Genomic DNA, 72,089 nt, shown 5'->3' on the forward strand with positions numbered 1-72,089 from the left:
TTGGGATCTCAGCTTAAGTCCTCTGAGACAGCGTTCCTAGCTCAGGTGACCGTCAGATGTTCCACCTGTGTGCGATACAATTGTCCAGAGCCGCTGAGCACTAATCCTCATGACACACCCTTGTTGTACGTTCCTGATTAATTCGTGGTTTTCTGTGTGACCATGCACTTCCATGAAGGGAGCCGTCTCGTACATATAAGTCTGATTTTTTTTTACCCAAAGATTGATGTACCAACAGACATGTAGAAAACTCAAGACATATTTTATTTATTTATTTTTATTTGAGAGAGAGAGAGAAATAAGGAGGGAGAGAGAGACAGAGAGAATGGGGCACCAGGACCTCCAGCCACTGTGCCCCCATGTGCATCTGGCTTATGTGGGCACTGGGGAATTGAACCTGGGTCCTTAGGCTTCATAGGCAAGCGCCTTAGCCACTAATCCGTCTCTCCAGCCCTTAAGGCATAATTTTAATAGGATAATTTAATATGATGTATTAAATTAATAGATGTTCTTCCAATGACTATTCTATTTTTGTGTTCAATTGTAATTAGTCATACTGTATTTTTAATAAAATAAAAGAATTTGGGCTTGAGAGGTGGCTTAGTGGTTAAGGCGCTTGCCTGAGAAGCCTGAGGGCTCGTGTTTGACTCTCCAGGTCCCACATAAGCCAGATGCACAAAATGACGCAAGTGTGCAAGATCGCACATGCACACAAAGTGACACACTCACCTGGAGTTCCATTGCAGTGGCTGTAGACCCTGGTGTGCCAATTCTCTCTCTCTCACACTCTTGCTCTTGCTCCTTTGCACACACACACAAAAAAAGCCAGTCTGTTGGGCTTGCCTCAAAAAATAGTTTTTATATTAATATTTACTTACTTTCTTTTGAGGCAGAGTGTCACTCTAAGCCAGGCCGACCTGGTACTCACCCTGGAGCCCCAGGCTGGCCCAGAACTCACTGCAGTTCTCCTACCTCAGCCTCCAGATGTTGGGATTATAGGCAGCAGCCACCACACCAAGTTTTACTTAGATTTTTATCTCTAATATTCAAAAGTGGGTAAACCTTTGTTTTTTATTTTACTTGGATTGGGGAACAGAATTAAGCTAAAACAACTTAAAGAATTATTTGCCTTCTGGGCTGGAGAGACGGCTTAGCGGTTAAGCGCTTGCCTGTGAAGCCTAAGGACCCCGGTTCGAGGCTCAGTTCCCCAGGTCCCACATTAGCCAGATGCACAAGGGGGCACACGCGTCCGGAGTTCGTTTGCAGTGGCTGGAGGCCCTGGTGCGCCCATTCTCACTCTCTCTCTATGTGCCTCTCTCTCTCTCTCTCTCTCTCTCTGTCACTCTCAAATAAATAAAAATTAAAAAAAAATTAAAAAAAAGAATTATTTGCCTCTGCCATTCTGCATGCAGTTCAGTGGGAGAGAGAGAAATCACCAGTGAGGATACTCAACAGTGGACACTGCAAGCCTTCTATTTGGCCAGCCAGGCCAAATGACCCAACGGGTGCAATAGTGGCACGTCTGTCATGGTGGAAACCAACTGCCCTCTAATTGGACTAGAGGCCTGCTCCATGGGCGGGAATACATCCCTGATACTGAAAACTTAAAACAGGGGTAGTCATGAGCCCCAGGGGTGTAACGTCTGCTGCTGTCTGGCTAAATGTATGTACTATGCTCATCAAACTGCCCAGTAAGCACTTGTTAATGTTCACACCCTTATATTAATGCTACTCTCACTTTGGGTAGAGAATCTTCTCTTTTCAGATGGCAGTGACCTTGGGATGACTCAGAAGGCTTCATGGTGATGGAAAGAAATGACAGGAGTGCTCAGTACTGCAATATCTCTATCACACCTTCCAAAGCTCAGGGTCTAATGCAGAAGAGGTGGTAGAAAGAATGTAAGAGCCAAAGGAAGGGCAGGACTCCTTACAACGTGCTCCCTCCAGACACAAAATGGCTTGGATATCCATGACCTCATAGTGCCTGACACTACCTACACAAGACCATAAGAAGAGGAAAAGATTATGACATCAAAAGTAAAAGAGACTGATTGAGATGGGGAGGGGGTATGATGGAGAATGGAGTTTCAAAGGGATAAGTGGGGGGAGGGAGGGTATTACCATGGGGTATTTTTTATAATTGTGGAAGTTGTTAATAAAAAATAAATAAATAAATAAAAATAATAATAAAATTTTTTAAAAAAGAGAATTATTTGTCTTCTGGAAAATTTTTAAAGACCAAAAGAAGCAAATAATTTTTAAATGCCTGTAAAAACTTCGTAATAAAACTAACTAGGCCTGTTAAACTTTTAAGTCTGTTTATAGTTTTCTCATTCTTTCATCATCATTGCTTTTTTGCTCAACTACTTTTTCTTAGTTAAAAAAAAAATAGTGTACAAAATAAGGGGTGGGGGGAGGCTGGCAGGATTGCTTAGCGGTTAAGGCATTTGCCTGCAAAGCCAAAGGACCCAGGTTCGATTCTCCAGGACCCACGTTAGCCAGATGCACAAGGGGGCTCACATCTGGAGTTCATTTGCAGTGGCTGGAGGCCCTGGCACACCCATTGTCTCTCTCTCCCTCTTTCTCTGTCAAATAAAGAAAGAAATAATCATAAAATACTTTTTAAAATAAGGGGTTTAATTATGAACATGAGGGGAAATTAATCAGGATGGGGCCCAAAAGAGGAAATGAAAAATGTCATGCTGCCTGCTTAGTCCATCAGAACCAGAATTCAGTCTGGTCCAGTCTCACTCATCCAATCAGTGCTCTCTCCCTCTCTCTCTTTCTCTCCCTCTCTCCCACCCAGGCTTGTCTACCCCTCCCTGAGCCCAGACCAATCAGCTCTCTCTCAGACTGACCTGAGCCTGAGCCTACCTAACGCCCACCACAAAAAGATTATAAATAGATTCTTATCAAGTGGGAAACACCTCTTTTTGGCTGGTCACCTCTCCTGAACCTTCAGGTCTCTGCCCCGGTAAATACCCCACCCACCATCTCCTCCCTGCTGGGCTGAAATGTGGGGGGTCCTACTCCCGCATGGGCTCTCTACCCCCCTCTTGCCTTCCACATATGGGAGCTCTCTGTGCTTTTTTTTTCCCCTCTTTTCTTCTCTTAATCTAATAAAGTCTATTTCAGCCTTACCCTCTGGTTTGTAGATTTAATTCTTTAAATTCATGAAGACAAGAATCCAGGGTACCCTAAATTCATTGGTGCATTGTCATTGGCAAGGAGGCCCTGTGGTAGCTTGAATGGATGCCCGCCAGAAGATGCAGGAGTTTAATTAAAGGTTCTTGGAAATCCAGCTGCCTGGTTGGAGGAGGTATCAGTAGGCGGATCCTGGGGTCCAGACCTAAGGTGTTTATGATGGGGGATGGATCTGGAATTTCCAGCTAAAGAAATGCAGTGTGGGGCTGGAGAGATGGCTTAGCGGTTAAGTGCTTGCCTGTGAAGCCTAAGGACCCCGGTTCGAGGCTCGGTTCCCCAGGTCCCACGTTAGCCAGATGCACAAGGGGGCGCACGCGTCTGGAGTTCGTTTGCAGAGGCTGGAAGCCCTGGCGCACCCATTCTCTCCCTCTCCCTCTATCTGTCTTTCTCTCTGTGTCTGTCGCTCTCAAATAAATAAATAAATATTAAAAAAAAAAAAAAAGAAATGCAGTGTGTCTGAGCTCTGCCTGAGTTCTTGTAGTGTGCCAGCTTGTGTTGCTGGTATTTCTCTCTGCCTGAACCTGTGAAAGGGGGCCAGCTTCATCTGCCATTGTGGAATGTCTCCTTGATCTGAAATCTTCACATGAATTCTCTTCCGCCCATAACTGTGTCTGGTCTGGACGTTCATCCCAGCAACTGAAGCTGACTACCACAGGCCCAAAACTCCCATAACAAACGTGTACGCGTATTCCGTGTATTCTGTTCAGTTTCACCTTCTGGTGCCCTCTCATTTCCCATCCATCTGTTAGTTCTCTCCCTCAAACGGTCCTCTTACAGTTAGTCTAGATTTTGAAGATTAGAGAAAATGAAATATTTGTCTGAATTTGACTTATGTTGCTTAACACAGTGATCTCCAGTCCCATCCCTTTTCCTAATTTCACTCTTCTTGGTGGAGTAAAACTCCATTTATATGTACTGTGTTTTCTTTATCTGTTGCGAGAAACCTCGGCTGATCTCACATCTTGACCGCTATGAATGATACCACAATAAGCTTGGACGTGCAGGAAACTCTGATATACTTAGATTCCTTCGGGCACATACTGGAGTGGTATAGCTGAATCATAGGGTAGTTATATGTGTAATTGTCTTTTGAGGAACTTTCAAAGTGATATCCATAGTGTCTGCACTGATTTATAACCCTATAAGCAATGTATAAGGATTCCTCCCCCACATACACATTATTGCCACACTTTGTGCTGTTTTCTTTATATACATATATTTTTAATTTTTTTCATTTATTTTTATTTATTTATTCGAGAGCAACAGACAGAGAAAGAGGCAGAGAGAGAGAGAATGGGCATGCCAGGGCCTCTAGGCACTGCAAACAAACTCCGGATGCGTGCGCCCCCTTGTGCATCTGGCTAACGTAGGACCTGGGGAATCAAGCCTTGAACCAGGATCCTTACGTTTCACAGGCAAGCGCCTAACCACTAAGCCATCTCTCCAGCCCATCTTTTTTTTTAATATATATTTTTAATTTTTATTTATTTATTTATTTATTTGACAGAGACAGAGAGAGAGAATGGGCATGCCAGGGCCTCCAGCCACTGCAAATAAACTCCAGAGGCATGCGCCCCCTTGCACATCTGGCTAATGTGGGTCCCGGGGAATTGAACCTGGGTCCTTTGGCTTTGTAGGCAAACACCTTAATCGCTAAGCCATGTGCTGTTTTCTTGATGACAGCCATTTTGACTGGTTGAGATGAAATTTCAATGCAGTTTCATTTTACATTTCCCTGGTGGATCAGCAATTTGAACATTTTTCATGTATTTATTGTCCCTTTGTACTTCATCTTTGAAGAACACTCTGTTCAATTCAGTTGCATATTTAGCGATTGAATGGTTTTCTCCTATTTGTTTGGTCTTTTTTTTTTTAATAGGACTTTTTTTAATTTACTTATTTGAGAGCAACAGAGAGAGAGAGAATGGGCGCACTAGGGCCTCCAGCCACTGAAAATGAACTCCAGGCGCGTGCGCCCCCTTGTGCATCTGGCTAACATGGGTCCTGGGGATTCGAGCCTTGATCCGTGGTCCTTAGGCTTCACAGGCAGGCGCTTAACCGCTAAGCCATCTCTCCAGCCCTGTTTGGTCTTTTTCAAGGTAGGGTCTTGCTCTAGTCCAGATGGGTCTGAAGTCACTACTAGTATCAAGATAGTCTCAAACTCATGGTGATTCTCCTAACTGCCTTGAGTGCTGGGATTAAAGGTGTGAGCCACCACACCCAGCTCCAGCACTGTTTGTTAAAGCTTCCCCCCATCAATTTCTTTTAGTATTGTATTAGTCAGGGCTCTCTAGAGGAAAAAAACCATTAGAATGAATTGTATTAAAAGGGAATTTCCCAGGTGTGATGGGTCATGCCTTTAATCCCAGCACTTGGGAAGCAGAGATAGGAAGGTTGCCATGAGTTCAAGGCCACCCTGAGATTACCGACCGAGTAAATTCCAGGTCAGCTAGAACGAGATCCTACCTTGAAAACCAAATCAGTCCACACTGGTCTTCAGTCCACACTGGAAAGCAGCACCAGCAGCCAGGTGGGTTGGGAGGATACTGTTCTTTCCAGAGCTTCTTTAAATAAAGGCCTCCTCCCAGGGGCCACCCACTCTGGGGGAAGGGCTCACCCTGGGGGAAGGATTCCTCCTTTAGCTAATTGACCCTGGAAGCAACCTCAGAGACCCACTTATGAGAAATGTCTGTGGATTCCTAAACATATCAAGTTGACACAAGACTTAACCAGCACAAGTATCTTGGTCAAAAAATGTTTTTAATGTAGCTATCATTTTATGCATGTATTTTGGGGTCATCTGTTCCATTGACCTTGTGTCCATCTCATACTGTTTTTGTTACAATGGTTCTGTACTATAGTTTGAAATCAGGTACTGTCACATCTTCAGTATTTCTATTTTCTTTTTTTTTTTTTAATTTTTTATTTATTTATTTGAGAGCAACAGACACAGAGAGAAAGACAGATAGAGGGAGAGAGAGAGAATGGGCGCGCCAGGGCTTCCAGCCTCTGCAAACGAACTCCAGACGCGTGCGCCCCCTTGTGCATCTGGCTAACGTGGGACCTGGGGAACCGAGCCTCGAACTGGGGTCCTTAGGCTTCACAGGCAAGCGCTTAACCGCTAAGCCATCTCTCCAGCCCTATTTTCTTTTTTTTAAATTTTTTGTTTATTTTTATTTATTTATTTGAGAGAAAGAGGCAGAGAGAGAGAGAGAGAGAGAGAGAGAGAGAGAGAGAGAGAGAATGGGCACGCAAGGGCCTCCAGCCACTGCAAACAAACTCCAGACGCATGCGCCCCCTTGTGCATCTGGCTAAGGTGGGTCCTGGGGAATCCACCGGAATCCTTAGGCTTCACAGGCAAGCACTTAACCACTAAGCCATCTCTCCAGCCCAGTATTGCTATTTTCACTCAGGACTGCTTTGGCTGTTTGGAATCTGTTGTAGTCGCCTTCTCATTGCTGGGATAAACACCCAACCAAAAGTAGCTGATTTATTTTGGCTTACAGTCACCAGGGGAAGTTGAGGATGGCAGGGGAAACCATGGCACCAACAGAGGCTGGACATCATCTCTGCCATAGCAGCAAAAAGTGAGCCAGTGGGCTGGAGATATGGCTTAGCAGTTCAGGCATGGGCCTGCGAAGCCTAAGAACTCATGTTTGAATCTCCAGGTCCCATGTAGCCAGATGCACAGTGATGCAAGTGTGCAATGTCACACCTGCACACATGGGGTTGCGAGCATTTGGAGTTCCTTCACAGTGGCTAAGGCTCTGGTACCCTCATTCTCTCTCTTTCTTAAAAAAATTTTTTTTTCAAGTGAGCCAAGAACTGGAGAGATGGCTCAGTAGTTAAGGCATTTGCCTGCACAACCTACTGACCAGGGTTCGATTCCCAACTGCCTCTATCTGGGTCATAAGTTCAAAACAGACATAGATGTAGTGTTCTGACTGCAGAACTAAGACTCAGAAAGGACTATGGAACTTTCCAGAAGAAGGTCCAGTGGGGGGGGGAGCATTACTTGAAAAGTAAGGCTAAAAGCAACGTAAACTGATTCACAATGAGTCTTCCTAAGTCATTTTTAACCTCTTTATTTAATTTTGGTAAGTCATATATGTTTCGGACTTTGCTCATTCTCAGAATTTCCAGTTGTTTTCTAATCCAGGTTTTCAAAATTTTCAGAGTATTTCCTAATGCTTCTGTGAATGTCTTTGGTATATGTTGTAATGTTCCCCCTTTTCAATTCAAATTTCATAAATTTAGATTGTGTAGGCTGGGACTTTCTTCTTTCTTTTCATTTTTTTTTCTTTTTTTCTTTCTTTTTTTTTTTTCTTTGGTTTTTTGAGGTAGGGTCTCACTCCAATCCAAGCTGACCTGGAATTCACTCTGTATTTTCAGGGTGGCCTCGAATTCACCACCTCTGCCTCCTGAGTGCTGGGATTAAGGGTGTGCGCCACCATGCCTGACTCATTTTCATGTTTTTAAATTAAAGATGGTCTTGCTATGCATCCCTGACTAGACTTGAAATTACTTACAGCCCAGGCTGGCTTAGTAATCACAGAAGCTCAGCCGCAGCATCAGGGTTTCTCTTTCTTTTGGTTACTCTGTTGATCTTCTTTATCTTTTCAAAGAATGAACTCTAAGTTTCATTGATTCTTGGTATCAATTTTTTTTTTGAATTTTTTTGAGGTAGGGTCTCCCTCTAGCCCAGGCTGACCTGGAATTCACTATGGAGTCTCAGGGTGGCCTCGAACTCTCAGCGATCCTCCTACCTCTGCCTTCCAAGTGCTGGGATTAAAGGCGTGCGCCACCACGCCCGGCATGGTATCAATTTTTTAAATTTCAATTTTATTAATTTCTTCCCTGATTTTAGTTTGTTTTTCATTTACTGATTTTGAGTTTGGCTTGTTTTCTTTTTTTTTTATGAGAGAGAATGTGTGTACCAGGGCTTCAGCCATTGTAATCAAACTCCAGATGCTTACCCCACCTTGTGCACATGTATGACCTTGAGGGTTTGTGTCACCTTGTGTGCCTGGCTTAGGTGGGATCTGGGGAGTTGAACATGGGTGAAGAAAGCACTGGGAAAGACGAGGCTGGGCCATGTGAGTAACTGTCTTAAATGGATCAGACATCCAATCAGAGTGAGCCTCCTCATCAGGATCAGTTATGTAAGCAGAGGCCTGGTTGGTTCAGACTCAAGGAGTCCGGATCTGATTGGTTCGTGGATTGGGGCTGACACGGGGAGGCTGAGCTGGAGGAGAAGCAGGAAGTTCCTGCTGGGCTGTCACTGGCAGCCATCTTGGAGAGACAGGACCAGGCCGAAGTGTCAGTTTTGCCAGGATGGACAGGCAGGCCATCTCCTTCTCCCCTCATTGGGCTTCTCTCTCTCTAACCACCTTCCTGAAGGAAGCTAGCTTTCCTCTGGCTCTCCTTCACTGGGGCCTGGAACCTGAGCCACCAGACTTTCAAGCAAGAACCCTTCACCAAAAAAAGTTAAATACTGCTTTGCTGTATATAATAATCTTTTTATTTTATTTTATTTGAGGGGGAGAAAGAGACAGAGAGAATTGGTGCACCAGGGCCTTAGCCACTGAAATCGAGCTCCAGACACTTGTGCCACCTAGTGGGCACGTGCCAACTTGCACTTGCCTCACCTTTGTGTGTCTGGCTTATGTGGGATCTGGAGAGTCAAACATGGGTCCTTAGGCTTCGCAGACAAAGGCCTTAACCCCTAAGCCATCTCTCCAGCTCATTTGTGGGTCTTTTCAGTGAGCATCTTCTTGTCAGGGCTCAATCTGAGTATCACTTAGAAGAAAACAAACTACTGTAATTGTAACAATCTGAACATAATATGAAAATATACCTAAATTTGATTAAAACCAGTAACTCTATCACCAATGACTTAAGAAAGAAAATAATTTAGAATGATCCATGAACTTAATAATTATGGTAAGAGTAAAAATAACAAATGAATGAATAAAGGAGTGGTATAGGGAGAAGGAAACAAATTAGAAGCATGGTCAAGTAAAGAAAAGGAAAAAGAAGAAAAGAGAAATGTTAGAAAGAGAAAAAGAAAATCACATTTTATTTTTCAATCTGGTTGTACATTAAGGAAAAATGCATGAGTAAAGTTAGATAAATATATGGACTATAAAGTAAAAAAAGAGGCTTTTTAGAATAAAATAAAAATAATATTAAAGTATGGTTTTAGCCAGGCATGGTAGCACACGCCTTTAATCCCAGCACATGGGAAGCAGAGGTAGGAGGATCACTGTGAGTTCAAAGCCACCCTGAGACTACATAGTGAATTCCAGCTCAGCCTGGGCTAGAGTGAGACCCTACCTTGAAAACACAAAACAACAGAAAAGTATAGTTAAGGAAATATGGGACTGGAGAGAAGGCTTAGTGGTTAAAGCACTTGCATGCAAAGCCTAAGTATCCAGGTTTAATTCCCCAGTACCCACATAAGCCAGATGCACGTGGTGGTGTATGCTTCTGGAGTTGTTTGCAATGGCTGGAGGCCCTGGCACCTATTCTCTCTCTGTACCTGCCTCTTCCTCTCTCTCTCTCTCTCTTTCTCTCAAATACATAAATAAAATACTAAAACAACACAAAGGGCAGAGAAAAAAGGAAGAGAGAAAAAGAAAATTGAGATAATGATAAAGTCTTGGGGTGACTACTTTCCAATGACTACTGACATCGGAGCCTGTAGGGGGGCTGGGAGGGTGGTCACTTCAAGCTGGAGTCTCTTGTCTTCCCTTCTACTCAGATTCTGCTGAACATAAACCAGCAAGGGTCAGCTGTCCACAGGCCTGCGGTCCATCTAGGAGCTTCCCTCCTGTGTGTCAGGACCCTCTGCTGACAGCACTCAGCATCGGCGTCCGGGGGATGGTTAGGTCTCCCTTGCTCCAGAGAGTCCTCTGTTTATAGAGCCCTAGGACGGCTAATGTGCAGCCAACAGTGTCTCCCGAGTGTGCTGGGAGGCAAGCAGAGAGCACTTGGTGCCATCATATTCACCCAGCAGTAGACACATCCCGTGGGAAGGGAAGACACCATGGGTGTGGAGTGCTCTGCTGGGCCTGAGCAGCAGCCCACTGACACAGACGCAGTGTCCTCATGGGTGCAGTAATGAGTGGGGCCACCACCCCTGTGCCCTTCATAGCCCGAGCCTCCTAGCACCTGACCCCTCATGTTGTCCAAACCCATCCCTTACCCTGTCCCTGATGGCCTCACACAGCCATCATCCACCCAGAGACTGTGAGGCCTGACTTTGTGATGTTCCTCCTTTTCAGATCCCAAGTAAGTACCTCAGTCTCAAGCATTATGTCTACTCTCGACATGGCGCTAGCCTTCCAACATACAGGATGTGGTGGTTTGATTCAGGTGGCCCCCATAAACTTAGGTGTTCTGAATGCTACATCCCCAGCTGATGGGTATTTGGGAATTAACGCCTCCTAGAGGGAGTGTATTGTTGGGGGCGGGCTTATGGGTGTTAAAGCCAGTTTCCCCATGCTAGTGTTTGGCACACTCTCCTCTTGCTATGGTCCACCTGATGTTGGCCAGGGGGTGATGTCCACCCTCTGCTCATGCCATCGTTTTTTCCTGCCATCGTGGAGCTTCCCCTCGAACCTGTAAGCCAAAATAAGCCTCTTTTTTCCAGAAGCTGCTCTTGGTTGGGTGATTTCTACCAGCAATGCGACCCAGACTACAACACAGGAGGTGACCAGATTAATTTCTTCCTCAATGCTGACCTGTCGTATAGAAAGCATCACTGTCACACCAAATCCCCCAACTGGATTTAAGGCCTGTGGGGACTGTGGGTTTGTTCTGAGGCGAGGGTTTCCAGCCTCTGCTCACAAGGACTGCCTGGCTTGCCTTGTGGACAACGCTTCTGTTTTCCTCTTCGGTCAGGCAGTTCAGGCTGAACCGGAATTCACTATGTAATCTCAGGCCGGCCTCGAACTCACAGTGATCCTCCTACCCTTCCCTGCTGAGGTGGAAGGAGTGCACCATCAGGGCCAGCTCCTTGTTTTCTTTGTGGGTGTTTGTAATGTGGAGTTAAGACAGCACTCTGGGTGTGCGCCACAGGAGGCCAGAGGAGAAGGCCAGGTGTCCCCTCCATTGGGCACCTGCCTGTTTATCCTTGAGAGGGAGTCTCTTTTTAAAAAAATGATTTGCAAGCAGGGGCTGGAGAGATGGCTTAGCGGTCAAGCATTTGCCTCTGAAGCCTAAGGACCCTGGTTTGAGGCTTGATTCCCCAGGACCCATGTAAGCCAGATGCACAAGGTGGTGCATGCATCTGGAGTTCATTTGCAGGGGCTAGAGGCCCTGGTGCACCCATTCTCTCTCTGTCTGTCACTCTTAAATAAATAAATAAAAATAAACAAAAAATTGAAAAATCATTTGCAAGGAGAGAGAGAAATAGGCATATCAGGGCCTCTAGCCCCTGCAAATGAACTCTAGACACAAGTACCATTTTGTGCATCTGGATTTATGTGGATACTAGGGAATTCAACCCAGGCAGACAGGCTTTACAATAAAATAGCTTTGGGCTGGAGGGATGGCTTAGCAGTTAAGGCATTTGCCTGCAAAGCCAAGGGACCCAGGTTCGATTCCCCAGGACCCACGTTAGCCAGATGCACAAAGGGGTGCATGCGTCTAGAGTTCGTTTGCGGTGGCTGGAGGTCCTGGTGCACCCATTCTCCCTCTCCCTCTTTCCCTGTCAAATAAATAAATAAATAAAAATAAAGGCATGAGCCATCACAACCAGCGTCATTTGATTACAAAAGAAAGTACCTTTAACTGCTGAGCCGTCTCTGTAGCCCGACAGGGAGTCTTTTATCACTTGTTGCTTTTTGGAGTCCCTGTGATAATCCCACCTCTGCTCCCCACAGGACTGGGGTTACAGGAATGCATGGCCACACCGAGCTGTTTACATGGGTGCCAGGGGGCGGGGAGGAATCAAACTCAGGGGGTCTCAGACCCCTTCAGGCCCCTCTGCTTCCAAGGGAAGCACACTTAACCACAAAGCCTTCTCTCCAGCTCTCCTTCCTCGTCTTGGCTGCGTGGCGTTCCTTTTTCTCCGCGCAGTTAAGCTGTCCAGGCACCTCTGCCGTGTTCCTCTCTACAGAACACAGACTTGTCTTTTGTCACTCACTTCTCCCTCATGACATTGCAAGGACACAGCTTCATTTCCACCATCTTACCCCTGGAGTGGAAGAGTCTTAAGTCTGCATGCCTCCCATCTGTCTCCACTTCCTTCTTGAAGAATGAGACCATCCATTTTACGTAGGTTTTCAAAAATGTACTGAGTATATTTATTGTTAATCCTTACACAGTAGTTTTCAATCTCCTTCATCACGCTAAAGATGACCGTTTCCGTCACTAATCATTTCTACATGGTATGATCTTTTCCAAATTTGATTTGCTGTGGATTTTTTACTTGAGATTTTTAATTAAGTAATTAACTTCAAAAATAGTGTCACTGAAGTATAATTTGCATATAATATTTACCAATGATAAGTGTATACTACAGGTTTTTTTTTTTCTTTTTTTGATTTTCTGGAATTCACTATGTATAGTCTGAGGGTGGCCTCGAACTCATGGCGATCCTCCTACCTCTGCCTCCTGAGTGCTGGGATTAAAGGCGTGTGCCATATACTACAGTTTTAACAACGTTACTGAGTGGTATATCCATGATCACAAATTAGTTTTGAAAATATTTTATTTATTTATTTATTTGAGAGAGAGAAGCAGATTGAGAATGGGTGCACCAGAGCCTTCAGCTGCTGCAAACGAGCTCCAGATGCGTGTGCCACCTTGCACATCTAGCTTACGTGGGTCCTGGGGAATTGAACCTAGGTCCCTAGGTTTCACAGGCAAGCACCTTAACCACAAAGCCATCTCTCCAGCCCAAGAAGTCTTTTTTTTTTTTTTTTAAGTTGATTTATTTACAAGCAGAGAGAGATAGAAAGAAGGGAGACAGAGAGAGAAAGACTGGGCATACCAGGGCCTCCAGCTCCTGAAAACAAGCTGTAGATGTATGCACCACCTTGTGGATCTGGCTTTATGTAGGTATTGGAGAATTAAACCCGCATCATTAGGCTATGCAGGCAAATGCCTTCACTGCTGAGCCATCTCTCCAGCGTCAGTTTTAAGGTGGTTTTGTGCCCACAGAAAGCTCCCCCATGACCATGACCGGCAACCCTCATTCTCATCCCCAGGTCTAGGCAACCAATAATCTACTGACTTTCCCTATAAATTTTCTATTTTCTCCACATATTATTTGCTTTTTTAAATTCATTTTTATTTACTTGAGCAAGGGGAGGAGGGGGAGAGAACGAATGGACCAGGGCCCCTTGCCAATTTGATCGCAGACGCACGTGTCACTTTGTGCATCTGGCTTTTACGTGGATGCTAGAGAATCAAACCAGGGCCAACCAAGGCTTTTAGGCTTTGCAAGCAAGTGCCTTTGGCCTCAGGGCCGTCTCCCAGCTTCTGCATGTTTTAAATGAATGCACCAAACAGGATGTGTTCAGTGGCCTATGGATTCTTTCAGTTTTCAGGATGTTCTCAGATGTATTTATGTCTCAGGAACTGGTTTCTTTGACTCCTCACTGCTAGTCCACAGTAGTGATACATGACATTTTGTCTCTCCATCCACCACATGTGCCACTTTGTGCATCTGGCTTTGCATGGGTACTGGGGAATCGAACCCAAGTCTTTAAGCCTTGAAGGTAAGTGCTTTAACCACCGGGCCATCTTTCCAGCCCTAGAGGCGTTCTTTTAAAAATATTTTACTTGGGCTGGAGAGATGGCTTAGCGGTTAAGCGCTTGCCTGTGAAGCCTAAGGATCCCGGTTCAAGGCTTAATTCCCCAGGACCCACGTTAGCCAGATGCACAAGGGGGTGCAGACATGTGGAGTTCGTTTGCAGTGGCTGGAAGCCCTGGCGCCCCCATTCATTCTCTCTCTCTCTCTCTCTCTCTCTCTCTCTCTCTGCCTCTTTCTCTCTGTCGCTCTCAAATAAATAAAAATAAACAAAAAAATTTACTTATTTATTTGAGAAAGAGAAAGAGAGAGAGAGAAAGAAATTCAAACAGAGGGTGAGTTTGGGCACACCAGGGCTTCCTGTTGATGCTAAAAGTGAACTCCAGATACATGTGCCACTTGTGCACCTGGCTCTATATAGATTCTGGGGAATTGAACCCAGACCATCAGGCTTTGCAAGCAAGTTCCTTTAATGGCCAAGCCAGCCAGCCAGCCCCTAGAGGCATCTTAGTTACTTTTGGCAGAATACTAAGATCAAATTAAAAGATGGTATGTAAGTTTTATGATTCACTTTCTTTTTTAAAAATTTTTTGTTCATTTTTTATTTATTTATTTGAGAGTGACAGAGAGAGAAAGAGACAGAGAGAGAGAAATTGAGAACGGGCGTGCCAGGGCTTCCAGCCACTGCAAACGAACTCCAGACGCATGCGCCCCCTTGTGCATCTGGCTAACGTGGGTCGTGGGAAACCGAGCCTTGAACCGGGGTCCTTAGGCTTCACAGGCAAGCGCTTAACCGCTAAGCCATGTCTCCAGCCCATGATTCATGTTCTTAAAAGCTGTCAAAACTATTTCCCAAAGTATCAGTACCATTACACATTCTTTCTAGTAATGTGTGATTCCTATTGTCCTGGCCAACATTTGTTACTCTCTGCCTTGTTTACATATCCCATGCATTACATTCATTCTAGTGGATATGTCATCATGGTGTTTTCCATGTCTTTTTGTGGCCTGACAGCTTTCTTCCTTGATCAATGAATAATGCACATGTACAAGGGCATCTTGGTGGCTCCCAGTTTCTGAAAATCATGAATAAAGTTGCTACCAACACTCATGGATGGATTTTTTTTTGTGTGAATGTAAGTATTCATCTCATTTGGGAGTCCAGTCTTGGGCTTGTAATAAAATACTGTACTTTTCTTTGAAAGAAACTGCCACACTGTCTTCCAAAGTGGCTACTGCATTTTGCATTCCCACAAGCAATAAATAAGAGTTCCTACCCGGTATAGGGGTGCACACCTTTAATCCCAGCATTAGGAAGGCAAAGGTAAGGAGGAGGACTGCTGTGAGTTCAAGGCCAACCTGAAACTACTACGTTCAGCCTGAGACCTGAGTTCTAGGTCAGCCTGGGCTAGAGTGAGACTCTACCTCAAAAATGTTTTGCTGGGGCTGGAGAGATGGCTTAGCGGTTAAGCGCTTGCCTGTGAAGCCTAAGGACCCCGGTTCGAGGTTCGGTTCCCCAGGTCCTGTAAGGTCAAGGAATTAAAAGCTTCATTGCCATGCTAACCTGCCCTCTTAGCTTTTGTAAGGTGCTTGCTTGTTGTCCCAAATTGACTAAAGAACAACCACTTTAAGGTGATAGTCTCTGGTTGCTATTCTTAGACCTTGCCCCATTGCTTAGTTCCTGAGCCCTGTCTCTGTTTCCTGGAATCCAGGAAGCCACCACCCTGCCTGTGGTCGCTTCTGGCCTGGCCAAGCAACACCAGGTGGATTCCACCAATCAGAAAAGTCCCTTGGGCCGGACCCCCTGCAAAACCCCCTCCCTAGCTCTATGGTTTTTCCCACCAGTCAGAATTCACTCTATGTGGAAAATCCCTTAAGTAAGACCCCCTTCCCAGTTCTGTGGTTTTTCCCTGTATAAACCCTGTGAAATTGCTTTTCGGGGCTCTTCACCCCTCGTGGGTGAGGACTCTGTGTTGAGCCCGGTGCACCGGCACTACAATAAACACCTCTTGCTGCTTTGCATCGAGAAGCGTCTGTGTCAGTCTTTGGGGTCTCGCTCGAATTCCTCCATGAGGAGGGGTCCCAACATTCCCACGTTAGCCAGATGCGCAAGGGGGCGCACGCGTCTGGAGTTCGTTTGCAGAGGCTGGAGGCCCTGGCGCGCCCATTCTCTCTCTCTCCCTCTATCTGTCTTTCTCTCTGTGTCTGTCGCTCTCAAATAAATAAATAAATAAATAAATAAATAAATAAATAAATAAATAAATAAATAAATAAATAAATAAATAAAAATGTTTTGCTGGTTGTGGTTGCACACACTGGTAGGAAATTGCTGAAGAGGCTGAGGCAGGAGGATCAGGAGTTTGAAGCCAGCCTGGGCTATGTATTTGCCCCGTGTGGTAGCGCATGCCTTTAATCCCAGCACTTAGGAGGCTGAGGTAGGAGAAACGCTATGAGTTCAAGGCCAGCCCGGGACTACAGAGTGAATTCCAGGTGGTCAACCTGGGCTATAGTGAGACCCTACTTCAAAATAAAAAGACTACCCCCATTGCTCTACGTCTTTTATCAACATTTGATATTCAACATGTTTCAGTTTTAAATTTTAGCTATTCTGATAATGTAATTGTATCTCATTATCTCAAATTTCATCTACCTAATGATAAAGGTTTTTTTAATTTTTGTTCATTTTTATTTATTTGTGAGTGACAGAGAGAGAGGCAGAGAAAGAGGCAGATAGGAAGAGAGAGAAAGAAAGAGAGAATGGGTGTGGTAGGGCCTCCAGCCACTGCAAATGAACTCCAGACGCGTGCGCCCCCTTGTGCATCTGGCTAACGTGGGTCCTGGGGAACCGAGCCTCGAACTGGGGTCCTTAGGCTTCACAGGCAAGTGCTTAACCGCTAAGCCATCTCTCCAGCCCTGATAAAAGTTTTGAGTAATATCTTCACATACTTACTTGCTGTCTGTCTAGATTCTTTGGTGAGATGTCTGTCCTGATCTTTTGCCTATATGAAATTGTGTGGCTTGTTTTCTGAGTTTTGAATTTGAGAGTTCTTCTCATAGTGGGCAGTTGGCTGTCTCTTCTTGTATCGATGGATCTTGGATCTCCCCAGTGTTCTGTGCCATTTGTCAGATAGACTCTCCAATCAAGGGTGAGAGCAGGGCTGGAGAGATGGCTTAGCGGTTAAGCGCTTGCCTGTGAAGCCTAAGGACCCCAGTTCGAGGCTCGGTTCCCAGGTCCCACGTTAGCCAGATGCACAAGGGGGCGCACGCGTCTGGAGTTCGTTTGCAGAGGCTGGAAGCCTTGGCGCGCCCATTCTCTCTCTCTCCCTCTATCTGTCTTTCTCTCTGTGTCTGTCGCTCTCAAAAAAAAAAAAAAAAAAAAAGGGTGAGAGCAGTTTGATTAAGGGGGGATATGCGTAAAAGTTTGAGACCCTTGATGAGGATATCCACTCACCTTGTCCAGAGAACAATGAGAGCTTGTTTCTGGGCATATGCCACCTCTACCACATTTACTGGGGTCCAGAAGAAACTGAAGAGATCACACTGATACAAGGATTGCTCCCAGTGCTAGCCTGACAACCAGCTCCAAGGAAACAGCAACAAACACTGTGGTGAACCACAACACATCTTTTTTGTTCCTCTTTTTTATTTTCATTTATTTATTCAACAGAGAGAAAGCAGCAGAGAGAGTAAGAGAGAAAGGGAATGGGCATGCCAAGTCCTGCAGCCACTGCAAATGAACTCCAGACACATGTGCCACCTTGTGCATCTGCCTTACATGGGTCCTCAGGAATCAAACCTGGGTCCTTTGGCTTTGCAGGGAAGTGCCTTAACCATGAAGCCATCCCCCCAGGCCATCTGAAACACACCTTAACACAGGCTACAGAGACCTCAACACTAAAAACTGCTAACACACTCGGTAAAGCTCAGGCCTTGTTTTCGTTGCAGAAGAGGCAGGAAGACTTTAAGAGTCACAGGTAGGTAGGAATATCCTGAAGCAACCCCCCCCACACACACATACTCTAACTGACAGAGGCCATTATTACCCCACAGTGAACACCAATAACCCTACTGAGGAGGACCCTCAGGGTAATGGGGGCCAAGGAAGAGGGGATATGAGACTATAACATATGTTATAAAAAAAATTAGGGCTGGAGAGATGGCTTAGCGGTTAAGCGCTTGCCTGTGAAGCCTAAGGACCCCGGTTCGAGGCTCGGTTCCCCAGGTCCCACGTTAGCCAGATGCACAAGGGGGCGCACATGTCTGGAGTTCGTTTGCAGAGGCTGGAAGCCCTGGCGCGCCCATTCTCTCTCTCTCCCTCTATCTGTCTTTCTCTCTGTGTCTGTCACTCTCAAATAAATAAATAATTAATTAAAAAAAAATTAATGTGCTGGAGAGATGGCTTAGCAGTTAAGGCATTTGCCTGTGAAGCCTGAGGATCCAGGCTCAATTCCCCAGGACCCATGTAAGCCAGCTACACTAGGTGGTGCATGCCTTTGGAGTTTGTTTGTAGTGGCTAGAGACCCTGGCCACCCATCCTCTCTCTCTATCTGCTTCTTTCTCTCTCTCTCTCTCTCAAATAAAAATCTATTTAATAAATAAATACTATTTTTAATGTACCACTTAAACAGAGTCTATAAATATTTTGGATTTGTCTTTTGTCAAATAAATATATGTCTTGTCCAAATTTTCACCAAGATTTTGATCTGTCTGTTCAGTTCTGCATAGATGTTGGAATAATTTTACCTACCTTCCAAAACATGTTTGGGGAATTCTGGTAGAAATTACACTAAACCTGGGTATCAGTTTGAGGAGACTTGACATATTTGCGATACTGAGTCTTTTACTCTGTGTTGTAGCTCCCCATTTATTTAGATCTACTTTGATTTTTTTCACTAGTACTTTATAGCTTTCAGCATACAAGCTAATGTTATATCAAAATAGTGCTGCATGGTTTTTTAGATTTACATGTCTTTCTCTTTTAAACTGATTATTTATTTATTTGTATGTGCATATTCATATGACTACATGCATGTTCATGATACGGCAGCTTTGCAGGTCAGAGAACAGCATTGAGGTCTCCTACCTCTACCTCCACAGCAGTTTCCAATAGCATGTACCACCACAACTAGCTGTATTTCTCTCTCTCCCCTTTTTTGGGGGTGTGGGGGGATAGGGTCTCACTCTAGCCCAGGCTGACCTGGAATTCACTATGTAGTCTCAGGCTGGCCTCAAGCTCATAGCAATCCCCTTACCTCGGCCTTTCAAGTGCTGGGATTAAAGGCGTGCACCACCACGTCCAGCTATAATTTTCTCTCTCTATTTTTTTTTGAGGGTTTGAAATAATATTGTGCTTTTAAATTCTGGTTTCTATGTGGTTCCTGCAAATATGTAGAAATATAATTGGTTTGTATGTTGACCCTATATACTGCAACATAACTCACTTATGAATTCTAGGAGGTGACTTGTTTGTTTTGTTTCTTTTTTTCTAATAGATGACTTGGTGTGAAGGTTACCTTTGATTATCAACTGGCTTTTACAGGAAAGCGTCTAGAAGATTAGTCAAGCACACCTCTGGGTATATCTCCGAACGCATTCCCAGGAGGTAGTCACTAAGCGAAGAAGACCCACCCTGAATGTGGGTGACATCGTCACCTAGTCAGAGAGCCCAGATGGAACCGAAAGGGAAACGGAACAAAAGCTAGTCAGTACCTCTCGTCTCTCATGTCTTCTCTCCTTTCCGACCCTGATGGGGTGAATTGTTGTCTGTCATGTCCTCCCCATACTGTGATGTCCTGAAACCGTGAATCCAAAGGTACCCTTCTTCTGCTCAGCTGCTCTCTGGGGTGTCTGGTCATAGTGAAGAATAGCTGTTGAGGGTGTTCTGGGAATAGCATTGTGTCCTCTACAAATGGAGGTGGCTCTTTCTTTTTGTTCATTTTTATTTATTTATTTGAGCGCAACAGATAGAGAAAGAGGCAGAGAGAGAAAGAGAGAGAGAATAGGCACGCCAGGGCCTCCAGCCTCTGCAAACGAACTCCAGACGCGTGCGCCCCCTTGTGCATCTGGCTAACGTGGGACCCGGGGAACCAAGCCTCGAACCGGGGTCCTTAGGCTTCACAGGCAAGCGCTTAAACACTAAGCCATCTCTCCAGCCCTCTTTCTTTCTTTCAAACAAATATTCTTTTTCTTTTCTGGCTTTATAATACTGGCTAGGAACTTCAGTTCTATACTGAATAAGGATGGTTGGAGGGCACAGACATATCATTGCCTTGTTCCTGACTTTAGGAGGAACCCTTCTGTGTTTTGCCACTAAGTATGATGCTATCTATAGAGTTTTTATACTTGATCACCATCATATTGAGAGGGTTTCTTTGTATTTCTAGGTCTCTGAGAGTTTTGTGAATTCTAGGTGTTGAATTTTGTCAAAAAAACTACCCTGAAATCTAAGCTTTTAACACACAGGCTTTTAGGGGATATTCTAGATTATCACAGTCTAGCTTTCTTACTTGTACGTGTGCTAACATATTAGAATTACTCACTTATTTTTTTATTTTAATATTTATTATTTATTTGTGAGGAGATACACACACACAAAGAGAGAGAGAATGAGCACTCCAGGACCTCTTGCCCCTTCAGCTGAACTCCAGATGCATGTTCCACTTTGTGTATCTGGCTTTAGGTCAGTACAGGGGAATTGAACTTGGGTTGGCAGGGTGTTGTTTTTTTTTTTTAATTTTTATTAACATTTTCCATGATTATAAAATATATCCCATGGGAATTCCCTCCCTCCCCACCCCCACACTTTCCCGTTTGAAATTCCATTCTCAATCATATTACCTCCCCATTACAAACATTGTAATTACATATATACAATATCAACCTATTAAGTATCCTCCTCCCTTCCTTTCTCCACCCTTTATGTCTCCTTTTCAACTTACTGGCCTCTGCTACTAAGTATTTTCATTCTCACGCAGAAGCCCAGTCATCTGTAGCTAGGATCCCCATATGAGAGAGAACATGTGGCGCTTGGCTTTCTGGGCCTGGGTTACCTGACTTAGTATAATACTTTCCAGGTCCATCCATTTTTCTGCAAATTTCATAACTTCATTTTTCTTTACCGCTGAGTAGAACTCCATTGTATAAATGTACCACATCTTCATTATCCACTCATCTGTTGAGGAACATCTAGGCTGGTTCCATTTCCCAGCTATTATAAATTGAGCAGCAATAAACATGGTTGAGCATGTACTTCTAAGGAAATGAGATGAGTCCTTTGGATATATGCCTAGGAGTGCTATAGCTGGGTCATATGGTAGATCAATCTCTAGCTGCTTTAGGAACCTCCACACTGTTTTCCACAATGGCTGGACCAGATTGCATTCCCACCAGCAGTGCAGAAGGGTTCCTTTTTTTCCACATCCCCGCCAACATTTATGATCATTTGTTTTCATGATGGTGGCCAATCTGACAGGAGTGAGATGGAATCTCAATGTAGTTTTAATCTGCATTTCCCTGATGACTAGTGACGTAGAACATTTTTTTAGGTGCTTATATGCCATTCGTATTTCTTCCTTTGAGAACTCTCTATTTAGCTCCTTAGCCCATTTGTTGATTGGCTTGTTTGATTCCTTATTAGTTAACTTTTTGAGTTCTTTGTATATCCTAGATATTAATCCTCTATCAGATATATAGCTGGCGAAGATTTTTTTCCCATTCTGTAGGTTGCCTCTTTGCTTTTTTCACTGTGTCCTTTGCGGTGCAAAATCTTTGTAATTTCATTAGGTCCCAGTGGTTAATCTGTGGTTTTATTGCCTGAGCAATTGGGGTTGTATTCAGAAAGTCTTTGCCAAGACCAATATGTTGAAGGGTTTCCCCTACTTTTTCCTCTAGCAGTTTCAAAGTTTCCGGTCTGATGTTAAGGTCTTTAATCCATTTGGACTTAATTCTTATGCATGGCGAGAGAGAAGAATCTATTTTCATCCTTCTGCAGATATTTATCCAGTTTTCAAAACACCATTTGCTGAAGAGGCTGTCTCTTCTCCAATGAGTATTTTTGGCATTTTTATCGAATATCAGGTGGCTATAGCTACTTGGGCTTACATCTGGGTCCTTTATTCTGTTCCACTGATCTACATGTCTGTTTTGTGCCAGTACCATGCTGTTTTTGTTACTATGGCTCTGTAGTATAGGTTAAAATCAGGTATGGTGATACCACCAGCCTCTTTTTTGTTGCTCAGTATTATTTTAGATATTCGAGGTTTTTTGTGATTCCAAATGAATTTTTGGATTGTTTTTTCTATTTCCATGAAGAAAGCCTTTGGAATTTTGATAGGGATTGCATTAAATGTGTAGATTGCTTTAGGTAAGATTGCCATTTTCACGATATTGATTCTTCCAAGCCAGGAACAAGGGATGTTTCTCCACTTTCTAGTGTCTTCTGCAATTTCTCGCTTGAGTGTTTTAAAGTTCTCATTGTATAGATTCTTTACTTCCTTGGTTAGGTTTATTCCAAGGTATTTTATTTTTTTTGATGCAATTGTGAATGGGAGTGATTCTCTGATTTCATCCTCTGTGTGTTTGTTGTTAGCATATACGAAGGCTACTGATTTCTGTGTATTTATTTTGTATCCTGCTACATTGCTGTAGGTTTTGATCAGCTCTAACAGCTTGCTAGTAGAGTCTTTAGGGTCCTTTATGTATAGAATCATGTCATCTGCAAATAATGATAACTTGATTTCTTCCTTTCCAATTTGTATCCCTTTTATGTGTGTCTCTTGCCTTATTGCTATGGCTAAGACTTCCAAAACTATATTAAATAGAAGTGGAGACAGTGGACACCCTTGTCTTGTTCCTGATTTTAGTGGAAAAGCTTCCAGTTTTTCCCCATTTAGTAATATGTTGGCTGTAGGCTTGTCATAAATAGCCTTTATTATATTGAGATATGTTCCTTCTATTCCCAGTCTCTGTAGGACTTTTATCATGAAGGGATGTTGGATTTTGTCAAATGCTTTCTCTGCATCTAATGAGATGATCATGTGATTTTTGTCCTTCAACCCATTTATGTAATGTATTACATTTATAGATTTGCGTATGTTGAACCATCCCTGCATCTCTGGGATAAAGCCTACTTGGTCCGGGTGAATGATCTTTTTGATATACTCTTGTATTCTGTTTGCCAATATTTTGTTGAGAATTTTTGCATCTATGTTCATGAGGGAGATTGGTCTGTAATTTTCTTTTTTTGTTCTATCTTTGCCTGGTTTTGGTATCAGGGTGATGCTGGCCTCATAGAAGGAGTTTGGTAGAATTCCTTCTTTTTCTATTTCCTGGAAAAGCTTGAGAAGCAATGGTGTTAGCTCTTCCTTAAAAGTCTGGTAAAATTCAGCAGTGAATCCATCCGGGCCTGGGCTTTTTTTAGTTGGGAGATTATTGATAACTGCTCGGATCTCCATGTTTGTTATAGGTCTATTTAAGTGATTAATCTCATTTTGATTTAATTTAGGTAGGTCATATAGATCAAGGAAATCATCCATTTCTTTCAGATTTTCATACTTTGTGGAGTATATGCTTTTATAGTATGTCCCTATAATTTTTTGAATTTCTCTGGAATCTGTTGTGATGTTACCTTGTTCATCTCTGATTTTATTAATTTGTGTCTCTTCTCTCTTTCTTTTGGTCAGATTTGCTAAGGGTTTATCAATCTTGTTTATCCTTTCAAAGAACCAACTCTTTGTTTCATTAATTCTTTGGATTGTTTTTTTTGTTTCTATTTCATTAATTTCTGCCCTAATCTTTATTATTTCTTCCTGTCTACTACTTTTTGGTTTGCCTTGTTCTTCTTTTTCCAAGGCTTTAAGGCGAAGCATTAGGTCGTTTACTTGCGACCTTTCTAATTTCTTAATATAGGCACTTAAGGCTATAAATTTACCTCTTAGAACTGCCTTCATTGTGTCCCAGAGATTTTGGTATGTTGTGTTCTCATTATCATTTGACTCTATAAATTTTTTGATTTCCTTTTTGATTTCTTCATTGACCCACTCATCATTTAGTAGTGTATTGTTTAGTTTCCATGATTTTGTGTATGCTCTATAGCCTTTCTTGCTACTGATTTGTAGTTTAATTCCATTGTGGTCAGATAGAATGCAAGGAATTATTTCAATTTTCTTGAATTTGTTAAGATTTGCTTTGTGTCCTAATATATGGTCTATTTTAGAGAATGTTCCATGTGCTGCTGAAAAGAATGTATATTCTGCAGCCTTTGGATGAAATGTCCTGTATATATCTGTTAGGTCCATTCCTTCTATGACCTCATTTAGTCCAGATGCCTCTCTGTTTATTCTTTCCCTGGATGACCTGTCAATTGATGAGAGTGGGGTGTTAAAGTCACCCACCACCACTGTGTTTGGTGTTATCTGTGACCTTAGTTCTAATAGTGTTTGTTTGACGAATTTGGGAGCCCCCATGTTAGGTGCATATATGTTTAGGATTGTAATGTCCTCCTGTTGGAGTGTGCCCTTAATCAATATAAAGTGACCTTCCTTATCTTTCTTGACTAACATCGGACTAAAGTCTACCCTGTCTGATATTAGGATAGCAACCCCTGCTTGTTTTCTAGGCCCATTTGCTTGAAACACCATCTTCCAACCTTTCACCCTAAGATAATGTTTGTCCTTTGTAGAAAGGTGAGTTTCTTGGAGACAACAAATTGTAGGATCCTGCTTTTTAACCCAGTCTGCAAATCTATGTCTTTTCGTTGGGGCATTGAGACCGTTGATATTAAGAGATATTATTGAAAGGTGTATATTTATGTTTGCCATTTGTGTGTGTGTGTGTGTGTGTTACTTGTTCTACCTGTGCTCTCTTCTGTTAACTGGTATTTGAGTATAGCTGGTTTTTTCTAGGTTCCTTATATGTGTGCTTTTCCTTTTGTTCAGCATGGAGGATTCTATCAAGTATTTTCTGTAGAGCTGGTTTTGTCTTCAAATACTCCTTTAACCTGCTTTTGTCATGGAATGTCTTTATTTCTCCATCTATTTGAATGGATAACTTTGCAGGATAAAGTAACCTTTGTTGACAGTTGTTATCTTTCAGAACTTGGAATATATCACTCCAAGCCCTTCTGGCTTTAAAAGTTTGTGTTGAATAATCTGCTGTAATCCTGATGGGCTTGCTTTTGTAGGTAACTTGATTTTTCTCTCTAACTGCTTTCAATATTTTTTCTTTGGTTTGTGTGTTTGGAAGTTTGAGTATAATGTGGCGAGGAGAGGTTCTTTCTGGGTTTTGTCTGGCTGGGGTTCTAAAGGCTTCCTGTATCTGTATTGGCACCTCTTTCCCAATTTGGGGGAAATTTTCCTCTATGATTTTGTTGAAGATGCCTACTATGCCTCTGGAGTGGAGTTCTTCTCCTTCTACTATGCCCTGAATTCTTATATTGGATCTTTTCATAGTGTCCCGAATATCTTGAAATTCCCACTCATACTTTTCTATAAGTTTGTCTTTCTCTTTGTTGGACTGCATTAGGTCTGCCACCTGATCTTCTAGCTTAGATATTCTGTCCTCTCCCTCATCCATCCTACTGGTGAGATTTTCTACAGAGTTTTTTATTTCATTAACTGTGTTCTTCATTGCTAGTAATTCTGACTGGTTTTTCTTTATTATTTCTATTTCCCTATTTATGTCTTGTATTGCCTTCTTTATTTCATTAAATTGGTGTCCTGCCTCTTCTTTGATTCCTTTGATTTCCTCTCTGATTTCTTCTTTGATTGTTTTCATGTGTTCTTTGACCTCTTTGAACATATTTATAATTATTCTTTTGAACTCTTTCTCAGGCATTTCCTCTAACTCTTTCTCACTGGAGGACATTTCTGATGCATTAATACTTTTAGGTGGATTTATATCGTCTTGCTTTTTAGTGTTTCTTGTGTTATAATGTATATATTTTTGCATCTTGGATTAAGTTAATGCTTGGATTTTCTAGCTAGCTGTGTATTCTTAGCTGTATCAATTGATTTGATGTAATATATTTTCAGGGTAGGACCTTAAGGTATTAGGTGTGGCTCTTAAGACTCTCAGAGTATCTACAAAGATGTTCTTAGGGGTTGAGTTTCCCTGCTATAGGAGTATTCAAGCAGGCTGAGTGGAATAAAATACTGGTAGATTCTAAAATTTAACTAAACACTGTACACATTCAATCAAAAACAGCCCCGAGTATGTATGCAAGAGTAGTTATTATAATGACCAGATCCTCTATCAACAAAGAGGTTTAGATTTCTGGTCTGTTGAGGTATCCAAGTCAGCTTGTGACCAAGTGAGTCCCTTCCCTGGTGCAATCCCAGTTACCTTGGGTGACTGTGGTCTCAGTCAAGTTGCTGCCTGGGTCGTCGGGCTGCTGTTCTGATTTCTGGAGCTGGGCACTTGCTTTTCCTACGGGGCAAACTGAGCCGCTGCTGCTGCCTCTGCTGCTGTTGTAGCTGCCACCACCGGAGCCACCACCGCTGCTGAAGCTGCCGCTGCCGTGACCACCGCCGCTGCTCACGCTGAAGCCGCTGCTGCGGGATCTGCCACCGCTGCTGCTCCTGGGTCCGCTGCTGCTGGGGCCGCTGGTACCGGTGCTGGAGCCGCTGAAGTTGCTGCCGAAGTCTGCTCCTGCTTGGGTCCCGCCGTCAGCCCAAGTTGGCGTGGCTGGGTCCCGGGCCGCTGCTGTGTTCGCTGGAGCTGGGTTCAGGTGGTGGGGGAGGGGAGGGAGCCGCGGCTGCTCTGGTTGTATCGCTGTTCCACGTGTGCTTCTACCTCGCGGTCTGCTCCCCCCTCCGTTGCTTGCTGCCGCTCTCCCCTCACGTTTCCCGAGTTGCGGAGAGCGCAGTGTGAGGGGAAAATCCCGCACCTGGCTTGTCCTGCGGCTCGAGCCGAGAGTCCGGCGGCTTTCTGCCGTGCCGCGGCTGCGGCGGTTGGCCGAGCTGCCCCGGAGCCGCTGTTCCCGCCTGTGCAGGCTCTGGATGCTCTATAACTCTTCTACTTCTCTGCTGCCGCCCCAATTTCCTATACACCTCACTTTTTAGTAAAAGTGTGTATTTTGCTGAGTTTTTTTGGTCTTTTTCCCCCCTAGGCTGCTTTGGCGTGGTACCTACGCCGCCATCTTAACCGGAAGTCAGGGTGTTTTTTTTTAATATTTTATTTATTTATTTGAGAGAGACAGAGGAAGAGGCAGAGAGAATGGGTGTGTCAGGGCCTCCAGCCACTGCAAAATGAACTCCAGTCACATGCTCCCCCTTGCAGCATCTGGCTTATGTTGGACCTGGGGAATCGAACCCAGGTCCTTAGGCTTCACAGGCAAATACCTTAATCACTAAGCCATTTCCCCAGTCCAAGGGTTGGCAGGTTTTGCAATAAGTATCTTTAACTCTCGAGTTATCTCCCCAGCCTGTTATTATTTATTTTTACAGAAAGAAGGTCATATATAGTGTGACAATTTCTCTTCTACTTTTGGTATCCTTTGGAGAATTACGTATGTGGTTATGTTATATGTGAATTTGACTTGATTTTTGTAAGTGGATACATTATATAGCATCAGGCATATTACAAATCTATCTGACAGGCAGTCTTCCTCTATCCCATATATTGTGAGTGCATTTTCACTCACGGGGTGAGTACAAATAAGAAAATTCCAGAGCTCATTTTATCCCCTAAGGAGAGTGATAATACCTCCTCTGAGAGGTCTCATCCTTTCTGAGCTTTCACTGTGAGTGGCCGACGTTCAGGGATGCTCACATGCTGCTCTTCAGCTCCACCCAACAGGGGCCTTTTACCACTGCAAATAGGAAACTCAAGCCCAGATGAGTCATCTTGTTTGGTATTGTAGTTGGCATCACATTGCTGGGACGAACTTGCAGACCAGGCACAAGTTATGGGAGGAAGGAATTTATTGAAGCTTACAGATTTAGGGGAAGTTTCATAATGGCAGAAGAAGCTGGCCTCCTTTTTATAGGTCCAAGCAGAGAGAGAGAGAAAAACCACCACCCTAAGCAAGCACACTCCTGGAACTCCCCCTGCATATCTTTAGCTGGAATTCCAGATCTGTGACCAGTAACCCCTTAAGGCTGGACCCCGAGATCTTCCTAGTGGCACCTCCTCCAGCCAGGCAGCTGGATATCTAAGTTAAAGCTTGAATAAACCTCCTGGATTTATTGGACATCCATTCAAACTGCCACAGATGGTGCTGAGAAAGTAAAAAGCCCACCTGTGGCCTCATACTGCAGTCCTATCCTCCACTGAAGCTCAGTGTAGATGTTTGTCTTTGTTTGTTTTGTCTTTGGTTTTTTTCAAGGTAGGGTCTCACTTTGGCCTGGGCCAACCTGGAATTCACTATGTAGTTCCGGGATGGCCTTGAACTCACAGTTATCCTCAGCCTCCTAAGTGTTGGGATTAAAGGTGTGAGCCACCACGCCCAGCTCCATGCAGAATTTGAACCTCATCTGTTTTAAGTTTATAACTTTGCAATAAAACCCAAAAGATAGAAGACCCCAAAACAAGCAAAAAGAAAGATAACAATAATAGTAAAACAACTACCTTCTTTATGTGACTTTTACAGTATTTTATTATTATTTATTTATTTGAAAGAGAGAGAAAGGGGGGGGAAATGGGCACACTAGGGCCTCCAGCCACTGCAAACAAACTCCAGATGCGTGCACCATCTTGGGCATCTGGCTTTATGTGGGTCTTGGAGAATTGAATCTGGGTCCTTTGGCTTTGCAGGCAATTAACTGCTAAGCTATCTCTCCAGCCCAACAACTCCCTTCTTTAAGAGAAAAAGAGAAAAAGGAGGGCTTGGTGGTGCACACCTTTAATCCCAGCACCCGGTAGACAGAGGTAGGAGGGTCACCCTGAGACTGCATAGTGAATTCCAGGTCAGTCTGGACTTGAGTGAAACCATATTTAGAAAAACAAAAACAAAAACAAAAAAGAAAAGAGGGCTGGAGAGATGGCGTAGCGGTTAAGCGCTTGCCTGTGAAGCCTAAGGACCCCGGTTCGAGGCTCGGTTCCCCAGGTCCCACGTTAGCCAGATGCACAAGGGGGCGCACGCGTCTGGAGTTCGTTTGCAGAGGCTGGAAGCCCTGGCGCACCCATTCTCTCTCTTCCTCTACCTGTCTTTCTCTCTGTGTCTGTCGCTCTTAAATTAAAAAAAAAAAATTTAAAAAAAAGAAAAGAAGAAGAAGAAATAGAGAAAAACATGTTTGTTTTGATTCTTTCCAATCCCAACACTCCACATTCCCCAATGATGAATAATTTGTGTTGATACAACAAATACTACTTTGCTCAATATTTACTTTTCATGGTTGCAGACAGACAGTAAGAATGGCATCCCTCTCTCTTCTCTTTTTTTTAATGAGAGAGAGGGAGAGAATTGGCAATCTAGGGCCTCTAGGCGCTGCAATGGAATGCCAGATGCATGTGCCCCCTTGTGCGCATGTGCATCCTTGCATGCTTGTGCTTCCTTGTGCATCTGGCTAACGTGGGTCCTGGGAAATCGAACCTGGGTCCCTGGGCTTTGCAGGCAAGCACCTTCACCATTAAGCCATCCCTCCAGCCCGAGAATGGTATCTTTGAAAGAAGCAACTTCAGAAGCAGTCTCTACGCCAGCAGCCCACCTCCTCCAGCAAGGCCCCACTTCCCAAATTGCCACCAGCTGGGGACCAGGCATTCAAAACACATGAGTTTTGTGGGGTTCATCTGATAGAACCCACCACAGGAGCCTCCTGGGGCATTAGGGTGGCATGTAAAGAAACAGGGTAGGCTGGAGGGATGGCTTAGTGGTTAAGGCATTTGCCTGCAAAGCCAAAGTACCCAAGTTCGATTCTCCAGGACCCACGTTAGCCAGATGCACAAGGGGGCTCACATCTGTAGTTCATTTGCAGTGGCTGGAGGCCCTGGCATGCCCATTCTCTCACTCTGTCTCCCTCTTTCTCTGTCAAAAAAAAAAAAAAAAACAAGAGATAAATAAATAATAATAAAATATTAGCAACAGCAACAAAAGAAACGGTACATTACCAGCATACTTACAATGTGTGACAGTCACATGCAGAGAGCTTTTCTGGCCTTTATGGGCTGCCCAAAGAAATAAGCAATGACTCTCTTGTCTCTAATAAATAGATCAGGAAAAAAAAATTTTTTAAATGCTTAAAAGGGGGCTGGAGAGATGGCTTGGCAGTTAAAGTGCATGCCTGTGAAGCATAAGGACCCAGGTTCAATTCTCCAGGTCCCCTGTCAGCCAGATGGCACATGGTGGCTCATGCATCTGGAGTTCATTTGCAGTGGCTATAGGCCCTGGCACGCTCGTTCTCTCTCTCTCACCCTCCCTCTGTCTCTAATAAATAAATAAATCAGAAAAAAATTAAAAAAGAAATAAGCAATGACCCTGAAAGAAACAGCAGCTCTGCAGCCTTAAATGATGGCATTGAGTTCGAATAAAGGCAACTGGTGGGTATTTCTCAGAGCTAAGAGAACGCCTTATGGTATAAAGTTGAAAAGTAGCCATAGGCTTTATTTCACTTCCAGTTCCCGAGCCTCTGTGGAAATGGCCACTTTGTTGGTAAGTTGTTGGTTTTCGATGGAACTTTCCAAATAATAGGTAGGGCCGGGGAGAGAGCCTAGTGGTTAAAGGTGCTTGCTTCTGAGTCTTAGCTAATCAGCAGAGAGATGTCTCACCTTATCTTAGTCCTGCTCTCAGACTTCTCCATAGCTATCCACCTTTCCAAAGAACTTTAAAATGGTACAAATAGGGCTGGAGATGGCTTACCGGTTAAGTGCTTGCCTGTGAAGCCTAAGGACCCCAGTTCAAGGCTCGATTCCCCAGGACCCACATTAGCCAGATGCACAAGGGGGAGCACGCGTCTGGAGTTCATTTGCAGTGGCTAGAAGTCCTGGCACACCCATTCTCTCTCTGCCTCTTTCTCTCACTGTCTGTTGCTCTCAAATAAGTAAATAAAAATAAATGAAAAAAATTTAAATGATAGAAATGATCCAGACATGATGGTGCATGCCTTTAATCCCAAGACTCCAGGAGGCAGAGGTAGGAGGATCACTGTGAGCTTGAGGCCACCCTGAGACTACATAGTGAATTCCAGGTCAGCCTGAGCTACAGAGAGACCCTGCCTCAAAAAAACAAAAGAGAAAAAAGAAAGTGCATGGAGCTTCATTGGAGCCCTAAAGTGACATTTTCTTTTCTTTCTTTCTTTCTTTCTTTCTTTTTTGGTTTTTCAAGGTAGGGTCTCACTCTAGTCCAGGCTGACCTGGAATTCACTATGGAGTCTCAGGGTGGCCTCGAACTCACGGTGATCCTCCTATCTCTGCCTCCCGAGGGCTGGGATTAAAGGCGTGCGCCACCACGCCCGGCTTAAAGTGACATTTTCCAAAAGAAACTACTAAGGGCTGAAGGAAAGGCTCAGCGGTTAAGGTACTTGCCTGCAAAGCCTAACGACCCAAGTTTGATTTCCCAGTACCCACGTGTGAAGCCAGGCGCACAAAGTGGCACATGTGTCTGGGGTTCTTTTGCAGTGGCTAGAGACCCTGGCACATGCATTCTCCCTCTATCTGCTCTCCCTCCACCGCCCCGCCTCAGGAATTGAACCCGGGTCCTTAAGCTTTGCAGGCAAGTGCCTTAACTGCTGAACCATCTCTCCAGCATACTCTCCACTCATTTTGAGACAGGGACTGTCATCAAACCTAAAGATCATCAATTCAGCTGGACTAGCTAGCCAGCCAGTCCAACTCCACCTCCCCAGCCTTGGAATTACAGGTGTGTGCCACATGGACACTGGAGACCCTAACTCGGGTTCTCATACTTGCGGGGCGAACACTTTCCCCACTGAGCCAAATGCCCAGTCCCTGTGTGGTGGATTTTTGTCATTCCCTTCCTTCCGTGAGCTCTGCTCTTCTTCCAGGGCTGCTTGTCTGACTGGATCTCCTTGACTCATCTCAAGGCCACTTATTTGTTTTTTTTTTTTTTTTCTCACATTTCACATCTTGGACATTTAGTATTACTTCTGTTTATAAGTCCTTGGCTGCCTTCTTAAGGGCTTGTACTATTTTGTTTTGATTTTTTTTCCCCCATTTTGACCAACTATTTTTATTTGCCAAATGCTTTTTGTTTGTCTTTTTTTTTTTTTTTTTTTTTTTTGGTTTGGTTTTTTTGAGGTAGGGTCTCACTCTAGCCCAGGCTGACCTGGAATTCACTCTGTAGTCTCAGGGTGGCCTTGAACTCATGGCGATCCTTCTCTCTCTGCCTCCCGAGTGCTATGATTAAAGGCATGCGCCACCATGCCTGGCCAAATGCAATTTTTTTGGTGTCTGATTCCTCTCCCCCTCAGCGCCACCCTGGGATCCTATTTTCACTCCATGGATTAAGTGCCCCACACATCTCTGAAGATACTATGGGTTCTTTTCCAGTTCTAGTCTCTTCTCTCTCTTCTCTTTCCTCTTTGTTTCCTCGGGACATTTTCTCTCAATTCTTGTGTTTCTTTCCAATCACTTATGTTCCTCAAAGTTCCTTGCCTGGCCTTCTGCTTTGCCCTAAAAGTTTCCATGACAGATTCTGTTGTTTTTCTTTTTAAAAATATTTATTTATTAGAGAGAGAGAGAGAACATGGGTACACCAGTGCCACCAGCCACTACAAATGAACTCCAGACACATGTGCCACGTGGTGCATCTTGCTTTAACATGGGTACTGGGGAATAGAACCCAGGTCATCAGTCTTTGCAAGCAGATGTGTTTAACTGCTGAGCCTTCTCTCCAGCCCCCTTGCTTTTCTTATTTTAAATTAACATATGAAATAATGTTCCTATGTTTCATTAGGAGATTTGCATACGTGTATATTATTTACTCATATTCACCCCTCATCACCATCTCTTGTTCCTCTGCCACATCCATCTGGTTCCCATTGTCCCCTCAAATAGTCTCCCTTCTCCTTTCATTTTGTATATATGTGTGTGCACGCGCACGCACACACACACACACACACACACACACACACACACACACACAGTATTTGTTTTTCTCATTTTCATGCCATCTATATGAATGTAAATGTTCTTAATGTCTACACTGATACCTGAAAGTGTCATAGGAGTTCTTTCTCCTTAAAAGCCCGGATCAATCAGTGATGACAATGTCTTTAAGCTCTTGGAATCTCTCAAGACAGACACTGCTCAGGCAGTGAGATTGCAGCCCTTTTCTTGTGATGACGTGAGGGAAATGTTTCCACAGCTCATCTTTACTTTTATAGTCCAACCCTCCTTGAGGCCAGGTATTGTGTCCTTAGTGGAGTCTGGTGAAAGATGGAGAGAGAAAAAACAAACAAACAAACAAACAAACAAACAAACATTAAGGAGACTGGGATGAGAATCAAGACTCTATGTATGAGATACCAGCACACTCACACAAAGCAATTTGTAGTTGTCTAATTAATATTTCTTTGTTAAGGATAATTCCAAATTACAATTCTCCATCCCCGGATTGTTCAATTGAGACAAATTTGTTTTACGTTCCAAAGGCTTAGAAGACAAAGCCTTCGGTTCCTCTGTAACTGAACACACTCAGTTACAATAAAAATGTAAATGAGCTTGTAATCCTTGCTTCAGCTCTAAAATAGAAAAAGTGTAAAATGATTAAGAGTCTTAATCTGGCATGTGACATTGAATGAAAGCCATCGATTCAGATCTGGAAGGATGACAGTTTAGACGAGCAAATGACAGCTCCCATGATACGAATCATCCTGTTGGCGTAAAAAGACTTAAGAACATTCCAGAGCGTTAGCAGTTTTACAGCCAGCGTTGCTAAATGTGTGCGTACCTGTTTTGTATATATTATGTTGATCTATCATTACTCTTAAAGGGTTTTAGAGCAGTTGTAAGAATCTGATACGTGAAATTTTAAGTTGAAATCCATTGTTTTAGATGTCTTTGGAGCTATTTTTTTTATACATTTAAGTGAATATTTAGAGGAAGTTTAAATAGTTATAACACACTACATATGGCAAGATAAAAAAAGTGAATAATAAAATATAATTTACCCAGTCAGTTACAGAACACCCCACTCCCAACCACTTACATGACTTTGCTCTAAGAAAAGAAGAGGGATGTGGGGTATGGTGGTACATGCTCCTAATCCCTGCACTTGAGAAACTGAGGCAGAAGTACCTCGAGTTCAAGGCCAGCTTGGACTATATAGTGAGACCTTGTCTAAAAACAAAGCAAAAACTAAACCAATAAAACAAATGAATGCAATAAAACGATATACACAAAAGGAGAGGGGGCACCTTCTCAAAGGCACAGAACAAGGCTGAAGTCATGAAGTCTGGACCTTCTTTTTGGGGTTTTTTTTTTGAGGTAGGGTCTCACTCTTGCCAGGCTCACTTGTGATTTACTATGCATTTTCAGGGTGGCCTTGAACTCATGGTGATTCTCCTACCTCTGTCTCCCAAGTGCTGGGATGTAAGGCATGTGCCACCATTCCCAGCTTAATTTTTTTCAAATCATTTTTTAAATCCTTTGGGGGCTGGAGAAATAGCTTAGCAGTTAAGGCACTTACTTGCAAAGCTAGAGGACCCAAGTTCAATTCTCCAGGATCCATGCAAGCTGCACATGGTGGCACAAGCTTCTGGAGTTCATTTGCAGTGGCTGGAGGCCCTGGCATGCCTATTCTCTCCCTCTCTGTCTCTCAAATAAGCAAATAAAAATAAAATATTTTTAAATCCTTTTGGGGGGCTGGGGATATGACTCAGTGGTTAAGGCGCTTGCGTAAGAAGCTTCAAGACTCAGGTTCAACTCCCCAGAATCCACAGAAGCCAGATGCATATGTGTATAAGATGGCACAGGCGTCTGGAGTTTGAATGCAGAGGCTAGAGGCAGTGATGCACCAATTCTCTCTCTCTCTCTCTCTCTCTCTCTCTCTCTCTCTCTCTCTCTCTCTGTCACAAAAAATAAAATTAAATTAAAGCCCTCTTTGTAGTTATGTTTCTCTATTCCACTTAAACCTCCCAATCCTTCTCACACATTTTTGCATGTGCAGGGTGTTTGTGCATGCATGTATGCTGTTCATATGTGTGTATATCCATGTGTTCCTGGATGCACATGTCTGTGGGGACATGTGGGTCCCTGGATCCTCGGGGCCTTGGTTCCCTGAAGGTTTCCAGGCAACCCTGGGGAGCAGGGTCTTGAGTGGCAGTGAGCATGATGAAAGAACACTTTCGGGAGGCTGTCTCAGTGAACAGCTTGTTTTATCTGTCAGGGAAATGGGTTTATAAACAGTTGAGAGCAGGAAGAGGGTCCTAAGGGGATTGGTGGGTTCAAAGCTTGCTAGCCTATGTCTAGGGACGTTCATTCCAGCACCTAGGAGGAGGGTCAGGTGATCTCCATAGTGGGGGGAAGAGGTTCACAGGGGGATGGGCTGTGTGAAGGCTGCTGGCTGATAAGGAGTTTCCTAGGCAACTGGCCAAAGATCACAGGGCTATGGGCAAAGCCTAAGTTCAGGGGTGCTGGGCATGGAGAGGGAGTGGCCTCCTGTAGCCCCGGGGACCCTCAGTCATGCCTGGCAGCTCAGGCCTGTCTCCTGAAGGCTTCTGCCTGTGCCTGGCAGTGCCCAACAGGGACACACATACAAGTGTGAGTGCATGTATGTGGAGGCCAAAGGTTGACCTTGGGTGTCTCCTTCAGTTACTTTCCATTCTAGTCTTTGAAACGGGGTCCCTCGCTGATCATAGAGCTCAATGACTCAAGACCGGCTACCTAGTAAGCCCCAGAGATTCCCTACTTTGAGCTCCCCAGCGATGGGATTTCAGGTGTAGGTCACAATGCCTAGCATTTTACCTGGGTCCTGGGGATCCAAACTCAGGTCTTTGTGCTTGTACAACAAACACCTTACCCATTAAGCCATCTCCTCAACCCCAAGGTAGCAATTTCTTGAATATGTTCGGAACTCTACCAAGAAAAGTGTAATGAGTGGTGTTGAAAACCAACTTGTTAGACTCATACCGGACCTTGAGCAAACAATAATATCAAGAGATAGTTACTCTTGGGCTGGAGAGATGGCTTGGCGGTTAAGGTGCTTTCCTACGAAGAGCCCATGTAAGCCAGATGCACATGGTGGTACATGTATTATAGAGGTTGTTGGCCGTGGCTAGAGTCCTTAGCATGCCCATTCTCTCTCTTTCTCTCTCTCATAAATAAATAAATAAATAAATAAATAAACTTTTTAAAAAAGATAGGCACCTCTTTTTAAACACTTGAGTTTAACAATGGACATGCTATAATAATCTGATTGTATGCCTATTCTTCCTGTCCTAATATCCACTCTTGTCCCCTTCTTTCTCCACCTCTATTCCCCTGAGCCCCCTCCTGTGTCCAAGTAGTCCTTCTGTTTTGATGTCTTGGTCTTTTTGTCCTACGTTCTCTATGTCAAAATGTTGGTGGAATTGTGCAGGTCTGGTAAGGATAATGACAATGCATTGAGGTCATGAATGTACCAGTAATGGTGTCCCAAAGCCCTCCTTCCCATCCCACGGCTCTTACACCCTTTCCACCCCTTTTTCTGCAATGGTCCCTGAGCCTTGGAGGGCATGGTGGAGATGTCTCGTTTAGTGTTGAGCTCCCAAACAGCTTCTTATTTTCAGCTTTGACGAGTTTCAACTCTCTTTGGTGTCTAACCACCATCTCCTGTCGGAAGCGTCTCGGGCTGGCACTGAAAAGCAGCACTAATATTCTTTCTCACACCTCCTCTGCAGTTTTCCCTGAGCCCCACTGGAAGTCATAGAGATGATTCACCCCATGCTAAGCCCTGACCTTTTCTTCCCAACCCCTTGGAGACTCTTGGGTCTCCCTAGTACATATTGCCATTGTAAAATGAAGCTTCGTTAGTCAAAGGTGAGAGTAGCGTTGATGAACGGGTGGAAATGCATACATATAGGGGGCAGTTTGCTAGGCTCAGTGGATCTGTTTAGCCAGAAAAGGGTGGTCATGTCTCTGTAAGGCCCATGTCTTTCCAAGCCTTAGGTTTCTAACTCAGTTTCAGTACCATGCATGAATTCCTTTTCCCTGAGTGGGCCTCAAATTCAACCACAGAGATGTTGGTTATCCCCATAGGAAAGTTACTCTTAATAAACGCATTGCCCATTTATATTCTCTCTCTCTCTCTCGTTTTTTTGTTTGTTTGTTTGTTTTGTTTTTCCCTAGGTAGGGTCTCACTCTAGCTCAGGCTGACCTGGAATTCACTATGTAGCCTCAGGGTGGCCTTGAACTCATGGCAATCCTCCTACCTCTGCCTCCCAAGTGCTGGGATTAAAGACATGCACCACCACACCCAGCTTCTCTGTTTTTTTCTTTTTTAAATTATTTATTTATTTATTTGAGAGCGACAGACACAGAGAGAAAGACAGATAGAGGGAGAGAGAGAGAATGGTCACGCCAGGGCTTCCAGCCTCTGCAAACGAACTCCAGACGCGTGTGCCCCCTTGTCTCTCTGTTTTTTTGAGGTAGGGTCTCACCGTAGCCCAGGTTGACCTGGAATTCAACTATGCAGCCCCCGGGTAGTCTTGAACTTACGGCAATCCTCAGACGCGTGTGCCCCCTTGTCTCTGTTTTTTTGAGGTAGGGTCTCACCGTAGTCCAGGTTGACCTGGAATTCAACTATGTAGCTCCGGGGTAGTCTTGAACTTACGGCAATCCTCCTACCTCTGCCTCCCGAGTGCTTGGACTGTCCAGCTCCTTATCTTCTCTTTATAAAACCAAACAAGAACAAACCCCGACAATACAAAATAATAATAATGTGAAACCACACTCCTCTAGGGAGAAAAAAAAAAAAAAAACCCAACAGAGATGAGTAAGTTCTATTTTGAACTTAGAAAGATCCAGTGTACTCAGTGTGTTAAAATAGATGTAAGAAGACAGATGGATGTCCACAGTAGTAATGCTGAAGGCAATGACTGATATGCTGAGATGCTTGCCCCACGGGAGCCCCTATTTTTAGTCCTACATGAGCCTACTCAGGAGGGCACCATTGTGGTCAGTTACCATTTTGCAGATTGGGACACTACACTGCAGAGATGTGCGTGGCTCCCCGTTACTCACAGACCTTCTCACGTCAAGTTTACACAACACGATTTCTTCTTTCAGCTTTTACTTGCAAGTCTGGCAAGATATTTGGGTTAAATGTGAATAAGAAAATGTTAAATAGAAACTTTGTCATTATCCAGATGCTTCCACAGCTCATAGGAATACTAAATGATAATTCAGTGTCTTAAAGAAAAACATCACTAGCCAGGAATGGTGGCGCACACCTTTAATCCCAGCACTCGGGAGGCAGAGGTAGGAGGATCGCTGAGAATTCAAGGCCACCCTGAGACTACAGAGTGAATTCCAGGTCAGCCTGGGCTAGAGTGAGACCCTATCTCAAAAAACCAAAAAAAAAAAAAAAAAAATCACTAAAGCCTGCTGGAGAGATGGCTTGGCAACTAAGGTGTTTGCTTGTGAAACCTAAGGACCCAGGTTTGATTCCCCAGGATCCACGTAAGCCAGATGCACGTGGTGGTTTGCTGCATGCATCTGGAGTTCATTTGCAGTGGTTAGAGGCCCTGGTGCTCTCTCTCTCTCTCTCTGTAATAAATAATTAAAAATATTTTTTTTAAAAAGAAAATGTCACTAAAGAGTTAAAAGACCTGACTTTTCTATTTCAGGCACCATTTTATTTAGGTAATGATGGTAGTGAGACTAAGATAGAAAGCCTCTGGCATACTGCCCAGAACATGCCAAGGTTTCAAGCATTGGAAGAAAAATCAGAGTGTAGGTTAATTTGGGATCTTGGCTTGTGGCCACAGCTTACGTGGCTCCTGAACTGAGAGCCGGTGGAGGTGAGGGACTGTGCTCCTCCTGCAAGTGAGAAGAGCGAGAGTGTGAGCAGAGAGTAAACGGACGCCGTGAATCCGTGAAAACACACATGCTCTCAAGCTGAGGCAAAATCAGCACCTTGGACACCAGGACCCAGGAGACTGGCCAGTTCCCAGAGGCACCAAAGGGCAGCAGTTTTGTGAAAATTTTTTGTGAGCCAAATTGGGATTGACCATTGGCCCTGGGCAGGCTGGAGGTGAGGGAAAATGTCCTTAAGGAGGCCTCCTCTTCCATCCATGGATGAGTTAGGGTGATAGTGTACTCCCCAGATGGAAGTGTGGTCCATACCATAGCGCAGGTATCACCTGAACATGCAAAAGGAAAATTTCCAGTATTTAATTCAAATAGTTAGATTCCAGGGAATCACATGCTGGGAGCCACTTCCAGCAAATCCTAGATTGCAAACAATATGTCACTCAAAGCCTCTGTCAGGTCCATGGGAGAAGCTCAGTGCCTGGTGGGTCTCTGTGTTGTCAGAAAGGAAAGAGAGGAAGGACTGTCTCGTTTTTAGTCTCTAAAGGCCAAGTGGGGAAGTGATACACGGAATGGCTGTCACAGGCAAGGAGGGGCCAGCCGTAGCTCGCCAAGGGTATGCCCTGCGCTGGAAGGTTTATGGGTTCCTGTCCATAAAGGAGGCAGCTATAAAAAGATTACTGTGAACTGCTACGCACTAATTACACAATCCCACAGCATCCAGCCCTGGAGCTCGATATGCTTCAGACAGTTAGATGTTTCTACCAAACCTTCTATATAGTGTTGCTTAAAATTCCGTGGCTGTTTCATATCTAATAAAACCCTTTGGGCAGGGTTTCAAATCTATCTGAAAATGACTTGTCAAGCTATTAGGGAGATAACAAAATGTAACTTAAATATAATCGTGCCACTAACATGTGTTAATTAAAATATGCTAATGTCTTTTATGAGTCATTCTGGTGGAATATGAGCAATGTTTTAAAGCTATTTAACTACATAAATTATTCTAGTGACATTCGTGATCAAAACTTCTAAACGTCTTTGATGATTCTGGTAATTGATTTGCTTATAGATTCTAACACCATTAGAATTTATAAAACATTGGAACAGTAAATATTTACTTAGAGAACTTGTGTTTTTTTTTTTTTTTTTTTTTAAAGTGTGGGGGCTGTGGAGATGGTTCAGTGGTTGAGTGTTTGCTGCTCAAACATTGAGACAGCCTGAGATTAGCTGAGTTCAGTTCCTTGGAACTCACATCAGCAGCTGGCCACAGCCACGCCTGCCTGTAACCCTAGTGCTGTGAGGAGCAGATACCAGACAGAGAAATGCTGGAGCTTAAGAAAATAGCTCCAGTTTCAGAGAAAGAGAGAGAGAGAGAGACTCTATCTCAAGGAAATATATGGGTGATAAGAGAGGGCACTCAACATCATTCTCTGAATGTTGCATGTGCACAGGATCACATCCACAGACATGCATGCACACACCACTCCATACACACACCACACCTGTGGTGGTTTGAATGTAAAAAGTCCCCCATAGACTCATGTCTTTGGAAACTTAATCCGCATCTGGTGGTGCTGCTTGGGAAGGTTGTGGAACCTTTAGGAGGTACAGCCATAAGGGAGGAAGCGTGTCTCTAAGGGGTAGACCTTGAGTGTTAGAAGCCAAGTATGCTTGCTCTTTTTCTCTACTTCCTACACACTGATGTGAAGATGTGATACCAGCTGTCCGTTCCTGCCATGCCCTTTCCACCTTGATGGGCACTTACACTTGAAACTGTAACTCAAATAAACACTCTCCTCCTACAAAACTGCTTCTGGTTGGGTATTTTGTCCCAGCAATGAAAAAGTAACTGATACAACACACACACACACACACACACACACCTCCACCACACATACTATACACACGTCAAAAGAGTGGAGTTTAACGTTAAAGGTGCCTGTCATGAGAGAAAAATGATGTATCTGTTTCCCAGAGTCTTATGAGGCTCACAGTCCTGATTTCGGGTTGTTCTTGTTCTTGGGGCACCCCCAGACCACATCCCTTGGTCTCAGCACCCCTCTCCTCCACCTCTGTCCAGGGAGTTACACCCCACAAGTCCATTACTCAAGCTGCCTTGCCCTTGGCTTCTGGTTGAGTTTAGCAAATGGTAGGCAAGAGATTGAGGGGCAAGAGCTATGTTAAAATATTTCTTCCTCCCAGCACTTGAGAGGCAGAGGTAGGAGGATCGCCGTGAGTTCAAGGCCACCCTGAGACTACAGAGTTAATTCCAGGTCAGCCTGGACTAGAGTGAGACCCTACCTCAAAAAACCAAAAAAAAAAAAAAAAAAATTCCTCCTTTTCCTTCCAGGGAAAGTTTCTACTGCACCATCTTCTTCCTCAGAGACCCTGCTCCCGTCCCTTGCCTTTCTACTTCACTCTTGCCATTCTCAGGTCCCTGGCCTCATTCTTCCCTTTCGATCCTGCTCCCAACTTTAAAATCTCTCTCTCTTCCCCCACCCCTCACTAGTTCTCTCGATCATTTGGAGTAAATTTTTTGGTCAGCTTGGTCCTGTCCCAAGGTCTTTGTATTGTATCTGACATTTGTATTTGCATGTAAGTTGTAAATCAACTTCTACGGCAGGAGTTGTTCTCTGTGTGTATATAGAGATACCATCTTCCTTGAGAGAGAGTTGATGCCTGATACGGTGTGAGTACCAGCCAGTGAGATCCGCTGCCAGTGTATGGATTGTTATAGCACATTCTGAGCTAAGATTGGACTTTTTTTGATACAATAAAACCTAATTCAAAGGGGCTGGGGAGATGGCTCAGGCAAGTAAAGTGAACATGACTTTGGATTCCCAGCATCCACATGAAATCTAGGTGTGATGGCACACAGCTGTACTCCCAGCCCCGCGGGAAGGGAGACAGGAAGATCCCTGGGACTCACTGGCTGGCTTGACTGGCTGGATCAGTGAACCCTGTCTCCAACAAATAATGTGGAGAATAGGTAATTGAGGAAGACACCTAATGTCAACACACACAGGACCCTGGGCTCCTGTTCTCTTTCTTTCTCACAAATTAATCAATAAAATATTTACAGAAAAACTGTGATCATTTAACTTTATTTCATAACCACAATGTCAAGAATCCTGGGAAAACGGTTGTGAAAATATTCTGAACATAGATGCAAATTCTTTTTATTATTATTATTTATTTGACAGAGAAAGAGGGAAGGGGAGAGAGAGAGAAAGAGAGAGAGAGAAAGAAAGAGAGAGAGATTGGGTATGCCAGGGCCTCCAGCCACTGCAAATGGCTAACATAGTTCCTGGGGAATCGAACCTGAGTCCTTTGGCTTTGCAGCAAACACTTTAACCACTAAGCCATCTCTCCAGCCCACAAATTCTTTTTTTATAATTTTTTTTCTTTACTTATTTGCAAGGAGAGAAAGAGAGAGGATATTGGTGTGCCAGGATCTCTTGCCACTGCAAGTGAACTGTAGATGCATGAGTCACTTTGTGTGTATGGCTTTACATGAGTACTGGAGAATCGAACCTAGGCCATCAGGCTTTGCAAGCCAGAGACTTTAATCACTGAGTCATCACCCCAGCTCCACAGATGTAAATTCTTATAAGAGAGCTAATTAGGGCTGGAGAGATGGCTTAGCTATTAAGGCACTTGCCTGTGAAACCTGAGGACCCAGGTTCAACTCCCCAGTACTCACCTAAGCCAGATGCACAAGGTGGTACGTGAGTCTGGAGTTTGCAGTGACTGGAGGCCCAGGCACACACATTCTATCTGCCTCCTTCTCTCTTTCTCTCTCTTTCAAATAAATAAATAAAATATTAACAGAGAGCATGGGTCAGGCAATAAATCAGAGAAATAATTTTCTTTTCTTTGTGGTTTATTTTTTTTATGTTGTTGTTGTTGGTTTTTCAAGGTAGGGTCTCACTCTAGTCCAGGCTGACCTGGAATTCACTATGGAGTGGCCTCACACTCACAGTGATCCTCCTACCCCTGCCTCCCAAGTACTGGGATTAAAGGCATGCACCACCCCACCCAGCTCAGAGCAATAATTTTCATATTTAATATTTATATTTCTTTACTACTCTCTAAGCAGAGAAAGAACTAAGAAAAGAGGCAAAATGCTCCATCACAACACTAGATGGACTTAGGACAAAAGAAGATAGCAAATCTGGAAGCTTCTTTTGGTTGGAAAAAAACAAAACCTATCACTATAATATAATCAGGTTTAACCCAGATGATAGTTACTATTAAATATACTAGAAAACCTTAAGAAACATGATGGAGACAAAGAAATAACTTATAAAGTTATCAAGATCATAAATGTCACTGAGATAGGCCAGAAAGTTAGGCCTCGTTCACGAAGTGGTCAGCCAAGTTGTAAAGGTCTTGAAGAACATTAGCAACTGCTACTCCAGTGAACGTGCAAAGGACAGAAGACAGTTCTCCTGCCAGTGAAGAGAAAGGTTAAGGGGTCTGGGAAGAGCATTGAACCCACCCCAGCATTTCCTCAAGCAAAGCATAATCCAGAAACGGGGCCCTAGGCCTCTTCCATTCTATGGAGGCGGAGAGAAGCAGCAGGAACCGTAGAAGAAAAGTTCGTTGAATCTGAGGAAAGAAGCCACGTTCGAGACACAGAAGCGCACGTGCTGACGAAGGCCGTGTAGCAGTCACACAGGGGATTTAACCGAGATGGCTGGCGAAGGTGGCCACCTTCAGCTCTTTCCAGTAAGTGGAATCGCTTTCTCCTGCAGGAAGATGCCATTTAGCACTTTGATTGCTTGAGAGCAGAAGCCAAAGTCTGGCTTCAAAGTTTCAAAGAAGGGGTCACTCCTCTGTGAGGGGCTGATGCTGGAGGTGGCTTGGAACTGAAGTGGTTGCACGCTTCTCATCTCGAAAATTCCAAGAAATACACACATACACAAAAATGCTTAAGATCCCTATCCACACAGACAATGGCTATCAAGACACAGGGACTTTCCATCCCATCCAGTGAGAATAGCTGTCATAAAGAAAACCAACAATGGGGCTGGAGAGATGGCTTGGCAGTTAAGGCACTTGCCTATAAAGCCTAATGACCAGGGTTCAATTCCCAAAGACCCATGTAAAGCCAGATGCACATGGTGGCACATGCACCTGGAGCTTGTTGGCAGTGGCTAGAGGCCCTGGCATGTCTATTCTCTCTCTCTGCCTCTCTCTTTCTTTCTTTCTTTGGTTTTTTGAGGTAGGTTCTCACTCTAGCTCAGGATGACCTGGAATTCACTATATAGCCTCAGGGTGGCCTCGAACTCACAGGCAATCCTCCTACCTCTGCCTCCCAAGTGCTGGGATTAAAAGTGTCCATCACCATGCCTGGCTCTTTTTTTTTTTTTTGTTAATATTTACTTTTTATTTATCTGAGAGAGAGAGAGGGAGAGAGAAAGAATGGGCACACCAGGGCCTCCAGCCACTGCAAACGAACTCCAGAAGCGTGCGCCCCCTTGTGCATCTGGCTTTTGTGGGTCCTGGGGAATTGAACCCAGGTCCTTCGGCTTTGTCGGCAAGCGCCTTAACCACTAAGCCGTCTCTCCAGCCCTCTCGGGCTCTTTCTATCTCTCTCAAATTAAAACAAAGATTAAAAAAAAAAAGAAGAAGAAAGAAAGTGCTTCCTTGAGCTGGAATCTACTCCCAGTGAAGATACTGGGCACGCTGTTGGGATGGCCACACAGGGCTGACAATACCTCCTTGCAGGAGACTCAGGAGAAAGCGCTCTTCTTTCAGGCAATTTCAGTTAGGGCCAGAAACCCAAAAGACAGAACCAAAACGTGCCGCTCCTCCCTGGCAGGAATGGAACTCTCATGGGATCTAGATTCACCTATGATAGCTACAGTGCCCCCTTGCTGCCCACAGCCCAGCACACTCCCCAAGATGGGCGGCCTGCGCTACCCAGGTGGGCTGGCCCTAGAGCCTGCCCTTTGATTCCACAGACCACTCAGGCCTTCCCTCTATGCATGTGAATCTGACAAAGGAAAACATGTTCAATCACTGTAAAGGCTTATCCGTCCTCTGTCCCCCTCTCTCTGCCTCTGCTGGCTACAATCACAGGGATGGATACACGTGAGCAGAGTATGTCTCTTGGCCTGGGTAATTTTCTGCTTGCCTCTGCTTTATGCTCTGGGGAACTTCTCCCATTAACTACATGTGTGATTCTCCTCTGGTCTGTGACTCCACCATGTGCGTGTTTCTCTTACACTCCAGCTCTATGGTGTGGGTGCTTTCTCTCAACGCTGGGCCTGATCCCTGTGTAGTTTCTCTAAACTCAGAGTAACCATGAGTATGACTGTCTTTACTACACACTTCTCGTCTGAATCTCTTTCTTTCGTGTTTTCCCTCTGCAATTCCTCCTTAAGCCACCACTACTTTCCCTCTTAATGTTCTTCCACGAGGAAGCTCAGGTCAAATGCTCTGTCTTCGACATCTCCCGACATAAGCACTTAGGTCCTATCGCCCACGTGGTTATGGCTGTGCTCCAGCCGTTTCTCTTCAATGAGTCTCATGGACTGTGCTGGGCCTTCTTCATGAGTGCCATGAGTTCGTGTTTCCTACTTTCTTTTCTAAAAAAAAAATATATTTTATTATTTTTATTATTTATTTACTTGACAGAGAGAGAATGGGCACACCAGAGCCTCATCCACTGCAAACAAACTCCAGATACGTGTGCCCCTTGTGCATCTGGCTAACGTGGGTCCTGGAGAATCGAACCCAGGTCCTTAGGCTTCACAGGTGAGCACTTAACCCCTAAGCCATATCTTCAGCCCAATTTTTTTTTTTAATAAGAAGTGGGTGGTCTCATCTCAAACACACACACACATGCCTGAATTTCTTTCTTTCTTTTCTTTTTTTTTTTTGAGAAAACATGTATTTATTTGTGAATAGAAAGAAAGATGCACAGAAAGAATGGGTGTGCCAGGGTCTCTTGCTACTGACAGGGAGTCTCTCTAGCCCACGCTGACCTGGAATTCACTATGGAGTCTCAGGCTGACCTTGTACTCATGGTGATCCTCCTACCTCCGCCTCCTGAGTGCTGGGATTAAAGGCGTGTACCACCACACCCAGCTAAGACTGTTTTTTTAAAAACAACCTTCTCCCAAATTATATCAACCATGCTCAAAGAGGATCCATCTTTCTATAAAAAATGATATCATAAAATCATTGTTATATAAAAAGGTGATCAAAGAACATGTAGCCAAAATATATAAGAAAAGGAGCTGGAGAGATGGCTTAGCAGTTAAGATGCTTGCCTGCGAAGCCTAAGGACCCAGGTTCAATTCCCCAGCACCCACAAGAGCCAGATGCACAAGGTGGTGCATGCATCTGGAATTTGTTTGCAGTGACTAGAGGCCCTGGAGCACCCATTCTCTCCCCCCTCTAATAAATAAATAAGATTTTTTATTTTTTTTTATTTTTTTTTAAAATTATTTATTTATTTATTTGAGAGCGACAGACACAGAGAGAAAGACAGATAGAGGCAGAGAGAGAATGGGCGCGCCAGGGCTTCCAGCCTCTGCAAACGAACTCCAGAAGCGTGCACCCCCTTGTGCATCTGGCTAACGTGGGACCTGGGGAACCTGAGCCTCGAACCGGGGTCCTTAGGCTTCACAGGCAAGCGCTTAACCGCGAAGCCATCTCTCCAGCCCAAGATTTTTTTTTTTTTTTTTAATGTAGGGAAACACATAGGTTTTTCAGGCAGAAACATAAAAAATGCGGTTTGCAGTATTTTTTTTTTTTTTTGAGGTAAGATGAGTTGATTTATTTTCTCAGGATGCATTTTATTCCATTCAGTTTCCCTCTGTGATTCCTGTGCCTCCTAGCCAACTACCTTAGTACCCACACAGCCATGCTCAGGCTTGTATACCAGACACACACACTACTTGTTACCTAAGAGAGAGTAACAGCATCAAGATTCAGAATAAGAGTCACAGTTTCCTTTAGCAGGAGTCCTTAATCTTTTTCCAGAAAGTCTCTCATCATGATAGAGGCAAAAAAAAGAAAAAAGAAGAAAGAAAGAAAGAAAGAAAGAAAGAAAGAAAGAAAGAAAGAAAGAAAGAAGGAAGGAAGGAAGGAGGGAAGGAAGGAAGGAAGGAAGGAAGGAAGGAAGGGGGAAGGAAGGGAGAAATAGAAAAGAACAGAAAGCTATGGAGGTGGTTGGCTCATCCTACAAGCATTAATTTTAAATCTTGGGGACATACAGTGTTTCATCATATGTCAAAAATGCTTTCAAATACATGAATACATATATATGTAGATTTTTGTTTTTGTTTTTGTTTTTGTTTTTCAAGGTAGAGTCTTATTCTAGCCCAGGCTGACCTGGAATTCACACTGTAGTCTCAGGGTGGCCTTGATCTCACAACAATCCTCCTACCTCTGCCTCCCGAGTGCTGGGATTAAAGGCGTGCCCCACCACGCCCAGTTCCACATGTAGATTTTTTATAACTAGATATCAATGTATGTTCAAACTTTATTTCTTTATCAGTTATATGTGTGAATTCCTACTTAAACTGGTACATATTACTTGTTGTACCCCAGTTATATGCTCAAATGTATAGAGCAGGTTCTTTTTCAAAAATATTGTTTATTAAGCTGGGCATGGTGGTGCACACTTTTAATCCCAGCACTCAGAGACAGAGGTAGGAGGGTAGCCATGAGTTCAAGGCCAGCTCGAGGCTACATAGTGGATTATAGTTCGGCCTGGGCTAGAGTGAGGCCATCCAGAGTGAGTCCTGAGATGGACCTGAAGTATTACGCAGGCCAGTCATCATTTTTACTCTCACCTTTGCCTGAAGTCATTTAGCTGGGTACTGGTGTCCACACCTCTTGTACTGGGAAGCTTGATCTGACCACAATTTCTCTGAGATTCAGTCCCCGCAAAGTAGAATCCCAGCTAGTGGATCTGTATTTGAGAGGACTGGATCCACTGGCCAAAGACAAGGACCGCCCTGGTTCTGTGCCTTCGTCCAAGTTTCCTGAACATCTGTGAGTCTTCTGTCCAACATCTGCTGAAACGGGGTAATAACGGGACTGCTGGGATGACATTGAACCGGGATTTCCTTGAACATGGTTTGCGGTATTTTTGAGCTTTTTAAAATTGACCATTGCTATTTCATCATTTTAAATTTTTTTCACTTTACATTCCATTTTTATAACGACTTTGGAGTTGTCTGCACTCTTATTTATGCCTAATTTATTCTTATAAAGTACTGTTTGGTTGTACACAATGGGCTTCCAAAATGGCATGCATTTCAAGGCTCTGAAACACCTAAATATGCCCCTAATTACAAATGTCTTACCTGATAACCACAGCATAAGGACAGGATAAATGTTAGTGAGTCATAGTGCCCGGGCCTGTGAGGATATTTCTGGAAGAGTTTAGCATTTAAACCAGACCCATGTTATGGCACATGCTATCAACTGAGCTACTGCCCTAATCTAAAACTGGTTGTTTTTTTTTTTGATACTTATAAACTTTTTTTCTCTTGTTGTCGGCAATCTTTATATTCTTTTCCCCATGCATGTGCCTACATCCAGCTATTTTGGATTAGGGGGGCCATTCTACTCCAGAAAGGTTTCATATTAACTAGCAAATGTCCATGACTCTGTTCTCAAATGAGGTTGCGCTCTGACATACTGGGACTTCAAGATATGTCAGGGCTGGAGAGATGGCTTAGCGGTTAAGCGCTTGCCTGTGAAGCCTAAGGACCCCAGTTCGAGGCTTGGTTCCCCAGGTCCCACGTTAGCCAGATGCACAAGGGGGCGCACGCGTCTGGAGTTCGTTTGCAGAGGCTGGAAGCCCTGGCGCGCCCATTCTCTCTCTCTCTACCTATCTACCTCTCTCCCTCTCTCTGTCACTCTCAATAAATAAAAATGAACAAAAAAAAAAGATACGTCATACATCAACATATAAGAGTGGCTGCTTCAAACGCAGGCCTCTGATTCTTCGAGCTGGTAAGAGGACGGTGTCTATCCACCTTTAGTCACACCCATGGTGGAGGACTGTGGGCTGTTCTGTGGCTGAAAAATCACCAAAATGGAAAACTTCCCTAGTGCTGTCATTGTCCCCTGCCAGGGTCTGCCCTCCCTCGCGTCTGCCTACTTTCTCTCGCTTGTTCTCCTTTGAATGTGTTTCTTGTGGAATTGCGGCTGCTCTTTGCAGGAAGAGAGGTTCACACAGGCTTTTCCAGCAAAGGAAAACAAGGGACCTTCGTCGGCCTCGTCCTGATCCTGGCTTTTGAATGTATGATTCGTTCTCTGCGTTCTGTTTTGTTGTCATGTTTGCAAATGCTGAATTCAGGTTGGTAGTATGCATCAGTTTTTTTTTCGACTTTATTTTGTGGAAGGGATTTTTTTTTTTCCCATATCGGGTTTTTTTTTGTCTATTTTTTTTCCTTAATTTTTATTAACATCTTCCATGGTTATAAAAAATATCCCATGGTAATACCCTCCCTCCCCCCACTTTCCCCTTTGAAATTCCATTCTCCATCATATCCCCTCCCAAAAGGGAATTTTTATCAGTTGAAATGTTTTGATTTTTTTTTCATTTTCCATTTCATTTTTATAACGACTTTAGAGTTGTCTGCAATTTCCCATTCATTTGGAAATTAACCCACCATCGCCAGCAGACAGGATTTTAGGTGGCATGCTTCATTTATGGCTCAAGGGCGCCCTCTTCTGTTGATTTAAGACAATTGTGGCTACTTGATAATTTATTTTTACAGCTACATTTTGATTTTGCTCTTCCAATCATTGCTTTAATGAGCAGAACATATATTTACCTGACTGATAATTACTTTTTTCTTAATCTTTGTAATGGTGGTTTCATTTGTGGAAATTCAGTGATCCATAGAATTACCGCGCGTACATATTTACATATAAACGCTATACTTTATTAAATTTGTTTTTGCTTTTTATCAAGGTAGGGGTCTCACTCTAGCCCAGATTGATCCTAGAATTCACTCTGTGGTCGCAGGCTGGCCTCGAATTCAATTCACAGCATCATGCCCGGCTGAATGCTATACTTTAATGAGAAGCTAAATATATACAAGGGCATTAAATACTCTACTGACTAATGGGTGGGGCAGTATCATATTAAAGAAAATTTTCTTCTACATTCCAACTTTAGTAACTACCTATTTATCCAACCACTACGCTAAAAATTCTAGTCTATGCAAAGGCCTAATATAATGCATATATAATATTAATTATATATAGTTAGTTATTATATAATTATAATTATTAATATTATATATGTGCATTATAATATATGAAATATATAATATATATTAAAATATAATATATATATCCCATATATATATATATATATATATATATATGTATGTATATATATGATATATATCCCTTAGAGGTATTTTCCAGAGTGCTTATCTTCAAATAGTTTGATGCATGCTGTAATTCTTTTCAAACAATATCTTCATCATTCATGAATTTTTGTTTTAATTTTTTTTTTTTTCTGAGGTAGGGTCTTGCTCTAGCCCAGGCTGACCTAGAATTAGAATTCACTATGTAGTCTCATGATGGCCTCAAACTCATGGCGATCCTCTTACCTCTGCCTCCCGAGTGCTGAGATTCAAGGCTCATGCTACCACGCCTGGCTGTTTTAATCTTTAAAAAAATTTTATTACTTACAAGAGAAAGAGGAGAGAGAGTATGGGTGTGACAGGGCCTTCTGCCACTATAAATGAGCTCCAGGCACGTGAACCATTCTGTGCACCTGGCTTCATGTTGGTCCTGGGGAACTGAACCCAGGCTGTCAGGCTCTGCAAGCAAATGCCTTTAACCGCTGAGCTATTTCCCCCGTCCTTGTTTTAATTAATTTTGATGTCTTTTGCCGGAGGTGAAGGAACACTATTTTTTTTTTTAATTTTTATTTATTTGAGAGAGACAGACACAGAGAGAAAGACAGATAGAGGGAGAGAGAGAGAATGGGCACGCCAGGGCTTCCAGCCTCTGCAAACGAACTCCAGACGCGTGCGCCCCCTTGTGCATCTGGCTAACGTGGGTCCTGGGGAACCGAGCCTCGAACCGGGGTTCTTAGGCTTCACAGGCAAGCGCTTCAACTGCTAAGCCATCTCTCCAGCCCCGAAGGAACACTATTAAATCACATTTGAGGAAGTTCTACCACCAAGGATCCCTATGCACGTTCACTATTCAAACCTCTGCCTCCCGAGTGCTGGGATCAAAGGCGTGCGCCACCACACCTGGCTTATTTTTAATTTTAATTTTATTTATTTTGCATTGCTGGGGATTGAACCCAGGGATTTGAACATGCTAGACAAGAGCTCTACCACTAAGCTACATTCTCAGCATGACTGTCATTTTAATACTGACCTTACTTTTTATTTTTATCAATATTTATTTATTCTAATAGTTTAGTTGTTGATTCTACCAAATTTTCCTCACATACAACTATATTTTCTTGAATTATGATTTACCAATTTTATTAGACTCTGTTCTGCAGAGCTAGCAAGGACTCAAGGAGAAAGACAAGCCAGGATGCCATTCACCCCATGTTGTTTGCCTTGTCTTAGTACTGGCTCTCCATGACTGCCTGACTTACTAGTCTCTTCATTTTCTTTCTTTTCTTTTTTGATATTTTATTTATTTATTGGCAAGCAGAGAGATACCAACACGCACACAGAGACAGAGAGGGTATGTATAGGCAAAACAGAGCCTCCAGCCACTGCAAACAAACTCCAGATGCATGTGCCTCTTTGTGCAAATGTCTTTACATGAACACTGGAAACAGAACCCGGTCATTAGGCTGTGCAGGCAAGAGCCTTAACCACTGAGAAGCCCCTCCAGCCCCCTTATTTTCTTTCTCCTTTTTTTTTTTTTTTTTTTTTGCAATTTGTATGTGTGATGTATGTATATCTATGTGAGTAGCTATGCCTACCCTGTGTGCACTTGGTGAGGGCAGAATGAGAAATGGCCTCTTCTATTTCTTATCCATGTTTCCTTGAGATGGAGGTCTACGAACCCAGAATTTCAGTTTGATTCATTTTTTGTTTAAATATTATTTAGGGCTGGAGAGATGGCTTAGTGGTAAAGGTGCTTTGCCTGTGAAGCTAAGGACCCATGTTCCACTCTCCAGGTCCCACGTAAGCCAAACTCACAAGATGACGCAAGCATGCAAGGTCGCACATGCACACAAGGGGGCGCTCGCATCTGGTGTTCAAATTGCAGTGGCTGGAGGCCCTGGTGTGCCCATTCTCTTTCTCTCTCTCTCCTCTCTCTCTTTTGCTCTATCATAAAGGCATATGCCACCACACCCAATCAAAAATTATTTATTTGCAAACAGAGAGAGAGAGACAGAGAAAGAGCAGAGAGAGAGAGAGAGAGAGGGAGAGGGAGAGAGGAAGAGAGAGAGAATGGGCACACCAGGACCTCCAGCCACTGCCAACTCCAGATGAGCCACTTCATGCATCTGGCTTTACCTGGGTACTGGAGAATTGAGCCCTGGTCACTGGGCATTGCAGACACAGCCCTAAGTGCTGAACCATCTCTCCAGCCCTTGATTAATTTTTTTTTCTCAGTGAGACTGGCTGACCAGTGAGCTCCTGTGATCCTATAGTCTCCTCTTTCCATGGGACTGGTGGTTGCAGGCATGGGTGGACAAATCCATCCAGCTGCTTATGTGAATGCTGGAGAACCGAACTCAGGGTGAGTTGGACCCTCATCCTTGTGTGGCATGGATGTTAACCCACTGAGCCATCTTCCCAGCCTCTTCTCACATAATAAATACATGGCACATTATTTTTAGAGAGATAGAGAGAGATGGAAAGAGACAGAGAGAGACAGAGGCAGAGAGAGAGAGAATTTGTGCACCAGGGCCTCAGCCACGGCAATCAAACTCCAGACACTTGCACCACCTAGTGGGCATGTGCAACCTTGCGCTTGTCTCACCTTTGTGTGTCTGGCTGAGGTGGGATGTGGAAGGTTGAACATGGGTCCTTAGGCTTCGCAGGCAAGCGCCTTAACTGCTAAGCCACCTCTCCAGCCCCGTGGCACATTTTTCCTAGTTGTTTTCCCTAGGAGAACTCACTGGAAATAAGCTACCCCACGCTGGAAAGGTCAGAAGTACAGCCTGACTGTTCCTCTTGCAAACTTTAGTTTCCACTTTTAATATTAATAAAGACTCACTGACTGCTCTCCACTAACTTGTTGCTTCATGGGGATCCTTTCCACATGGGTTTTAGTGCCAACAAACATTACTCCATCTCTTCTGCTCATAAGTCAGTGGCAATGGCTGTATTCAATCAGCAAGGGCTCCCTTGTCCTGCTAGTGACAAAATCAGCACTTACCTGCCTCCCTTGGGAGGAGCCTCCTTTGGGATGAGTCCTCTATTACTAGGACTCAAGCAATGTCATTTATCTTAAAGGAACGGCCTCCTTTTACCACTTCTTCTGCCTCAGTTTTGATCCCTTTCAGAGCGAAAATCATCTAGACATTCTCTTGGTTCTGTTTTTCATTTTCTCCCATTGTCTCATCTCCTTCAGCTTGCTTTCCTTTCCAGAACTCTACTAAATGTCTTTTCAAAAAAATAGGGGGAGGGGCTAGAGGGATGGCCTAGTGGTTACGGCACTTGCCTGCAAAGCCAAAGGACCTAGGTTCCATTCCCCAGTACCCACGTGAAGCCAGATACACAGTGGCACATGCATCTGGAGCTCATTTGCAGTGGCTGGAGGCCCTGGCATGCCCATTCTCTCCCTTTCTCTTTCTCTCTCTCGTTCTTTCTCTCTCTTTTTCTGCTTGCAAATAAATAAATAAAAATATTGTTTAGGGACTAGAGAGATAGCTTAGAGGTTAAAGTGCTTGCCTGCAAAGCCTAAGGACAAAGGTTCAATTCCCCAGATTCCACATAAGCCAGATGCACAAGGTGGCACATGCAGCTGGAGCTTGTTTGCAGTGGCTGGAGGCTCTGGTGTGCCCATTCTCTCTATCTCTCTCTTCTCTTCTCTCTAATAAATAAATAATTTAATTAAAAAATCCATTTTGGGCTGGAGAGATGGCTTAGCCATTGAGGCGCTTGCCTACAAAGCCAAAGAACTAAAATTTAGATTCCCCAGGACCCACATAAGCCAGATGCACAAGGGGGTGCATGCATCTGGAGTTCCTTTGCAGCAGCTACAGGCCCTGGCACACCCATTCTCTCTCTATCTGCCGATTTCTTTCTCTCTCTCAAACAAATAAAAATAAAATATTTTTTAAAAATCCATTTCAATTTCACCCACTATTACTGAAGCTCAAGGTAGCACCCTCTCTTGCTGCCGTGGCTTTGGGGGTGGGTGTTAGGGTGCCAGGCTCTCCCTCTACCTACACCCTCCACACAGCAATGATGATCCTTTCACATGGACTCTGGGTGATGTCATTCTCCCATGCAAACACACCAGCGGCTGTCTAGGAGTAAACTCCAAGTTCTTTTTTTAATTTTTTTTAATTTTTTAATTTTTATTTTTTTTAAATACTTTTTAAATTATTTATTTATTTATTTGAGAGCGACAGACACAGAGAGAAAGACAGATAGAGGGAGAGAGAGAGAATGGGCGCGCCATGGCTTCCAGCCTCTGCAAACGAACTCCAGACGCGTGCGCCCCCTTGTGCATCTGGCTAACGTGGGACCTGGGGAAGCGAGCCTCGAACCGGGGTCCTTAGGCTTCTCAGGCAAGCGCTAACCACTAAGCAATCTCTCCAGCCCCCAAGTTCTTCCTAAAAGTCTTTTGCATGTGTGTGTAGTATGTGGGTGGATGAACATGTGTGGGGGCACTTGTGGGGGCCAGAGGTGAATGTCAGGTGCTCATGTGAGGGTGGGAGAGTGTAAGACAGAAAGTGAGTGAGAGAGAATTGGCACACCAGGGCCTTCAGCTACTAATATACCTGCCTGACCTCTGACTGCCTCTCTGATCACATTTCTTTCTTTCTTTCTTTCTTTCTTATTTTTGTTTTTTTTTTTTTTTGAGATAGGGTCTCACTCTGGTCCAGGCTGACCTGGAATTAACTCTGTAGTCTCAGGGTGGCCTTGAACTCATGGTGATCCTCCTACCTCTGCCTCCCGAGTACCGGGATTAAAGGCGTGCGCCACCACGCCCGGCTACATTTCTTTTTTAAAAATATATTTTATTTATTTTGAGAGAGAGAGAGAGAGAGAGAGAGAATAGACATGCCAGGGTCTCTAGCCACTGCAAACGAACCCTAGATACATCTGCCACCTTGTGCATCTGGCTTATGTGGGAACTAGGGAATCAAACCTGGGTCATTAGGTTTTGCAAGCAAGCGCTGCTAAGGCATCTCTCTAGCCGCTCTGATCTCATTTCCTACTGCTCTATCCTTACTGCTCCCCATTCTGTGTGTGTGCCTGTGTGTGTGTGTGCGTGTGTATGTGTGTGCACATGTGTGTGTGTGTCCCTCCAGTTTCACGGCAAATTCCTCAGTGAGACATGCTGTTCTCCTAGGCCTCCCATGACTCTGCCTTTTTCCCCACACAGAGCTTCCCTGAAATGCCATCAAGACACCAGCTCACTGTCTCTATATGCAGTCAGGAAAGGCTGGCCCATGCCACCCTGACACCCTATATTGCCTTTAACAAGGAAGGTTGACCTCTTGATACTTGCACCTGTTGTAGTTTGACTGACACCCCAACCACGATGTCCCCCACACCAGGTTGAGGAAGCAACTGCTGTCTGGCACAGTGCCAGTAACCTTGCCAGAGGAAAAGAAGGCTCTGGAAGGCCCTCTGACAGCAAGCACTACTTGACCTAGAAATAACACACATTATCTACATTCAAAAGTCATGGACCTGGGCAGGAGAGATGGCTTAGCAGTAAGGCACTTATCAGCAAAGCCAAAGGGCCCAGGTTCAACTCCCCAGTACCCACATAAGCCAGATGCACAAGGTGTCTGGAGTTTGTTTGCAATGGCTGGAGGTCTTGCTATGCCCATTCTCTCTTTCTTTCTCAAATAGATAAATTAAATAAAAATTTAAAAACACACACCCACATGTTCCAGAACCACTGACATGGCCCCACTCAGCCACAGAAAGTCCTAAAGAACAATCCAGGGCTGGAGAGATGGCTTAGCAGTGAAGCGCTTGCCTGATAAGCCTAAGGACCCCGGTTTGAGGCTTGATTCCCCAGGACCCACACTAGCCAGATGCACCAGGGGGCGCACGTGTCTGGAGTTTGTTTGCAGTGGCTGGAGGCCCTGGCATGCCCATTCTCTCTCTCTGTCTCTCTGCCTCTTTCTCTTTCTGTCTGTCACTCTCAAATAAAATAAAATAAATAAATAAACAAAAAAAAAGAACAATTCAGTGAATAAAGTCTAATGACTCGAGTGGTCATCATAGCCCTCTTTTTACTGTATTTGCACAATATTTCTCTAGTTTGAGGGGTAATAAACAAATCTGTGTATCCACTGCTCGGGTTAAGAAAATTTTAAATATATATATATTTTAAGGTTGGGTCTTGCTCTAGCCCTGGCTGACCTGGAATTCACTTCATAGTCTCAAGGTATTCTCAAACTCATGGCAACCCTCCTACCTTTGCCTCCTGAGTGTTGGGGTTAAAGGTGTGTGCCACCATGCCGGGCTTTAGAATACTTTTGACTCTTTAGAAGCCTTCTTTATTTTATTCTTTCATTCCCTAAAAAGTAGCCACTTTCCTAATTTTTGAAAGAAATATTTTGTTTATTCATTTATTTATTTAAGAGAGAGGGGCAGATAGGAGGGTGAAGTAGTGGGTGCACCAGGGCCTCTAGTCACTGCAAATAAACTCCAGACACATGCGCTACCTTGTACATCTGCTTTATGTGGGTGCTGGAGAATTGAACCTGGGTACATAGGCTTTGCAGGCAAGTGCTTTAACCACTAAGCCATCTCCCCAGCCCCTGTCCTAACTTTTGGATTAATAATAGAGCTGTAGCTTGGATCTTAAAGGTCTGATACAGGCTTGGACCTCAGTAGGATGTCATTGAGAGATGGTGGAAGCTTTAGGAGATGGGGAGTAATAGAGGTCATTAGGTCATTGGGGGCATGCCCTTGCAGGAGATTGTGGTACCTCCGTTCTGTCTTCTTTCTCTTTTGCTTCTCTCTTTGGCTATGAGGGGGCCACTGTGGCCATGTGGCCTTGTTAATATATGCTACCTCTCCATAGGCCCAAAGCTCATCACGTCATACAACAGAACCTCCAACACTGGAGCCCCCACAAACCTTTCCAAGTTGATTATCGTGAATATTTATCATGGTAATGGAAAGTTTACCAATACAAATCCCTTTGATTTCTAGGTTTCCCACCTAACCATGCATTCTTGTTTGGTTCCAGTCATTTTTGGTCTTAAAAAATATGCCTTTTTTTAATATCTTATTTTTATTTATTTATTTGACACACACACACAGAGAATGGGTGCACCAGGGCCTGTAGCCACTGCAAACATACTCCAGACACATGTGCCACCTTGTGCATCTGTCTAATGTGGGTCCTGGGGAACTGAGCCTGGGTCCTTTGGCTTTGTAGACAAAGGTCTTAACTGCTAAGCCATCCCTCCAGCCCAAAATGGCTATATTTTGATTTGCTTCTTTCAGTAAATGAAATATTTCCATCTTATTTTTTTTAAATGAAAGTAGCTATCATTTAAATGTATCCACTTTAATGTTGGGGTATCTCTGTGTTTACAGTATTAGTTTTTATACTCTTTCTCTGAGTATTGAGGTACATATCTTGTGGGAGAGAGGCTGTTGAATAACAGGGTATGTCTGCGCTCATCTTCATCAGATAGTGGGAAACCATTTTCAAAAGTACTTGCAGATAAGCGCTGGTAATGGTCCATCTCTGCTTGTGAACTTGACCAGATTTAGAATTACCGTGGAATCAAATCTCTGGTCAGGTCTGTGAAGGGTTTTCTGGGTTCAGTCAAAGGATGCCCCTAACTGTAAGTGACACCATCCCATGGCTGGGGGCTCCTGTATAAAAAGGGAAAAAGCTACGTGAGGATTCAACATTCTTTGCCTCTTCTTCCTCCCTCTGGATGTGATGATGTGACCCAAACTTCCTGCTCCTATCGCACTTCCCCACCATTATGGCTTCCCCTTGAAACTATATGGCAATAACAAACGCCTTGCTTCCCATCGGCCTTTTCGCTCCAGCAATGAGAAAGTAACTGATTCAGTGTTCTGCCACCAGGTCACTTCCCGTAGCCATAGCAATAGTGGTTCTAAAAAAATCGCATTCCCAACAGCATGACTTCCAGTTGCTCAATGGTTTGACCAACACTTTGCAGACTTTAATGTTTGCCAGTCTGGTGGGATGTGAAGGTCTCGTTTGGTTTTGGCTTGGTAATTCATGAGGCTGACCACTTTTACATATTATTTTATGTCTTTAGATAAGGTGATCAGTTTACACTTGTTACCCCAGCATAAGTTGTTTTTTTTTTTTGTTTGTTTGTTTTTTGGGTTTTTTTTTCGAGGTAGAGCCTCACTCTAGCTCAGGCTGACCTGGAATTCACTATGCAGTCTCAGGCTGGCCTCGGACTCATGGTGATCCTCCTACCTCTGCCTCCAGACACATGCGCCACTTTGTGCATCTGGCTTACCTGGGTCCTGGGGAACCGGACCTGTGTCCTTTGGCTTTGCAGGCAAGTGCCTTAACTGCTGAACCATCTCTCCAGCTCCAAACATGGAAATTTTTAAGATTAAGGATGACACTTAGCATGTACTTAAGTGGCTTTAAGGAAGGAAGAAAAGTTGGGGTGAGTGCAGAGGATTGAGCAAAAAAACAAATGAGAGGGAAACCAAATTGATGAACTGTGGTTACCCAGTCTGACTCGTGGTGACTGTGTCCAAAGTGATGCATGGTGGAGCCTTCAGCTGGCCCCAAACACATGGGTCTGAACAACAGAATGCACAGTCAAACTCAGAGAATTTATTGACTTGCTCCTCAGAAATGACTCAAGTCACGATCATTATTTGCAAACAGTCATAGAGTCCACTGCCACCACTCCCCTGTCAATGTGCAATAACTCTCTTCAAAACGGTCACGTGAAACTTACATAGCTTGGGATTCCTCACTCGATCTCAAAGACTCGTCATCAGGCCATCAAACCACTTCCATTTTCACATTCCCTCGAGGGAAATCAAATGAATATCGTGTTAGAATTTATAAAAGCATTTTCCCCCAGTTGTCTAGGTGGAACGGGAGACCATATGGAGGCCACATGTGTCCAGTTATAAAGAAGGGGGCAAAGTCCCTGCCTCAGCACTTCTGAGCTGATGTCTTGACCCAGCAAAGACCATCCCACTCAGGAGGGGTAAACGGGGTTGAAAGTCCAATCACATCCTGGGGACCAAGTGCTAATTTACTTCTTGCTCAATCTTCTACTCTCATTTTCAATATGCAATGTTTCTACTGTGGCCAAGTTCTGTATCAGTTACATTGTTGTTATAATAATAAGCATATTTCTAGTATGCAATAGTCCTTCCCAAATTCATCTCACTTCTAATCACTTGAATAAAAGTTCTCCTGAGACAAGTATGACAAATATATTTTTTTTCACTATTTATAAAGCTCCCTAGCAGCTGGAGGGATTTTCTTCTAACTCTTCCAACAACAGAGAGAGGAATCAACGCACAGAATTATCTCAGCTTTGGAAAGAGACGGGCTAGGACGTTTTATTTTGTGGAAGTGTGACTAGCAATTTAAGATGGTCCATTTAGCTGGCACAAAGGAGGGCACTTCCTGCAAAGGACCCTGGAACTCACAGCTGACCAGATCTTCTGGGGGAGCCAGCACTCGGGAGGCAGAGGTAGGAGGATCGCCATGAGTTCAAGGCCACCCTGAGACGACAGAGTTAATTCCAGGTCAGCCTGGACCAGAGTGAGACCCTGTACCAGCCTGCAGCACAAAGGTTGAAACACACCCTGAAGGAGGAAGTGGGAGTGAATCTGAGACAAGAACACAAGTAATGGAGCCAAGACAAGTTCTGATCAAGGCTCAGGTTTTTTCAGCCATATACAGAAGATAGAACTCAGGTGCCTATGCCTTATGTTAAATAATGCCCGGCGTCATCTCACCTGGGCTGCCTTTCACCTCTGCTGCAGGATAAAGCCTTTGTGTTAAGAGATTAAAGACCACCTGCAGCTCCTGACAAGACCCTACTTCAAAACAAACAAACAAAAAAATCTTCTGGGGAATGCTCTCCCACCAGGGTTTATTTCACTGTTCCCCCAACTCTTCAGAACACTATGACAGACTATAATCCCAGCAGAGGTCAGAGGATTGCTGCAAGCCTGATGTTAGCCTGATCTACGTAGTGTTCTAGGCCAGTGCTACGTAGCAAGACTACCTCAAAAAGCATAAGACAGGGCTGGAGAGATGGCTTAGCGGTTAAGCGCTTGCCTGTGAAGCCTAAGGACCCCGGTTCGAGGCTCAATTCCCCCAGGACCCACATAAGCCAGAAGCACAAATAAATAAAAATAAAGTACTTTTTTTTTTTTTTAAAAAAAAGTCAATTATTAAAAGAAAACACAAACTTTCTCAGTTGCATTAACTGCAGCTCAAGGGCTCAGTAGCCACATGTGGCCACAGCTACCATGGCCCATTGCTCCTGTCCAGCAGAAAGTTCAAGTCCAGCCTGGGTAATTTTGTGAGACTGTGTCTCAAAGTGAATAGGAAATTGGGCTGGAGAGATGGCTTAGCGGTTAAGGCATTTGCCTGTGAAGCTTAAGGACCCAGGTTCGACTCCCCAGACCCCACATAAGCCAGATGCACAAGGTCATACATGCTCATAAGGTGGCACACATATCTGGAGTTCAACTGCAGTGGCTAGAGGCCCTGGTGCACCAATTCTCTCTCTCACTCATAAAATAAAATTTTTTTTTTTAAATTTTTATTTATTTATTTATTTGAGAGCGTCAGACACAGAGAGAAAGACAGATAGAGGGAGAGAGAGAGAATGGGCGCGCCAGGGCTTCCAGCCTCTGCAAACGAACTCCAGACACGTGCACCCCCTTGTGCATCTGGCTAACGTGGGACCTGGGGAACCGAGCCTCGAACCGGGGTCCTTAGGCTTCACAGGCAAGCGCTTAACCGCTAAACCATCTCTCCAGCCCCAAAATAAAAATTTTTAAATATTTTATTTATTTGTTTACTTGAGAGAGAGACAGAGGCAGAGACAGAGAGAGCGCGCGCGTGTGTGAGAGCGTGCCAGGGCCTCCAGCTACTGCGGACAAATTTGAGATGTATGTGCCTCCTTGTGCACCTGGCTTACGTGGGTCCTGGAGATCAAACTGGGATCCTTTGGCTTTGCTGGCAAATGCCTTACCCACTAAGCCATCTCTCCAGCCCTCATAAAATGCATTTAGAAAAAATTAAAAGAGACAAAAAAGTAAAACGGAGGCTGGGAATGTAGCTCACTTGCAGAGTCCTTACATAGCAAGTAGGTGGCCCTAAGTTGGACCCGCATTATTGAAAACAAAAACAAGCCAAAGAAACAAAACCCTCTACCTGGGACACTTGACTCTTCCTCAGGGGACAGCCAATGCGCAGGGCAGAACAGGATGAGGCAGGACAGAGGGCCAGAAGCAGGATGCTGGAAGTAAAAGCACTGTAATGTCCTAACCGCACTTGTTCACTGGCTCCTGGAATTTACTGGCCCTTCACAGGCCGTGGGTAGAAGCTGCAAGACTTCTGCATCCTTCCCTGAGCTCCACCCATGATATCCGCTCGCAAACGCAATGCCATCATTTAAAACACAAGGTAGAACTGCTCATAAAAAAAAGTTAATTTGTGCCGGGCGTGGCAGCGCTTGCCTTTAATCCCAGCATCTGGGAGGCAGACAGGTAGGAGGATCACCCGTGAGTTCAAGGCCAACCTGAGAATACGTAGGGAATTCCAATCTGGGCTACAGTGAAACCTTACCTCAAAAAATAAAACAAAACAAAAATGCAGGGCGTGGTAGTGCACGCCTTTAATCCCAGCACTCCAGAGGCAGAGGTAGGAGGATCACTGTGAGTTCGAGGGCACCCTGAGACTACCTAGTGAATTCCAGGTCAACCTGGGCTAGAAGTGAGACCCTATCTTGAAAAACCAAGAAGCCAACAAACAAACAAACAAACAAACAAAACCACCAAAAACTAAAATTAAGAAAAAAAAGTAATTTGCTTTGATGCAAGTGTGTGACCAGCTCTCCTGTCCACCAATCCAGAAATGAAGTAGAGCTCAGAGTTGAGCATATGGAATGTTAGTCTAGACATACATAGTCCACCCATACATGTGCATATGCACACATACATGCACACATACATATATATAGAGAGAGACGCAGAGAGAAGCCACACAGACGAGCAGGATCTTAACTCCAGCAGGAGCTGGAGTTAAGTTCTTGCACCCAAAGGCACATGGAAACTCGACGTCTCACCTTCGGAGCCCACAGCCCTTTCTCTTTTTTTTTTTTTTAATTTTTTTTGTCCATTATTTATTTATTTATTTGAGAGCGACAGACACAGAGAGAAAGACAGATAGAGGGAGAGAGAGAGAATGGGCGTGCCAGGGCTTCCAGCCACTGCAAACGAACTCCAGACGCGTGCGCCCCCTTGTGCATCTGGCTAACGTGGGACCTGGGGAACCGAGCCTCGAACCGGGGTCCTTAGGCTTCACAGGCAAGCGGTTAACCGCTAAGCCATCTCTCCAGCCCCACATGAAGCTATTTTAAATCAGAGTCGCTTGAGTAAGGCCGAGGGTGAGTGATCCTCACCCAGTCAGGTGACGGCCTCAAGAGAAAGGGCTGTGGGGCTGGAGAGATGGAGATGGCTTAGCGGTTAAGCGCTTGCCTGTGAAGCCTAAGGACCCCGGTTCGAGGCTCGGTTCCCCAGGTCCCACGTTAGCCAGATGCACAAGGGGGCGCACGCGTCTGGAGTTCGTTTGCAGTGGCTGGAAGCCCTGGCACGCCCATTCTCTCTCTCTCCCTCTATCTGTCTTTCTCTCTGTGTCTGTCGCTCTCAAATAAATAAATAAATAATGGACAAAAAAAATTTAAAAAAAATAATAATAAATAAAATAAAATAAAATAGCTTTATGCCGGGCGTGGTGGCGCACGCCTTTAATCCCAGCACTTGGGAGGCATAGGTAGGAGGATCGCCGTGAGTTGGAGGCCACCCTGAGACACCATAGTGAATTCCAGGTCAGCCTGGGCTAGAGTGAGACCCTACCTCGAAAAAGCAAAAAATAAAATAAAATAAAATAGCTTTATCGGTGGCTATGGGGGTGTATGTCTGTAATCCCATTACTCTGGTGGCTTTGCAGGCAAGCGCCTTAACCACTAAGCAATCCCTCCAGCACCAGTTCAACTTTTGACACCATCCATAATATACACAATATATCCTGATCACAATCCCCCCTACCCTTCTTTGTCCCCCGCTCCTCTACTGAACCCCTTCTTTGTTTGTCCTATTGGGAGCAGGGCATGCCTATATACTGAATATAACAATGGCTTTTCAGATGTGCACCTTGCCCTGAGAAACGTCATTTTACAAGTGGCCTTTGGCTCCATTATTGAGGATGGAGGATAACTTTGTACCTGGGTGGAAGTGTGTGTGGTACCCTCCTGGCACCACCCATGCAGCTCAGACTGGTGTGTGACTTATTCCTAGGAGTGGGTGCCATGCTATAAATTATGCAGGGTGAACTAGGACTATTAGCACATGGTTATAAGTCATAGTGAGGGGGGAGCCCAATACTTAACTGGACACACCATATTGAAGAAGTGTAACTCCCTCACCTAGACCCTACCAAAAAGTGGACACCTAACATTGTGATGGTGATAGCCCCTACCGAGCTGTCATCCGACCATCCACTGGCTGGGTCGAGGAGCTCCTGGATGTCCCAAGGACTTCGGTTCAGCTCTGCCCTCACTGTTACTGCTCCCTGCTCAGGGGCCATGTCCTCATCCAAGTGTTCACCAGTCTTGACCTGCCATGCATCCATCCACCCATCACTTTGCCTCACTCTTGTATCTCAGCTCGGCCTGGCTATACTCCGCAGCCAGCTGCTCCTACGGCCTCTCCTGAAGCAGGCCATCTTATCAACAGGCCCTTGCATTTCTATTCCTTTCCCAGCTCTGACCTCCTAGCCCTCTTTGGAACTGTTTGCCTTTTTAACCCTTTGGAGTCATTCTGTAGCCTACCTTGATCAATAGCTAGATCTAACAAAATCTGTGTCTACAGCTACACAGTGAGATATATTTACTATGTGATGTGTAGTGTGGGATTAAGATCCAAATAAAAGGGGCTGGGGAGATGGCTTAGCAGTTAAGGTGCTTGCCTGTGAAGCCTAAGGGCTCATGTTTGGCTCTCCAGGTCCCACGTAAGCCAAACACACAAGGTGATGCAAGGTCAAGGATGCACATGAGTGCAAGGGGGCATGTGCATCTGGAGTTTGATTTCAGTAGCTGGAGGTCCTGGAGCACCAATTCTCCCTCTCTGTCTTTCTTACACACACTCTCTCTCTCATCCAAAAAAAAAAAAAAAAAAAAGGCCAGTCTGTTGGGTTTACTTTTTAAACAACAACAACAAAAAGATCCAAATAAAAGCATTAAAAAAAAGATCCAAAAAAAAGAAGCTGTGTTTTCCTCAGCAAGGGCCATCAAGGAAAGCAGGTGTTATCTGGCAAATTCCTTCCATTGAAACCACCATACCTTGTGAATTTGTTACTCTGTACCTTCTGACATTGTGGAAAGATCTACGTGTGTTCATCTATGTTTCTGGCACAGTGTGCTTACAACAGGTCCCTTTTTTCTTAAACAATTTAAATTGCCAGAACTGGGCACGTGCTTCTTCAACATGCTGGGTTTTCCAGGTAAGCCTCATGCCACAAACATGCAGAAAACTAAGTCTATAGGTTGTGAGTATGGGTGTGGAAGAGAAGTGCATGGCGCTTAAGAAAAATCTAATTTTGTTATTTTGTGTTTGTAATGCGAGTCTGTCTTAATGTCTCCTACTAATGACATAATTCACAATTAAACTCATTCCAGAGTGTGTGGTTCTCCACAGCCCCTAGCCTCAAGGTAGGTCCTGGAAAGCTGCCAGTGAAGGAGGAAGAGGAGGAGATTTGGAGAAGCAGGGCATGAGCAAGCTTCTCCAGCAGTCAGGCTTTGCCGAAAAGCAGCACCTGGCTTTGGACCTGCAAGTAGGAACAAAACATGAGTTGTGGAAGGACCGAGAATGGTTAGCCTCTAGGTGACTAATATGTCCTGGAGAAAGAGCTAGAGCTGTGGGAAGGGTCACTGATGAGCCCCCCAGGAACACCCTGCCTTCACCACTGTCCCTACAGCACATTACCATGAGAATACCAGAGTGACGTGCAGCCACATCTGTGTCACTGGGTAACACCCATTGACTGTGATCTCTTTTTTTTAAATTTTTATTTGTAAGAAGAGAGACAGAGAGAGAATGGGCATGACAGGACCTCTAGCTGCTATCAACGAACTGCAGATGCATGCACCCCTTTGTGCATCTGTCTTTATGTGGGTACTGGGGAATCAAATCCAGGCCATTAGGCTTTGCAAGCAAGTGCCTTAACCACTGAGCCATCTCTCCAGTCTCTTATTTTTATTTTGCCTGTGGTCTCTCTATGCATTCCACTAGGAAAGGTCCAAGAAGCATTTAGTCATCCACAGCCAGGTACCTTTAACATTTTTAATTCCTACAGAAAGGATTTCCCTTCTAACTTTGTGAGCTTGCAAACTTGGATTTGAAGACCATGATTAATGTGCCCTCTGGTCTATGTCACAGGATCTATAAAAGAGAAGAGAACATGCAGGTAGGAACAGTGGAAATCAAGAAACCAAACTTGATAGTGACTGTCCCCTTTCTCCCACTGCTTCCCTGCCTCTTCATTCAGATTTTATGACTTTGTTATTTTTTTAAATTTTTGGTTATATTTATTTATTTGAGAGCAACAGACAGAGGGAGAAAGACGGGGAGAGAGAGAGATTGAGAGAGAGAGAGCAAATGGGTGCACCAGGGCCGCTGGCCACTGCAAATGAACACCAGATGCGTGCGCCCACTTGTGCATCTAGCTACCGTGGGTCTTGGGGAACCGAGCCTCAAACCGGTGTCCTCAGGCTTCACAGGCAAGCACTTAACCACTAAGTCATCTCTCCAACCCAACTTTGTTATTTTTTTTAAATCCATTTTTTGAGGCAAGCCCAACAGACTGGTCTTTTTGTTTGTTTAGTTTTTTAGAGAGAGAGAGAATTGGTGCACCAGGGCCTCCAGCCACTGTACTTGAACTCCAGATGCATGCGCCACCTTGTGCGCATGTGTGACCTTGTGTGCTTACATCACCTTGCGCGTCTGGCTTACGTGGGAATTGGAGAGTCGAACATGGGTCCCTAGGATCCACAGGCAAACGCCTCAACTGTTAGGCCAAATTCTCCAGCCCCAACTTTTTTTTTATTAGAAATTACTGGACCCAGATGTAAGTCCAGGTAGCTATAGCCACCTGATATTCGATAAAAATGCCAAAAATACTCATTGGAGAAAAGACAGCCTCTTCAGCAAATGGTGTTGGGAAAACTGGATATATATCTGTAGAAGGATGAAAATAGATTCTTCTCTCTCTCCATGCACAAGAATTAAGTCCAAATGGATTAAAGACCTTAACATCAGACCTGAAACTCTGAAAATGCTAGAGGAAAAAGTAGGGGAAACCCTTCAACATATTGGTCTTGGCAAAGACTTTTTTTAAAAAAATTATTTATTTATTTATTTATTTGAGAGCGACAGACACAGAGAGAAAGACAGATAGAGGGAGAGAGAGAGAATGGGCGCACCAGGGCTTCCAGCCTCTGCAAATGAACTCCAGACGCGTGCGCCCCCTTGTGCATCTGGCTAACGTGGGACCTGGGGAACCGAGCCTCGAACTGGGGTCCTTAGGCTTCACAGGCAAGCGCTTAACCACTAAGCCATCTCTCCAGCCCCCAGCAAAGACTTTTTGAATACAACCCCAATTGCTCAGGCCATAAAACCACAGCTTAATCACTGGGACCTCATGAAATTACAAAGATTTTGCACTGCAAAGGACACAGTGAAAAAAGCAAAGAGGCAACCTACAGAATGGGAAAAAATCTTCGCCAGCTATATATCTGATAGAGGATTAATATCTAGGATATACAAAGAACTCAAAAAGTTAAATAATAAGGAATCAAACAAGCCAATCAAACAATGGGCTATGGAGCTAAATAGAGCATTCTCAAAGGAAGAAATATGAACAGTATATAAGCATCTACAAAAGTGTTCTACATCACTAGTCATCAGGGAAATGCAGATTAAAACTACATTGAGATTCCATCTCACTCCTGTCAGATTGGCTACCATCATGAAAACAAATAATCATAAATGTTGGCGGGGATGTGGAAAAACAGGAACCCTTCTACACTGCTGGTGGGAATGCAATCTGGTCCAGCCATTGTGGAAATCAGTGTGGAGGTTCCTAAAACAGCTAAAGATTGATCTACCATATGACCCAGCTATAGCACTCCTGGGCATATATCCTAAGGACTCATCTCATTTCCTTAGAAGTACGTGCTCAACCATGTTTATTGCTGCTCAATTTATAATAGCTGGGAAATGGAACCAGTCTAGATGTCCCTCAACTAATGAGTGGATAATGAAGATGTGGCACATTTATACAATGGAGTTCTACTCAGTAGTAAAAAAAAATGAAATTATGAAATTTGCAGAAAAATGGATGGATCTGGAAAGGATTATACTAAGTGAGGTAACCCAGGCCCAGAAAGCCAAGCGCCACAAGTTCTTCCTCATATGTGGATCCTAGCTACAGATGATTGGGCTTCTGCGTGAGAAGGAAAATACTTAGTAGCAGAGGCCAGTAAGTTAAAAAGGAGATATAAAGGGAAGAGAAAGGAAGGGAGGAGGGTACTTAATAGGTTGGTATTGTATATATGTAAGTACAATGATTAAGATGGAGAGGTAATATGATGGAGAATGGAATTTCAAAGGGGAAAGTGTGTTGGGGGGGGAGGGTATTACCAGGGGATATTTTTTATAATCATGGAAAATGTTAATAAAAATTGTGAAAAGAAAAAAAAACAGATTTTTTAAAGTTAAAAAGAAAAGAGCTTACTTTCACTGGGGTGTGTTGGTACATACCTGTAAATCTGACTACTCAGGAGGTGGAAGTAGGAGGGCTGAGTTCAAGGGCAGCTTTGGCTACATAGTGAGACCCCCGTCTCAAAAACAAAAAGTTAAACACCTAGAAAATATTCCACTTCTGATATGTAAGAAATTAAATTTCTTCACTGTGATTCTCCTTATGCCTGGGGAGTCACAGATCTGCTGAAGTCAGACCATGAGTCAAACTCTGACGCATGTGAAAGTGACTCAGCCCCACAAAGCCTCCGTTTCTGAACCCAGAAAATGGGGGTGCTATGTACGTGCCTTGCAGAGACTGTGCGGAGGACTGGGTTGAGGTTATGTAAGGCACTCAGAACCATGCCTGGTGTGGCCGCATGCTCAAAAGGCAGATGACCGGTTTTTAATTCCCCATGAGGTTTAAATCTAAAATGGAAATGAAAATTAGTAGGGGTTGATCTGTGGCTTGACTTCACATACCTTTAGGAATGCACACGTTATGTAGCACGATGCAGGCTGATTTTCAATCATCGTAGTCCGGTGTCGTCCTTGCCCGTACCATGGGCTGCGTTCATGTCCACCTGCATGGAGCTGGAGACAGCCTTGTGAGGATGAAATGAGACCATGCACATTACATACCTGGCACACAGGATGCACCCCTCCTCTCTGTCCTACGGCACTGCCCCACATATCTCCACTAGGGTGCTGCCTTTCTCTTAGAAGACCCTCTGAGACGGCGGGGGGGGGAGGTAGGGGAGAGGAATGATTCTGAGGCCAGAAGATCTCTTTCCAAGTTCTGAGGTCTGGCCCTTGACTTCTTGGATATTCAGATTGACACACAGCTAGGAAACAGCAGGGCTCTGTCCCTTCCACAGAAATCAACACGAAAGGCTTATGGCTGTGGATCTGGGTCCCAGTTCAAGCAAAACCTGCAGAGCAACAGCTAACAGAATGGATTTGGGGGTTCAAGGGTTTGTTTCCCACCCTCTACGTGACCACTGGAGGGGCAAAGACCAATAATTCTAAAAAATCCCATTTCCCGTCTTGCTGAGCGGGGTTTCCTGTCTTTGGCTCTGACCATGGTGCTGAACCCTTCGATCTTTGAAACCGAACTCGACGGATGGCAGATGAAACTCTTCAAAGAGGTTGGGTGTGTTAGAAGAGACACAGAATCCAGAGTGTCTCTTCTCCCTCCTGTCGCTCTACTAACCACCTATTTATGCTGCGGATTACCTAACTCCTGTGGTGGTTTGATTCAGGTGTCCCCTATAAAATTAGGTGTTCTGACTGCTAAGTCCCCAGCTGATGACAATTTGGGAATTAAAGCCTCCTGGAGGTAGTGTATTGCTGGGGGCAGACTCGTGAGTGTTCCCTTGCTAGTGTTTGGCACACTCTCCTGTTGCTGTTGTCCATCTGATGTTGGCCAGGAGGTGATGTCCACCCTCCGTTCATGTTATCATTTTCCCCTGCCATCATGGAGCTTCCCTTTGAGTCTGTAAGCCAAAATAGACCTTTTCCCCACCCCCACAAGCTGCTTCTGGTCAGGTGTTTTCTGCCAGCAATTTGAATCTGAAAGCAACACTTCCTTGCTTTGTTTATTTTTATTTATTTGAGAGCGACAGACAGAAAGAGAAAAAGGCAGAGAGAGAGAGAGAGAGAATGGGCACACCAGGGCCTTCAGCCACTGCAAACGAACTCCAAATGCATGTGTGCCACCTTGTGCATCTGGCTTATGTGGGTCCTGGGGAATCAAGCCTTGAACCGGGGTCCTTAGGCTTCACAGGCAAGTGCCTTAACCGTAAAAGCCATCTCTCCAGCCCCGCAACACCTCCTTTCAAGGAGTGAGATTTGGGGAGAACTTCTGGCTGACACGGAGAGGTGAGGATTCTCCCAGTTCCTAACCTCCATGTAAATATGAGTAGTGTTTCAAATAGTCAGGAGACATTCTGGCCACAGAGTGAACTGAACACAGGGTAAGAGTGCTTTTTTTCCCCCTGTATCTGGAGAATGATCAATGTCACCATCCCTCAGACAATGTCGCTGAACCCTGCTCCTCCACGGCTGACATCTTGTGTTGGTTACTGTCCTCACTGCTGGGCTGAAATGCCTGACCAGCAGCAACATAAGGGAGGCAAGAGTTTACTCTCGTTTCCAATTTCCAGAGGAGACATGATGGAGAAGGCACGGCGGCAGCAGGAGGCCGGCCGGCCAGCAGACAGCAATGAATGCTAGTGGTCAGTTAATCTCCGCAGCAGGACCCCAGTCCATGGAGTGGTGCCGCCCATAGTTTAAGCTGGCCTCCCCACCTGGATCAACCGGATCACGGCAGTATCTCACAGGCATACCCAGAGGCTCATTCCTTGGGTGATTCTAGGTCCTGTCAAGTTGCCAACAATATAAGCCATCACACTTTCCATAGCTGTGGGCTCACATGGAGCTTGGTGTTAGGACAATTCTCTGTCTTCTAGAGCAGTCTTAGGGAGGGTTCTCTAGACGAACAGAACCGATAGAATAAATTGCACTAAAAAGGAATAATTAAAAGGCTACAAGAGGGCCTACACCTATTAAATTCTCTATAAAAAAAAGTAAGGGTTGGGCTGGAGAGATGGCTTAGCGGTTAAGCGCTTGCCTGTGAAGCCTAAGGACCCCGGTTCGAGGCTCGGTTCCCCAGGTTCCACGTTAGCCAGATGCACAAGGGGGCATATGCATCTGGAGTTCGTTTGCAGAGGCTGGAAGCCCTGGCACACCCATTCTCTCTCTCTCCCTCTATCTGTCTTTCTCTCTGTGTCTGTCGCTCTCAAATAAATAAAAATTTTTTTAAAAAAGTAAGGGCTATCTCATATGTCCTGGTGCTAACTTACTCTCCGCTGGAGAATCTGCTTCTTTTTCAGATAGATGTAGATCCTAAGAAGAGAGCCACCCCATCATACCTCAGAAGGGCCCTGGCTGAAAGTACTAAAAATTGGCGAAACAAGCAAGGGTGCTGTTTTCCTGATGAACCGGGTACCAACACAAGGTGAAGGAGACCAACACAGAGAAAAATCAACTCCTACCAAATCAAAGAGCCAGACACCCAGAGGCCCCTAACACCTCATCACTGAAGCTAACCAAAAATGAACCCAACATGGCTCAGGGAAATTTTGTGGAAGAGGGAACGGAAAGATTGTCAGAGCCACATGTTGGGTCATGATATGCAGAGACATTTCTCACCCATAACTGTGGGCTAACTCCACAATGCATGACCCATATATCTCAACAAGGAGGGGCCAAGGGGAGGGGGTAGGTCATGGATGAGCCTAATGATGATGCCAAACTTACTGTATTTGCTGAATACAAAATTAAATAATAAAAAAAGGGAATGGATTGGGTTAGCTTACGGCTGTCCAACAATAGCAGATCGCAGGCCTGAGAGTCAAGGAACCTGGTAGCTGCTCAGTCCAAGAGGCTGGATGCCTCATCAGTCCCAATCCGGCACTGAAGGCCTGGAGGCGTCCTGAAGAGATGCTGCTCTTCAGTCACTCTGGAAAGCAGCAAGCAGTTCTGGCAGCCAGCTGGGAGGGGAGGACACTGTTCTTCCCAGAGCTTCTTTTGATAAATCCTCCCTTTGGAGAGGGGCCACCCACTCTGGGGGAAGGGCTCACCCTGGGGGAGGGATTCCTCATTTAGTTAAATTGTCCCTGGAAGCAACCTCAGAGACCCACTTACGAGGAATGTCTGTGCTTCCTAAACGGATCCAGCTGACACAGACTTCACCACCACACTCCATTAGGTGGGAAAACAGGACCGTGAATGTCCCTGAGACAAAGCGGAGGGAAGGGGGGTGGTTACCAGAGAGGCTGCATGTCGGAGGAATGGCTGGCCAACAGCGGCCTATTCTGCTCTGAAACCAGAGATAATTTGACAGTCCCAAGATCTGACCTTGACTTTGCACCCTACGCTTGAGGCAGACATATCTGAGGTTGATGGGGCTTGCCCAGCCACCAGTGTGGTTTTAGAAATGAATTCCCTAGGCTGGACAGATGACG

The sequence above is a fragment of the Jaculus jaculus genome, chromosome 10 (assembly GCF_020740685.1).
Source record: "Jaculus jaculus isolate mJacJac1 chromosome 10, mJacJac1.mat.Y.cur, whole genome shotgun sequence".
Classification (NCBI taxonomy): Eukaryota; Metazoa; Chordata; class Mammalia; order Rodentia; family Dipodidae; genus Jaculus; species Jaculus jaculus.